We start from the raw sequence: 60,948 nt of genomic DNA on the forward strand, positions 1-60,948 counted from the left end.
AGAGATGATAGTCGAATGCAGCCAAATCTGAGACACTTCTAATGATTTATTGTTCGTTGCTGTGGTAACGCAATATTTTTTATGCATGGAACTGGTCTAGGCTAACTAGATATCAATAAATCCTCGATTTTCTGAAAATAATCTGCAAATGCCAAATTCCAAAATCTAACTATGACTTTCTAAGGTAGTCATGGGCATTTGGCTACCTTAGATGTCATAGTTACTTCTTGTCACTATGACTCTTCTAAGGTAGTCATGGGCATTTGGCTAGACATATCTTTATTCAATGTAAGGGTACATGTAAGGGCCAAAAGGCCAAGGAGGTATAAAACAAACTCATTACATCATTCACAAACAAGAACAATGGGGAGCTGAGTGAATGACAGTTCAGAAAACACTTACACTATCACTACAGGCGGATAACAGGCCATCACTCCCGCACCAAGCGACCCACCACGCACCTAAAGATTCATTCCTCTCTGTGGAACTTGCCAGAGGTAGCGAATTGCATGCCGCACTACCCGGCACCGCAGCTCACACGGAAACGAAACATTTATACCACCGCACCACACCAACCGACTACGTGCCCCCACACACTACAGTTCGTCCCAGTGTCCTCTACACACTTCTGTGGATCGACCAGCTGCCCCTCATGGTGGTTGTGACCAGATCTCTGCGGTTGTGTTGGGTGTTAATTCCGAGAGCATCGAGGAAGGTATTGCTCTCCCTGCACCATAGACCTCTGGCTCCTATTATGAATGGGAGGACGTGGACAGTTTTATTGGGATATATGCCCGCCAACGCCTCCAGGAACTCCGGCTGATTGTAAGTGGCTTTTTTGAGGTCATAGGTTCACTATTATGACGTTATCTTTTTCGCAGAGAAGGTCTGGCTTGTTGAGACGACCCCGAATGTTCGGCTCCTCGGTCACCCTCCAGCCCTTCGGCATAGCCATCTTATAAAGTCGTCTTGCGATGATGTTATGTCGTGCGTTTCTCTTCGTACTTCCAAGCGGGCATCTCTGAAGAACGTGACAGAGCGATTCAACCCTGCCGCATTCTGCCCTACACAATCTTGCCTGCAAGCTTCCGTATGGAAGTCCCCGTGAGGGAAGGGTTTTCGTCCTCAGTTTTATAGCCGCCAAGAAATCTCGCGTGTTCCATATTCTAGGTGGGCTGTTTATCCAGAAGTTGGAGGCGTTGTCGTTTTTTGCCTGTTGAGTTCCTCCACCGTAGAAAGACCCTTCCAGCGTCACAGCGTTGGCCCGATCTACTGCCGACTTCCAAGTGGGTGGATCATGCGATGAACTCGTTGTACCCTGCGGCTGTTGGCCTCCAGCACTGCCGCAAATAAGGGCGACGCTGCAGCTGCTCTATCCATTCTGTCCCTCATGATGATTGGGATCTTTCGGGTCAGGGAGAACAGACCCAGGCCACCTAAGGATGTTGGGGTGTACAAGGCTTCGTCTACTATAGTGATAGGCAGCTTGAGAATCTTCTTGGCAGCTCTCTTGATCATTTCGTCTGCTTTCTTTAAGACCTTCTTATACACGGCGGGAGACTGGAGGGAGTGAATATACCTTGGAATCAGGAAGCTTCGGAGTATGTCCCATTTCTGCTCGGGTTTCAGGGGGGCCTTCATAATTAGATGTGATAGTTACTCCTTATCACTATGACTCTTCTAAGGTAGTAAGGTGGTAACTATGACTTAAGGCAGTCGTGTGCATTTGGCTACCTTTAATATCATAGTCAGTTTTTGTCACAATGACTCTTCGAATGAAGTAAGGTAGTAAGTATGACGATTAAGGTAGTAAATATTTTGGGGATAATGAACTTTTCGTGGAATGCGCTTAATATGGATGAGAGAACGGCTCGAATTGGAAAGAAACAAACAAGGAATTGCGGCTTTCTCATAAAAATATTTCACCGTCGTCGGGAGTTATAAAAACGGCGGAGATCCAGGCATCTCATTCGAACGCCAACGTTTGAGGGTAACTTATTAGTAGCTTCTGCGTTTTTCAATTAATTTCTGCCTAAATGCAATCAACTTAAGTTGTAATTTATGGCTCCGATTCCGATTAGCAACCACCGTATATTAAAACTCAAACACGCTGTAGACGATACCGACAAATATAACCCGACCGCCGAGTTTCTCCGTTTTTTTTTCTCTCATTTTTCGTTTATACGAATGTGAATATATTACGGGATTCGTAATAATCAGGCCCGACGATTCTATTAATGACGCTGTTTTATGTGTGCCATTCCATCGGGGAATATATCATTAGTTTTCATTAGCGTAGCACGGAGGGAGAGGAATATAGAAGTGAACAGTTCGAAAGTCGAGGAGCGGGCATTGTACGTAATGACTAGTGTCGGTTAAATTAACGAAATGATTGAAATCGAGCTGTTTGAAGAGGGAACCGATACGGACGGGTAAAAAGGTTTGAAATTAATTTTTTGCTGACCAGTTGGAAGGTCCACGTCAGTGAGAGAAAAGCATTTGAAGGTTTTTCCATTAGGGGAAATTTTAAGATGACCGAATGTCATGACTTGAATGGAATCTTCAGTATTTTGTATATTAGACGAAATATATATGGTCCTGGACTGAGTAGAAATGCATAGTATCAACCTATTGGATTGGCCGCTGCCTTTCCTTGTATGAAACATATCTGATCTGCAATGTCACAACAATTACACCGCTTATCTGACCCACCGCAGGCATCCAAACCTCTCGCCAATGTTTTGACGGATATTTGACAAAATATTCCTCAAACCATCTTTGATAACCACTTTGACACAATGGCGGATAGTGTAAGAGCACTACGAAGAACTAGAGGAGATACCAACCTTGATTTCAAGCATGAAAAAGTGCATAACATACCATAAAAATACGAAAAATTTAAAAAATCTCCTGAAACTAAGTTGGACGCTATCTAATGACTATTTGAAAGCTGTTTTCGAGTAATTTGATATTCAAAAATAAACTAGCTGTGAAATTTGAAAAATTGGGTTTTTCCAGTAGTGGCACTCCTCATTATGAAAACTTAAAATGGCCATATATTTTTATCAGGGCCGAATTGGAAAAATGGTATGGGAAAAAAGTGTTTTTTTAGATCTCAACAATCTACTGTTGCAGAATTCGTACGAGTCAAAGACCCTGTATATTATTACAGGTATACGCAAATTACCCATTCCAATTTTTGAGCAGGGTATCTACGCCAGTTCTAGAATTACCTTGTGGTTTGGAGTTTTTGATTAAAACCCTTTTGAGGAAGGAATTATGATTTGGACTGATTGCACATATAAAATGTTGCATCTAGCCATGTAGGTACATGTATCTGGGAGGTTGTTTCGTTCCTTTCAAAGTCGCAAAGCAAAAAAATTTTCCCGGCAATGGTACGCCAATGCTCGACGATAGAATTAATAGCTTTCTAGTGATTACGTAGAATTTATGCGAATATCAATCGATTCCTATCGTAAATCAGGAACCATATATTCATATACTGATTTGCGATACCTACTCTGAGAATGCCGCCACGCTGAAGAACATCACATCGCATTTTTATGTTTTCTTCAAATTATCATCAATTTCATCGTATAATCCTTTAGGATGATGGATGACGCCTCAGGCTAGCTGTTTCATCTTAAACGTAAAATAATATTGTTGGCTTGTCGAAGATTTCAGGTTTTTTCAAATGGCTCGATTGTTTCATGCCATAATTTTTTCCTACCTATCAGTATTCGAAAGTCAATAAAAATGGTGCATTTTTTCAATTATATTTATTAATAACCCCAACAATCCCCATAAGGATGACGAAGAGGTGCTATTGTTTTAGGTCTGCACTGTTCTATGGGATTCCCGAATACGAATTCACAATTGCAGGGCAGTTTTCCGCAGAAACCAATCGCCTGTTTCATATTCTTGTACATCTGCAACTTACTCTGCATCTCCAGTTTCTTCTCCATCAGAAAATCCATCTTGTCCATCAACTCATCCAGTTTTTTAGCCTTACAGTCCCATAGGCCTGGTTTGGATGGTATGCACTGAAAATTGGAAGTAATCAATATGATCTAACCACCGACTCGATTTTTTTTGGAAATCGATGCAGGAATATTCTTAAACTTACGCAACAGGAAACTGCAGAGAGAACGCAAACCAAAATAGCGATACAGGAAAGCACTTTCATGTTGGATGAGCTATGAGTCACTTGTTATTCGAAATACCCACTTGGATATTATATACCATAATTTCGTCTGGATCTGCATTGTTTTCAATGACGTGACATTGTTTATAACACGTCGCAGTATGTTTTGATTCGGTTTAATCGATGTGACAATATGCAAGAATATTTTTGGGAAATCGATTTTTCCCTACAGATTGCGGAAAGAGGAAGTCAGGGTTCATTCAACCTATTCTCGGTGGAATAAGATCGAAGGAATTGCTGATCCTTGTGTCCACTTAGACCTCAGATATCAGCGTGGGATTTTTCTCGACCAATTCACACTTCAACACCAATTCAACTAATAATGCACTAATGATTTCGCACGAAAAACTATCGTTTAATCATACAGGATCCACAAAGGACCGCCGAAACGCATGCGCAGCAGCTGTCCGTCAGAGGAGAGTTTGGCAACGAAATCAATTTTCCAAATTATACAAATACTAAAAGAAGGCAGTGAAATGGTATTTTAAAGATCAGTTCCCTGCTCTTAAAGTGTCTTCGGTGGTCAAATTACAGGGCATCAATATCAACTGGTAATTGCGGTAAAGGCTACTCATTTCGGTGCTTCAGCGGGGCTAATATACTCTGTCCCACAGACAAGGAACTCGTGGGACCCCCCTAGGCCAATTCTTTTCAAGAGTTTCTGTAGTTAATTGGCCCTCTGGCGGCGTCCTGTTGCCGAAATTTTGATTGGGCCAATTGGACGTCACGATAGAACGTCTCGTTTTCGAGATGGTAATTTTTTTCATTCACTCCGCGACTGTCGAATAGGTTTTTGTGGGTTGTTCGAAGTTAACAGTGTTGAATAAAACATCATCATAAACAGTTGAACAGAAATATTATCGTGTATCATACAATTTTGCGTATGATACAAGAGTTTAGAGAAACACCCCAGTAAAAAACCCTTTCTCCCAGTGAGTGTAGTGGATTGTATAAGAGATGAAACTTTTTTGAAAATGAGCTGAAATATTTCATATTGAAGAATGAAGGGCATCTCGCACTGCAAAAATTGATCCTTTCCTCGAGGAATAAGAAAATCCAGCGAGTTTTCTCCAAACTAAAAACTAAAAAAAAACAAAAACAGAAAAGTGTGAGATAATAAATTCAAGTTCTATATGCCAGATTGATCTAAAATTCACAACCCAACCCAATTCAAGAAATTTTCGGGATTTGCATGAATAGTTCTAAAACTATCCTAAAATTTATGAATGGGAGATGATTTATGGTTTCTTCTGATTCTCCGCTTTCACAACTACATAGGTCTTTCAACTGAATTCCATCGGAAAATCATAATATTGCAACGTCCGTGACCTGTTTTTATACAATTCAGAATACACCATATTTTCCTAGAGAGGATCAAAACCAGGAACTCTATACGAGGAATCACTAACTAATTCTTGGTTGAAAATAGTACATGTTTTCCATTCAGACTGCCAAATTTCCTTGTCCCTTACATTCAAATTAAGGAAATAGTTGAATCGTAAGGATTTACGCGACTTCATGCAGTCTGGGAATAGTATTTTGTGGAATATAGGACAGAATTGGAAATGAGTCGGGAAAAGAGTGAAATTTATTCCAAGAATTTATAACTGAGCACCATCTACGAATATGGGGCGGTACAATGTTTGAAAGAACTGGTAATCATTGAATAGGTAAAGATCTAATAGTTCCTGCAATAATTCTCATAGAAAGAATTAAACTGTGCATCAATTTTTTGCACATGAGGACTATTAATCCAAACGGGGCAACAATATTCAGCAACCGAAAAAACCAAAGCTAGGGATGCTGTTCAAAGAGAAGTTGTATCAGCACCACATAAATGAAGTATCAGTTAGTTTATGCAGAATATTATTCCTAGTTTTCAACTTCAGACGCAAATTTTCCTAAGGAGCTTTGAAATTCATCGAGGAATCCAGCTTAACTTCTAGATAGTGGTCTGTGTGTTGTGACCCTTCAGCATAAGATGGTCTGATGTCACAAAATATTTCACTATGATAATAGCAGATCTTGGAATTCGAGGATGGGACGTCCTTAGAAAGATCAAAATCAGAATTTGAATCGTTGAGTGTGTTACAAGTGGAGGATGTAGCTTCAGAAAGAACCTACACCAAATTGTATTAAAAATGTAACAAATTGTAATATGCTTTTGGTTTAAGCAGGGTGATTTGGCTGTTATAGGTTTATATTATTTCCATGGAAGCTTGTGAAAGGTTGCATTATCAGATTCATGATAGTTTTAAGTGAATAGGGATCAAAATTAACAAAAAAGTCTAGGTCAACTTCGAGAAATATCACTAAGGTTTGTTCTGTATAGCTGTTCGAGCTTTATTCTGAGCTCATTAATTATGGAACCTCGAGATCGATTCTAACGTGGATTCGTTTAATATCTAAGGCCTTTTCGTCCGATCTGGCCGACCCACCGGCCGCATTGCCTACGCCTCAATCTTACCCTGATTAATTATTAATCGGCTAATGCCCGCCATTCATTTTGCATCGGATAATTCATGGTCGTGAGGCGTCGTCCATGCAGATCCAAGTGGTTGACGTTATAATTTACCAATTTGATTCAATTTCGAAATTCTCCGTCCATACGCGGAGAGGAGAACAAATGTGATTAACGCCGAGTCGAGCAGCGCCGGTAGTATATAAGGTGTATTTTTCGAATTTAATTTTCTAACTGAGCATTAAATAATGATTACCCATGCCGAAGGAGCAAACGATGGCTATCGCTATAATTAAAAAATTAATAAAGGCCGAGGCAGGCAGCAATTATATTTAGCTGTGTCATGCCGGATTACTGCGGAATTACAGGGGTTTTTTTATATACCGGGCGAGATCGGCTAAGGGCTGTCTGCCCTGTCTCGACTTTGACGGAAGCCCGTCCTGATTTAGGGTGGTTGTCTGCGATCCACGAATATTTTAAATTCTTGATTCGTCCATAAGCTTTTTCTATCAAATTTTGAATCTGAACCTTCACTTCAAGAACTTCTGAATCTTCTGAAAATGTTGGAAATATATATCTGCCTTACCTACCTTATATCTGAATGATTTACTCCTTGTTTGATATAAGGTTTTCAGTTCCAAGCAAGTTATTGTTGTGGTTCACGTTTCTAAGAAATTTGTAGCAGTTATTGTTTCACTTTCTTACAATAAATTTTGATTCAAAATCTGAAATTTTGTTTTGCGATTAGGCCTCGACGTAAACCTAGTGTGGACGAAGCCAATAGGGTTATTGGTAGTACAGAATTGTTGTTGCTTGATGCTACCATGAATACGCAGATTATCATGGAGCAAATCATTGTCAATATCATGCCTTCATGCTGCTATTGGGCCAAATTCTTCATTTTTGGACGATAATGGCATTCTCCACTTGTCCATGCTCCCTCGGCCGCCTTAATCCCATTGAAAACACTTGGGATCGGCTACAAAAAACTTTGGATTCTCATAAACCACCTTCACATTCCATCCACAAAAACTCAGAGGGCTTTTGCCGTCTCTGTAGAGTGATAATTGACGAAGGCTACTTCAACAGTTTGATCGAAAGTATGAAAAAAACGTTGTCAGGCTGTGGTTGATGTCAATACTCTTCAATGAACCATGTCCGATCGTGAATAGGGTTGCCTGACTCCGGTTTGTCAGGCGTTTTTTGTCCCAGTCGCTGGCGACACTTTGCGGGCAGGAAAAGGAACGCAGTTTGTCATTTCTATTGGAATCATCTGTTAGTTAAACTAGAGTGATATTTGAGCAACTATGAGTGAAGTGAAGGAAGGTAGTTTCTGCTATGAGACCAGTAGAGAATCGCGAGGTTTCTTCTAAAGGCCGTTGGGGTATGCAATTGCATTTTCACCTGTTCAGTTGCTCAATATCCCCAATAATAATCATCTGAAATTGGTCGCCAACCCTTTGCGACGTTTCTCATACAATAATTTTATTGACATTTCCATTAATCTTCAAATTTATACTTGCTTCGGGTATTTTTTGTTATTGCCAAACAATGTAGTTCTACAACACTACTGACTCTCATATATTGAGTGAGTTTTGATAAATTAATCGTGAAAAAACAAGTTTGGGGGTTTGAAGGGGCACTGCGTACTCTAGCCACCCAAAAATGCATTTTAGGAAGTTGATACAAGATTTTTCCATCTTTCGACTTTAACAATCACGTCGTGTTATACATGAAAGATAAACCCGCACACCCTTTCTAAAAATTGGCGCCATCTAACGACCAAACCGGGACGGAACAGTCAACTACCCATCCATCTCCCATTCCCACATTCATCAAACAAAATTGAGACACCGTAACCTCTGCCGGCGTCCAATTAAACCGATACTGCACAAACAGCTAACCTCATCTCAATCTCCTTTGCGATCTTTCAGAAAAATCCCGACATATTTGTCGTACAAATCAAATTACCTGCGTCGTATCGAGCGTAGTGGCCGATTGTGCATTAGAAGGTAGATAATTGTTATATCAAAGATAGGAGTCTAAATTAGTGTTGATAATTGTCAATAAATCTAGGTATCTTATGGACCGGAACGGTCGCGGCCGAGGCGGTGCTTTTGAGCTGGGGGCCACGAGGGTGCTGGGGGCGGGCTTGCGCGGCGGCGCCTTTGATCTTCCCCATAAGGAAACTAATTACCGCCGCGCTAACCGACACCCATGCACACATACAAGACACTAACTTTTATAGATGTATTGGCGTCACTTCGTTCATGAACAAGCCCCGCGAACCTCCCAATTCACGCGTTCCATCTCTGCATTCCTAAATGATCTTCCAAAGTCTTAATATGTTTTTGTAATAAGCCTCATAAACTCACAAGGATTATTCAAACGTATTCTGGTTCATGGTGGATCAAGTTCTGTCCAAGTTTCGATGGTAGAAAGTATGAACTGCCAAACACATGTTCATCAAGTTATTAACTGAAAAGTCTCAGAATTTCACACAGATATTGGTAAGAATTTCGGTTTTCTGGATATAATACAATGCCATATCACCACCAAGTAGGTACATGGCATTAACCGAATGGATAAGCTCACTGCCTCTCCAGACCATCGAACATGTCTAGTCTACAATGTCAAAGCAATTACTCCGCTTACCTGACCCACCGCAGACATCAAAACATCTCGCCAATGCATTGACGGACATTTGGCAAAACATTCTCCAAAATTTCAACGCTTAATAGAGCAACAGCACTACGAAGAGTTAAAGGAGGCCCTACACGATGTTATACCTTGATTTCAAGTTGTTTGAGACAGAAGGGAGAATCTTATTTTGTTAATTTCCCTACTATGTTGTCGCCCTCAAGAAGTCTTGCTTACTCTTACCAGTTTCAGGTCACCTAATGCATCAGTAGGTACATAGTATTATGTATACTACTATGTATACTACGTACCTACTGATGTATCTTTTAAATTTCTCTTCATACAGGGTGAATCTTTGATTCATACAAATATTTTAATAGTGGATTTTTGAGGTCAAAAGAAACACTTTTTTCCTTCGCCATTTTTTCCGAATCGGTTTAAAAGATACAGGCTGTTGAAAAACCATAAATGTTGTTTTTAGTTTTATCACACAAACGGTTTTATCGAATGAAATGAATTTCGCAATATAGTTTTTCATTTATTTGATGAATCTTTTTCGAACACAAGATATCACCCACGTCTTCCAGTTTTCTCTTTATGACCATTACCAATTGAAAATACCAAAAATTCAGAGAACCCAACTCTTGAAGCTAAGTTGGACGCTATCTAATGAATATTTGAAAGTTTTGTAAAATAAAAGTATTCTTCATATTTTTTCGTACAATGCGCCGTTTTTGAGTAATTTGATGTTCAAAAATAAAAAATATCTATGAAATTCGAAAAATTGGGTACTTTGAACTCTTTTTAAAAGATCGTCAAATGTGTAGGTAGTGTCTAAGATTTAGCTAGTTATTCTGAAAGTAATTTTGTTTTCTCAGGGGTGGCACAGCTAATTATGAAAACTCAAAATATCTATATCTTTTTATCAGGGCTGAATCGGAATAAGCGGTAAAGGAAAAAACTGTCTCTTTTCACCTCAAGAATTTACAGTTCTACTACATATTTCTACGAGTCAAAGACTCACCCTGTATATTATTTCCTACATATACCTACCCCAATTATTCATTTCCATTTTGGAGCAGTAGGATCTAGATTTCCTTTTCGTTTTGAATTTGGTGGGAAAAATTTGATGCCCCACGATAACAGTGATCGTGAACGATGTGAATCGAAGAGTGATGAATAAACAGACGTGCAGTTGTCCCCCCTATAGGAGAGAGGGGCATTAAGTTGGAACATTACCACTTGTCAGTGATTTTACGACCACGAGAAATCAGAACTTAGTGCTAATGTCCTCTACTTCATTCGAAAATTGGATTTGACTGACCAACTTAGGTCTTCACTAATAAACCTTAATTCGGACCAAACAGATGGTCCGGATGAGAGATCTCACACGAGTCCCTTCGGGAGACTGTGAATTTTTCGTGAGTCGAACGGCGTAGCTACAAATTTCAATATGTTCAAACTAATTAAACAAACGATCTAACTGTACGGTTTCTAGATGGAATATCCTCGTATTTCGCATAAATATATGAATTATCTTGGCGAATGTTCGTGTAATTAAATCTCCTAATACGAATATCAATTAGTACCGTGCAATTGTTTGCAGTAAAAGCAAGACGCTGCAATCCTAATTATACTAATGAGTTCACCATAACTGACCAGAGAGAGATCATTATCTGTATATCGTTTAAGCAGATGAGCTCTCAAGATCAACAGTTTTTGGCTCGCTGAACACCGTTTAAGCCAGATGAAGAAAAGCATCCACGCAAAAACTGCAAACTATCCGAGTGAGACGTTGAAGGATGAGAGAGGAATTCATATTTTCGACATACCTACGTGTATCTAACACCTACATTCAACCCTTTCATAGGGTCTATAATAACTAATTCCATCCCCTCAAGCCCCGTATAAACACGCCACTGTATTCGATTAATAGCACGTTCGACATCATGAATTTCGTATATTGATTGGAAGACCCGAAACAAAGCACACGGTGGCGCATAATTCAATCATAATGGGGTAAGGTAATCGATTATTGCTCCACCTGAAAGTAAGGCTGCTTTTGCACCTGCCCTTATGAATTTCGCCGGTCTGGTATAAGCGAATCCATTGCGTCAACTCTTGTTATTATCTCTATAAGAGCCTGACGAAAGACGTGAGAGCTTTTCGCAAATGCTCAGAATGGTTATATCTCTGCAATTTAGTTTCTATAGTTGCTTCAAGTTCCTGGTGGTTCTTTCTCCATTGATGTTATAGTAACAACAGACATTGAAAATAAAATAGAAGGATATTGTAAAAATCTTAACTTGGAATACCTAAATTCAGAGTAAATCAAAGTCTTTTCGTGCTTTGCTACCTTTTTTCCAACCATAATGGAAGCTGCATATTTCCCACATGAGAACGAAAGAAGAATTTCACGCTTACTCAATTATATATCAACAAGTCTTGATATTTTCACAGAAAATGTTCAATACGCCTTGGAAGCTATCGTACCTAATGGTATCACCAATCATTCGTGATCGAAAAATAACACTGGACAATTATTCCTCCTTGAAGTAGTTTGATTTGAACAGTTCTAAAAGTGAACTCAAAAATTTGGTGAATGCATAAATGAATCCACGTAAAATTGAATTTTACGTTGAGTTTGTGGAATATAAATCTTTGAAATGAGGTGACAAGGTAACGCATAAATTTCTGTTGAATATAGGGTTGTTGCAAATACAGTCGAACCTCTGTAACTCGAACTTTTACAGTGTTTCCTGTACATTATCAAGATTTTCCTTCAAAATCCTTCGAATCTCTATTTGTACGTATATGGAAGTTGAATGCAGATGTTAAAAGGTACTTTGGAGACCTAAGAAAATATTAGAAGACATGATTACTCCATGGCAATCCCAAAAAACTGAAGCAAGAACTTTGCCAGCAGATTTTTGGACACGAAACTTCTTAGGTCTTGGACAACCAGAGTGTCGCCATTCCATCGATTGTTGCTTTGTTTCTGAATCGCAGAAATGTACCCAAGTCTCATCCATAGTAACAATACCGTTTGAGAAGTCTACATCATTTTCAAATCGAGCACAGATCGAACGCGATGCTTCTACCCTTGCACGCTTTTGGTCAACATTCAAACATTTGGGAATCTATTTTGCAGCAATTTTTCTCATGTCCAAATTGACGTGAACTATATGATGAACGAGTTCGTATGAAATATTCAGTGCTTCAGATATCCGTGTTAGCTCAATTCGACGGTCTGATAAAATCATGTCATGAACTGCATTGATATTTTCGGGGACTGACACAGAAACTGGCCTTCCCGATCGGTCATCACCTTCAATGCAAAATTTACCTCTTTTGAAGCTTGCAGTCAAATTTTTCATGGTCGCATACAAAGGACATTGATCACCAAGGGTATTAAGCATATCTTCGTAAATCTGCTTACCTCTTAACCCTTTCAAATACAGGTAATTGATGATGGCTCGATACTCCAATTTTTTGATTTTCACAATTTCGGTAGACATCTTCTTTCTTTTAATTTATTGCGTAACTCTAGTTTACTTTTTTGACCTCAAACTTCACACTGACACTTCTAATGAGTTATTGTTCGTTGCTATGGTAACGCAATAGCATGGAACTGGTCTAGTCTAAATTGATATCAATATATCTTCGTAATTCTTCAACATCTGGTCAAAAATATTTGATTTTTTCCTTCAATTGAACGACATTCAAGAACCCTGAAATTTGTTCAATTCGGTATCTACAGAGTGGGCCATTAAAAACGAAACAGCGTGGCTCGAAAACAGAAAATAAATTAGTGATCATATGTAGATATATTTGGATATTGAACTGAGTGCAGATGAAAATTTCTATTCTAGAAAATTGCATCTTCATGAACAGCTGTAAGGAAGATGAGATTTTTCCTAATTTACTTCTTTCAGATATCGATTCCGGACCATTTTGATGGTTCGAATCGAGGATGGCAGCGAAGACCAGAAATCCCACACGGAGATAACTCGAGGCCGCAGTCCAATCCTGAGAGCCCTACAAGGTGAGCCATTCACCCGTCCAACCGCAACTTGTCGGCTTCGTTTTCAAACGGAACGTCTCACTTATTGGGTGGGCAGAGGGCAGCACCGTCCGAAAGAGCGGCGGTTTGATAAAACAACATCGAAGCAACACCTGAATGGCGTTGCCAGGCAGGGAGCCATGTTAGGCATTAAGTGGGTACGTAGAACTTTTGTTTCTGGGTGGTAAAAGGAGAAAAGTGGTCGCTACGCACGCAACGGGTCGAAAAAGGACGGAGAGCGAGGCGTGGGAGAAACCCCGACACCTTTAATTGAGAATTTGACGAACGACTCAACGTAATTCTTGATATATTGGCCGGGATCTGTTTTTTATGTTTTTGTTGATGAAGGTTTGTCATTAAGCTCGGTTTTGAGGTTGTTGAGATACACCCAAAGACTTAATTGATGTACTAAGGGAGTGATGACTTGTTTCCTGGCTTCTGCAACCGTGAAAACGTCAAAAATTTCGGATCGGTTTGTGTCACTCTATGGAGAAAAGTACCTTCTTCAAACAAATCACAGCAACCAATTTATGACGCTCAATTTCAGCACAGAAATATTGGCAATGAAGATAATAGGTACCTGCTAGCCTAGTAGCTAGTAGTAGACAAGAGATAAGAGATCAAAAGATCACTGAATTTCATAAATACCCCTACCGAAAACACCAACACATATCGGACGATATAAGCTTTCTGAAGCAGCCATTCCTTCGTCATTCTCATTCTTATGAGTGTCTTCAAAGTACAATGAACTCAGAAGGATAAATTTCGGACAGAAGTGGAAAATGGGGAACGTAACTATATCGCCATGTTCCATGAAAATGAAGAAAAAAGGAATAGTTAGCATTTGCTGAAAAGTCATGCTGATAACTGAGAAAAAGTTCACAAAATTCAAAGCTCACTAGGCAAAATCTATGATTAAAAACTTTTCATGTCAGTACGTGGAGAAAGCAATAACGAATTCCATTGGTAAAACTGGTGCAATAGGTGCATATTCTCAATTCACTACAACAATAACCAAACATTCTAGTCTACTTTTAACGTTGCAATTCGCTATTATAGCATATTTTGAACCCATTACACTAATTTCACAAGATCATTCGGTGCCACACAAGTTTTGCCAACTGAATTAGTCCTTTGTCAAAATAATCCTGAAATTCCCGAATTTTTGAGTCTTAATCCTCTGCACTCCACAGGGATTCATATTGTGAGTTTCACCTTTATCTTTACTCACATCCCAGTATCTTTCTGCCCACATAAATATAGAACCAAGGCTGAAGATTGTAAATTTTTCAAATTATATGGAAAATACTTCAGCCTTCATTATATAATCTGAATTGATTTTATTTCCTTCTCGATTATTCAGTTTTTTGTGAAAAACCCATGAAAATTCCTGAAATACCTGGGTGAATTTTTCAAATGATGTATGACTGGCGGCATCTGTCCGTCCTACATTGAACCTCAAATAGAAAATTAATTTTACGTGGATAACTACTGTTTTTGGCGCCATCTATTAACCTAACGTTGAAGTTTCATTACAGGTCTCTGCTTCTGTTTCAGTTTTCAATATACAGAATACTTCACTTATTGTTAGAGAACTTCTATTCACTATCCCGCTCTAATATACTCATCTTCCTTTAGATGACACCACTTGAAACCAAAATCAAAGTCACTAAAATAGATGGCTCTAGTGTCTTCTAATAAATTAAGGTTGGGAATTGACAATTTATACCAGTTCGGCCCCAACAGCGCAGAAATAATTGAACATGAAAACCTTATCGAGTGTTTGGATAATGTGAATCTGTATTTTGCTGATTTCAAATATTCTATAAATGTATGCTTGAGCATAGTTCTGAACGAAAATGCGTGGTTAATAAAGAATTTAAATAGTAAGCAAATGTCTAATTTTTGCAACTTCATTTTCATGTCTGTTTTTCATTAGAATTTGAGTGGAAGTACGTCTAGAAAACAAAGGACTACATTTTCTAACCCTAGAGAATTTTTGAACGATAGTCGATCTTATCTAATCTATACGATCTTCCTGCACATTTTCCATTTCGTACATTATGCGTATCAAAAAATAAAACACACAATCCCAGCTATTATGGGGTGTCGTATTTCTTTCGCACCCTTTCGCTCAGCGTTCCCCTTCAATGAGCACTGAAATACATCCCATCGACTGACAAAAGAAGGTATTGACTACACAACAACAAGAGGGCCATGTCAACGTCAGGGGTCCAATGTATCGGTTGCAGAAGAAGATCGCCTGTCTCCCTAATGGGTTTTACATGTAAAACGATTACAAATCTCGGAGTATTTAAAGTTTACAGAACGACTACATAGTCGTTACGTGCTCGAATAAAAACCCGAAGACTTTCGACTAGACGCTCTTATTAAGTGGCTCGAATGGTTGGTTGTAGGGAGAGTTGACAGGGCTCGGACGAACGTCCAGAATTATCTAAATGTTTATTTGCTATTATTATTCCTTTCGTGGTGAGATTAGATTTTCGGGATTTATGGCGTCTGGGGATGATTTGGGAGGATTTTCTATTACGAGATGGAATTACGATTCGATTAGAATATATAGATATACAGGGTGATTCCGGAGGAGACCGTCAGATTTTAGGGGAAGTTTACACTAGTCAGGACGTTTTTTCCAAAATAGTTTGATAGCATATTTCTTCCAGAAAAACTGTCTTTGATTCACTGAATTCATTTCAAATTAGAGAGTTGCACTGTATATCAGCTTTCGTCTGATAACCGTCAATATTTCCTCTAGTAAAAAGGTGAAAATATCCGATTTTCACAATAAATTTTGTGTTTCGTTATAAAAGTAGCATTTTCAGGCGGATCAAGGTAAGTTAATAGATTTTCATTATGTATGATTCCAAATTTAACATTTTTTGAGAGAGAGAGAGAAGTTTTGTTATTCCAGGACCTATTAGAGAACATCACCAAGGATAGATCAAGATCCTGGGGGGAAACACCCAACCCGATTCGAGAAAATCGAAGACAATATCGGAATTAATCTTGAAAGAATTCAACCGACATGTAATCACTTTAGGAGATTGTTCTGTCGGACTCACGCCATGGTTCCGCAACATAAAAATAATTGATTATTACGTACGAAAGAGGGTATCATTTTATCCTTGACTTTTTTCGATCGAACGCACTAAGCGATCACGTACCCATCGACATGGAAACAAATGAAGCCGTCTATTACCTTAAACAGAAAGGTTATCATGGTTGGGCCCGATTACGATTAAGTTTGAGAGAGGCATGGAATCGATTTATTTCGTCTGGTATTAGATCGGTTTTTTATTGCCTGTAAACACTGTCATTTTGTAACCATTCCGATCGTATGGTAAATGGTACGGGTCAAATGAAAAATCCATCGCGACCGCGGGTTCGTGGGCGGTTGACCATTAAAAATAGATTGTGTCTTTCCGTTCAGACGATCGATTAACATTTATGGTCCTGATTGTCCGGATCAGGAGGGTACTTGACTGTCGATAGAAGGGAATCCTTCACATCTACATAAACAATGAACGGTCGATATACATTCAGAATATTGGAAAGGGGGAGGAATGTGAGAAATTAAAAAACGCACATATGTGCGCATCGGTTTTTCTTCCTGTACAATTAGCGAATCGGCCCGAAAAGTAGGCCATGTACACCGCAGGTGGCAACCAACGAAATCTAATGACCAGGTTCATCGCCAAACTCCAAATGAGGGAGTATCACCACTGCTAATGAGTGTTATTCGCACCACAAGAAGGAAAGTTCGCGAGTAAACATTGGAATGATGACGTTGAACCGACAATTACGGGGAAAGAATTCAAAACAGACTGTAAACGGATTGATTCCTCATTTAGGTTACTGAGCTAAGTAGCACGCGGTTATGAAGAAATAAGGACGGCACTGGAGATCACGTTTAGACCTACGATAATATTCCTGGAGGATTAACGATTCGAAAGATGATCTTCGAAAAATTCCCAAAAAGTTGGGTTCAGTTAAAACTTCCTCAAGACCGAACGGTTGTGCCGAAATGGATGAAATTCGCAGATTTATTACTAGAAGAGTTGATCTTTCAGAATATGTATCACGTTTAGATCTACGATAATTTTCCTGGAAGAGAAATTTCCCGAAAGATGACGTTCGAAAAATTCCCAAAAAGTTGGGTTCAGTTAAAACTTCCTCAAGACCGAACGGTTCTGCCGAAATGGATAAAAATCTCAGATTTATTACTAGAAGAGTTGCTCTTTCAGAATATGTATCACGTTTAGATCTACGATAATTTTCCTGGAAGATAAATTTCTCGCAAGTTGACCGTCAAAAAAGTCCCAAAAAAATGGGTTTAGTTAAAACTTCCTCAAGAACGAACGATTGTGCAGAAATGGATTAAATTCTCAGATTTATTATTGGAGGAGTTGCTCTTTCAGAATATGTATCACGTTTAGAACTAGGATAATTTTCCTGGAAGATAAATTTCTCGCAAGTTGACCGTCCAAAAAGTCCTAAAAAGTTGGGTTCAGTTAAAACTTCCTCAAGACCGAACGGTTATGCCGAAATGGATTAAATTCGCGGATTTATTACTAGAAGAGTTGCTCTTTCAGAATATGTATCACGTTTAAATCTACGATGATTTTCCTGGAAGAGAAATTTCCCGAAAGATGATCTTCAAAAAATTCCCAAAAAGTTGGGTTCAGTTAAAACTTCCTCAAGACCGAACGGTTATGCCGAAATGGATGAAATTCGCAGATTTACGCAACTAGAAGTGTTGCTCTTTCAGAATATGTATCACGTTCAGATCTACGATAATTTTCCTGGAAGAGAAATTTCCCGAAAGATGACCTTTGAAAAATTACCAAAAAGTTGGATTCAGTTAAAAACTCAGCAAAACCGAACGGTTGCACCGAGGTCGATGAATTTCTCAGATTTCTTAGTAGAAGAGTTGATCTTTCAGAATATGTATCGCATCGATTAAGTCTGAGCTTAGTACTGACAAGATGAAGAGTTATGATGTCCAGTGCCCTAGTTGGGCATGTTGTCACTTCAGTGATGCAAATTCTCAGGCTAGCCTCTGTATTCTACTCGGTATACTATTCTGAAAGCACTTCATGACCTTTTTAAATAATAATTCTATTCAAACTCATCGATGGAAAAGTCTTTCCGTTGATTATTCCTTCGGAATAATATTTATGGATATTTATATGTAAAATTTTCGCCTTATTTTCCTCGATGTGACGAAGAGAAGTACATATATACTTGGTATCATCCAACTCTACCTCTGAAAGCCGTTCAACCCGTTGCCGCGCCGTGTACAGGACAGTTTAAATCCGTTTTAAAGATTCATCGGATCCTTTTTAGCCCCAATTAGGGCGCGGAAACGGTATCGTCGATTCCGAAGAGTTTGCATTAATAACGACGCAGTCAGAGACGACTCTCGACAATCGAACTGCCTTCGAGGATTGGCCGACACGTACAATTAAGTAAATTGTTAGGTTGAAAACCCGGGAAATAATCCCGTCGGATATTCGAGGAATTGAACGGAGACCGTGAAATATTGAGCAGGCGAAAGGGGGAGGGAGTAACGGCCCTAACGCAGTGCAGAGCGCAATGCATTAGACTGACGTTTTCGGAATTATTCATAATCGAGCCCGAAGAAGTTTGTTTGTTCGGTGATCGATAGAAAGGATGAACGAGATGTTTTTGTTCGGTTGGGAGCGTCGTCAGAAAGATCTATCGCGTTCATGGTTTAATTTTAAGCAGCTGATGTTCACACCGGTCTGAAAACTTAATAAAAATTGAACGATGAGTAATTTCACTTCAATCGAATAATTCTCTTCTCTATAAATGTTATTTGTACTGACAGTGCCCTGTCAGCAGTCCCACCATCACCCGAAGTTCAGCCCGTGACAGCTTAAGCAGGTTCCTGTGTGGGTCGGTGAAATCATCAAGAATTTCTTTGACTGAGTAGGTCCAGGAGTTTTTCTCCAGAGGGTTATTCTGTTGTTCAACTCCCATTGTTGGACCGCTGCCTCATATTGGTATTTTCCGAGCCCACAGAAAGGCTCAGGTCCAGCAGGTGTTAACCTTGATGCCCTTTTTGCAAGTTCATCGGCTTTTTCATTTCTTTCAACATCACAATGCCCTGGTACCTATAGTAAAGTCACTTTATTGCCTGTGACCAGTTGCTTTATGGTATTACGGCACTCCCATGTCAGCAGAGATCCCTGACAGTGTGATTCCAGAGACCTCAGCGTGGCCTGGCTGTCCGTTGTGATATAGATATGCGCCACTTTGAGCTTCATTTTCAGACACTCCTGAGCTCATGCGTAAACAGCCAGTGTCTGCAAAATAGAGAGCCCTTCCCAGGGCTTTAGAGATTCTCAGTTCAGGCCAATATACGCCAATGCCGGTGCCTCTTTCTGATTTTGATCCACTGTTACTTTCGAAAGAAAACAGAGAACTTGAAAGTTTCTCGACAGGTTAAGGGCCCAGGTGCAAAAATACCGATCCAACCGAATCGAAACTTGGCATTTTAAATACTAAACAAAATCTGTTTATTTTCTGTACCTTCTCTCCGAATAAATGAACCTGACTATATTCCTTGGTTTTTGGGTATGTCACTCTAGGACGAGCCTGTCCGAATTCCGCAATTAGCGATAAATTTAACGATTTCACGGAGTACCAACATTATACGTTCCCGATGGAGCCCCATAAAACCTGAAATATATCAATAAGAATCGTTAATTCCGTCCTCAATGGCAATAAAATATTTACAATCATCACATTCGTTCCCCTTAATTGCTTGTATTTTAATTAATTCACAGTAAGGCAGTTAATTTATAATAAATCCGTGCTGAGATAGGACGTCTCGAATTTGGTCCGGTTTATCTTGGAATTCGGAGTAACCAAGTAGCCCGGGTAAAAAAATTTAACTGGTCTGATGTCGCGTTCATTAGGAACAGGGGAAAATTTGTATGTTTATGGCGGTTTTTATGGCCGATGGGCTCTGGTCTATGGGTACGTTCTTGTCGTGGGTTCTGCGTCGGGCTCATTAGCATCTTCGCTTATTTATTGCGTTGATTAGGTGGAGGATTTCTCGATATTTCGAATTTTCATTCGATAAATCATCAGTACTATTATTGGCCGTCAGCAACATACTTCTGAAGATCTTATCCCCTGAAAGTACCACCAAAGAAAATTATTTTCTTCTAAACTGGGCCGGATATTCGGAATTTTGGTATGAAAATATGGGTTTTCGAACACGCTGAATCTGTTGCTGGCAGTTTCGAAAGACTATCTCCCTTCGTTGAGATTTTTATCTAAGAAATGACATTTTTCAATAATTGCGAATTTCACTTGGAAATTCGTTAAGACCGAACGGTTGCGCCGAATGGATAAAATTCTCAGATTTATTACTAGAAGAGTTGCTCTTTCAGAATATGTCTCACGTTTAGATCTACGATAATTTTCGTGGAAGATTAATCTACTCGAAAGATGACCTTCGAAAAATTCCCAAAAAGTTGGGTTCAGTTAAAACCTTCTCAAGGCCGAATGGTTGTGACGAATTGGATGAAATTCTCCAATTTATTACTAGAAGAATTGTTCTTTCAGAATATGTATCACGTTCAGATCTACGATAATTTTCCTGGAAGATTAATCTACTCGAAAGATGACCTTCGAAAAGTTCCTAAAAAATTGGATTCGGTTAAAATTTCCTCAAGATCGAACGGTTGCGCCGAGATGGATGAAATTTTCAGATTTTTAACTAGAAAAGTTGCTCTTTCAGAATATATATGTACCTATCACGTTTAGATCTGCGATAATTTTCCCCTTTCGTACGACCAGTCCCACCTATGAAATTGTCGGATTAACATGAATTTATTATGGGACAAGTAGAGCATACAGTATTTCAATCTGACACCTTCGAGTATGTGCACCTGACGATTTTTTTCATCTTTGAAAACCAGCAGACGCTTTCCCCACCGCTGAAAGAGCATACATCATAGAACCTTTTTTTCTTTCTTCCATATAATCTTCGAAATCCACTGGGTCTCCACGATGCTCGAGTAAATCTCGATTTAGCATCGTCGGCTCCCCAACTAGAGCCAAAATCGAAAAACCCGCAAGTCGGCCGGAAACCAATCCGAAATTATGACATTTCATCTGCGAGAGGCGATCCTGCGGTCACAACTGCCAAATTCGCCGGAATTGAGACTTTCCGAACGAGCGGACGCGTTTCAATTAAGGTGAAACTCTCCACGCAGAACAACTGCCGCTCATAACCCCAAAACCGTCATTAACAACCCGACGTATAAACTGAACGATATCCGAAAGCGAAGGAGTTACATAATGACAGCTCCCCACCCCCCGATCCTGGTCGTTTGGTGTAATTACCGAAATAACAAGGCAACATGCCTAAATAAGGCCAATAAACGGTTCTAATGACATTTTAAAATGTGCGGAGACAACCTTTTCGGTACGAGACATGTCGGAGATGATTTTTTCTTCGGTTTCTTTCACGAAGCCGCACCACTTTCGGCTATTAGGGTTTGATTGTGGTGATGCGGGGCGTCTAATATGGCCCATTACGGCTCTGGTAATAGTTCCAAATCGCGCTGTTTGAAGAACAAAAAACGATTTTGGTCGAGTGGGGTCTTTGTCTATGCCATCGACCGGGCCTCTACTAATGCCCGTTTTTTTCCCCTGACAATTATTCCGATACGAGCTAGGAAATGCTCTTGTTTGGAATGAATCAAGCTCAAATAGGTCACGAAATATTAGAGGTTGGTATTTCTGGCCTGGGTAAGTGGATATACATTATTACAATCGATCGTTAACTGACATGTGAGCTGAAAATTACCGAGAAATGAGAAAATTAGTTGTATTCCAACCACTTTTAAGTTCCATCTCTAGGGGCTGCTTTTTCACCCTGTTAACAGTTTTCTAAAACTTTTCTGGAGTTTGTTTTAACATCAAAGAATTTATCTACAATTTGGCGTAGAAACAATTGAAAACGATGAAAAATTACAAAAGTTCTCGAACAACAAACCTCAGCAAAATTTCAGGTGGCGTTTTTTTGCCGTTGAGTGTATCAACTTCAGCCCTTTTCCCTGAATTAACGACCGTCAAATACACTTTTTCGACGGACGTGAAAAAGGTATAACTCCACCAGATTTCTCTGACGGAATTTCCATTTGAATCCATGAATACTTGATCACGGTTCGAAAAGTTAACCCCCCATTTGTTGCGATCACATTGTCGCTTTTTGTTTCTCCATCATCCGCCCTTGTGACAGGTCTGGAATAGATCGATTAAGTTTTCAGGAAGAACGGAGAACCATTTTCGATGATTAACCGGGGATTTTCTGAAATATTTCCACGATACAGATGCAATTTCTTCGGCGTTTCCAGAAATTCAACGTCATTCAAGTGGGGCAGTTGAAATACGTCATCTATTCACACCTGAGAAAGGGACACTGTCTATATCCATCGATTTCGATGTTATTTTCCTTTATGTTTATACAAAATTTAAATAATTAAAATTTCCCACGACAAAAAAAATAAATAAAAAATAATAAAATAAACATCGACTTGAAACTCCAAAGCCTCGGAATCAACTAGACTAAATGAATCGTACTGAAGAGGATTCAGATTAAAATTAGAGTGAATAATGCATTAACCCCTACTGGAAATTAGATTTCGAGAGCAGAGGTAGGCAGGAAATTATTTTATTAATATTTCTACTTCTGCGGAACCGGGGCCGACATAACGAGCTGCTATCTGGCTGTGCTGAATAATAAATGGTCGGAAACTTTATACAAATGGCGGGACCGAAGTTAACGCAGTTAGGCGAGGGGTGCGGGTGGCGCCTGCCCCAAGGGGTGGCTACGACGCATACGCGTTTTTACGCGCGTCGCGATCTAGGTGTGATTCTTGGGCGATAGGTTTGACGTGGGAGCATGTACAGACAGACATTCTTGATGAAACGTGAAAGAATAATTAAGTGAGTTGTTCCTTAATTTTTCGCCTCGAGTTATGAATCACCCTGTATACTGAACTACCTTACAAGAAAGGGTAAACGCCGATGTTGCGTGTGGACGGTTGAAGTGGTACATTTTTCTCGAAACTTGATATAGGTATTGATACTTTTGAACTAGAAAACTTCGTGCAGTGTTCTCTTTCTTCCTATACAAGGTGTCTGTAAACAAATGCGAAGGAATTAGGGAGATGATTCCTCGAAGAAAATAAGCAGGGGTAGTTCCTATAAATTTTTTCGAAATCGACCTCCCTTTCAAGATATAGCCTTTGGAAGGCTATGACGAGTTGACAGTTTTTAATTTTTTTTACGGATTCTGAAGAACCCTTAATAATAAAGTTATGAGATCTAAAAAAAATGTGCGAGTAGTAGTAGTTCTAGTAAGTCAAACCCTAAATCACGAATTTTTTGCATGGCAATATGAGATTCGTGTGCAGGATCGTTGTCCTGCAGAAACAGAACACCTTATGATAGCTTTCCGCGTCTTTCCTCTTTAATTTTTTTCCGTAGAGTGGTCAGTAATGTCGAATAGTAATCTCCGGTTATTTTTCCACCCTTATCCAAAAAATCAATCATGATTATTCCATGGCAATCCCAAAAAACTGAGGCAAGAACTTTTCCAGCAGATTTTTGGACACGAAACTTCTTAGGTCTTGGAGAACCAGAGTGTCGCCATTCCATCGATTGTTGCTTTGTTTCTGAATCGTAGAAATGTACCCAAGTCCCATCCATGGTAACAATGTGGTTTAAGAAGACTACATCGTTTTCAAATCGAGCACAGATCGAACGCGATGCTTCTACCCTTGATCGCTTTTGGTCAACATTCAAACATTTGAGGATCTATTTTGCAGCAATTTTTCTCATGTCCAAATTGACGTGAACTATATGATGAACGTGTTCGTATGAAATATTCAGTGCTTCAGACATCCGTTTTAGCCCAATTCGACGGTCTGATAAAATCATGTCATGAACTGCATAGGTATTTTCGGAGACTGACACAGAAACTGGCCTTCCCGATCGGTCATCATCTTCAATGGAAAATTCACCTCGTTTGAAGCTTGCAGTCCAATTTTTCACGGTCGCATACGAAAGACATTGATCACTAAGGGTATTAAGCATATCTTCGTAAATCTGCTGACCTCTTAACCCTTCTAAATACAGGTACTTGATGATGGCTAGATATATACTCCAATTTTTCGATTTTCACAGTTTCGGTGGACATCTCCTTTCTTTGAATTTATTGCGTAACTCTGGTTTACTTTTTTGAACTCAAATTTGACACTGACACTTCCATTGAGTTATTGTTCGTTGCTAGGTTAACTAGATATCAATACATCGTCGTATACTGATCCACGAAAGTTGAGGAAGTTTAGAAATTTTGTGAACGGTTTTCTGAAGTTTCTTGTCCACTAAATTTTCATTTATGAGAAATCAAACGTAAGCGAATAACTATTAAGTATTCTACTATTTGAAGAATTGTTCAAACAAAAATGGAAACTTTTGATCTCCTCATTCATTTCAAAATGAATAAAAACGAGTCGTGTTTCCCAACAAGGTGAAACATTCGAAATTTGATTAATTCAATCAACTTCATCCGGGTCTAAGATCGCCTCGTATTCGTTGGGGAAAAGAAAAGCCTCCCCAGTAGCCCGAGGAAAAACGAGAAGCTCGTAAAAGTTACCCGTAAATGGAAACGCGAATCGTAACGGAATACAAATCGGGGCCTGAGAACTAATTTAGTTAGGTCTTGACCCGCACGAGGGCAGCGAATAAAACAATATCAAACTTTAGTGCCGCCCGCGGGGGACCGACGTCCCTTCAAACTTTCATATCGCCTCCTATTGTGCGAACGCCTCCGAGAGGATTTTTTATTCTGGACGCCGCCGACGCCCGGCCGTTCCGAGACTTGCACCGTAAAATCCGGCAGATTAACATTTACAGACCGAGTTGTATCGTAAAACGAAGATTCCTACTTATAAGATCACGAAGTGGCTCGCTTTGCGAGAGAATGGACCTCGTCGGGGATGCTGGTGGGCGGAGGAAGATTCTGTGCGATGTACAGAGTGGGCTGCTCTTCTTTGATTATGTGCAAGTTTCACTCCGTTCGACTCCATCAGTCCCTTAAAACTGATCCACTTTTAAAACCACTCCAATTCACTCCACTCCACTTAATTTAACTTGACTTAACTTAACTTAACTCGACTCAACACAATTTGACTTAACTTAACTTCAATTGACCTAACTTAACTAGACTTAACTCAACTCAACTTAAATTGACCTAACTTAACTTGACTTAACTCAACTCGACTAAACTTAAATTGACGTAACTTGACTTAACTCAACTCAACTTGACTTAACTTAACTTCGTTCAATTCACTCAACTCCCTTCAACTCTAGTAAATCAAAACATTTCGATATCAACTGAAGTTAACTCGCAGAAATTCTCAATTCTACTCCACAACACCTCATCCATACCACTCATTCAACTCAACTCGATAGAACCACTTCGATATCAATTGAAATTAATTCGCAAAAAATTCATTTCATCTCAGTCGATAACGTTAGTTCATTTTCGAAGGGTCTTGATGATAATATGATCAGTCTCGATGAATGCGAAAGGTTTGATGTGACATATATTTCATCATTGATGCAATAAACCTCATCCCAATTTTCCCTGTTCGCTTATTGATGTTCGAATGAAAGACTCTACCCTTAAAAAAATCCAGCGTTTTCATCGATCCCCCACATTTTATGCCGACCGATACATTATTCAGGTGCCGAAATTGAAAAATGCTGTATCCGCTTTTAACAGTGACTTTTTAGTTGTCGTCATCGTATGATATTTGCTTTTCGATCATCAAATATTCAGTACCACTTTAAAGTTCCTCTCACGGATAGGATTTCAAAATATGAAAGTTATGTGTGTTATAGCATCTTGTCGATGCGATCGAACTCGCGAGTTCGTACAAGAGTTTTTTCGGGAGGTTATCGAGAAAATACCATACGAAAGAGGAAATATAGAATATCTCTGGTAATGTCATAGGAAAAGATTGTCCATTTCACTAAAGCTATGACGTCATTATATTCAATATAATAATGTATTATCGCTATCACTGAAAGAGAGTCGCTATTATCACTATAACGATACGTTATATACGCTATAGTTGATACAGTATCGGAATGATCATTCTAGCGATAAATTATCGGTTTTGCCGAAACAGCATAGATATCGTTGACAAAGTATTGGTTTATTCAATAAGGCAATATCTATATCATCACTAGGTAAGTGAGATTATCCGTGAAATCGAAGTAGCGATGCATTATCGCTATCGCCGATAGAGTATCGATATCGCTTTGGGTTTTGCCTATACAGAATCAATGTGATAACTGCAGCGAAGGATTATCGCTATCGTCGAATAAGTATCTTTATCGCTATTGCTCTAGTTTTTGCCGATGCAAAAACGGCATCATTTTATCTATATGTTATCGCTCTCATGTAGTATAAATGTGGTACATATAGCGAAATAAATCGCTATCGCTGAGGCTTATCGACATCTCCATAGGTATGCTGATACATTTTCGTTATCGTTGATGAAATAGTCGTTATAACTCTGGGTTTTAACGACACAAAATCGGTTTATTATCGCTACAGTCAATACATTATGAGTATGGTCAATATAGCGACCACTATCGCTATAAGAAATGAATTATTATCGCTATACCTGATGGATTCTCGGTATCTCTATGGGTATCGTTATCGCCTTTGATTTCGCCGTTACAGAATCAGAAGATCACTTTGACGACAGGTTATTGCTATCGCCGATACGGTATCGTTATGGTGGATATAGCGAGCATTATCGCTATTCCAGAAGGATGATCGGGATCTTTATGAGTTAGCTTTGCAGTGCCTCTCGATATTTTATCACTCTATTTATATAGCGATAAATTATCGCTATATAATCTATATAGCGATAAATTATCGCTATATTATACGGATATATCGATATGGCCAGCATGATATCTAACCGAATTCGTCCTGTCAATCAGCGTTAGCTCGTTGAACATAAAACCGGAGTTCGTACCGATCCAACAACGTCAATCCGCGAATTGCGCCGGGACATTTACGATTTCCGACTTGCGGATCGTAAAGTTTCCTCGTTACAAATGTAAACAACGCAGATGTCGTTCGTGATTCAGCCGGATGCCGGATCGTAAAGTGGAACGAACTCGGACCCGCGAGATGATCGCCGCCCGCCCCCGCCCAATCCCGCCGGGTAATAAACGGCGGACGCCCGCGGCAATCCGCCCGCTCCTGAAACATTCACGAAAATCCTTAAACGTAACAATAGCGCGCGGCAGTTGGCATCGCATAAAACAAAAGCTAACCGCTATTTCTTACATCAATTTGCCGCGTTCCTCATTTGTTTCCGCGCGGCGCCTTTGAAAAATTGATGTGACGTCGACAGAGACAAAAGAAGAGCGATCGGACGGACAGAGTCGGCGATAGGGGACACGACGGGGGCGGGAGAAAGACGGATCGCGATTGTTTCGGGTGATCTATATATACGACCCGCCAGCCAACCGCATCCGAGAGAACGCGGGCGGCCGTGGAATAAAAGAATAGTAGCGCGAAACGTCGACGGAATACGTAATCCCGAGGAGAAGAGACTCCTCGACCTGATAGAATATGAACCCCGGTTGAGTGGCAATCTTATAAATTCATCGGGGGTTGTTCTATCTACCTGCCGTCTGTGTGTACACAGGGTGGCACTTGCACGTCGTCTCTATTCGCGATTTCAGATTTTTTTCAACGCACCACATCAAAAATGACAGAAATTGAATTTTGCAGACCATCCAATATCTGCAAGGGGTAGAAAAAGCCACCGCACTAAAATCGGTTTCGCAAGAAGCTTTAATAAATTTTTGATGGCTTGTTTAACTTCGAACATATAAAGTCTGTTGTGATTTCTTCCCAAAATCAACGATTCTGGAGGAAAAAATTATGAATCGACAAGGACGTAGCGTGAGTCGTACACAGGGTGTGTCTTTGACTCGTACAGACATTTTAACAGTAGATTCTCGAGGTGAAAAGAAACACCTTTTTTCTATGCCATTTTTTCCGATTCGGCCCTGATAAAAGGATATAGCCATTTTAAGTTTTCATATTGTGCTGTGCCGCCCCTGGAAAAACAAAATTACCTTCAGAATAACTAGCTGAATCTTTGGCTCAACACATCTGTGGATCTTTTAAACAGAGTTGTTGTCAGCCAAGGTAGCTTTTCTCGAAAACGGCATATTATACCAAAAATAACATTTTTTATGGATTTTCAACAGCCTGTATCTTTCAAACCGAGCCGAATCAGAAAAAATGTCGAAGGAAACAAGTGTTCCTTTGGCCTCAAAAATCTACTGTTGAAATATTTGTACGAGTCAAAGACTCACCCCGTATAATAGCCTGAAATTGTTTTCGAACTTAAATTTACGTAGTAGGCGGTGTATTTGGGCAATTTCTTTTCTGTCAGTTTACCAGTTTCTCATTAAAAATAATGTAAAATTGCTTTTTAACCACCATATTTTGAAAGCTTCTCTGAAAAAATTTTTATATGAAACTACACCATTTTTATATAAGGAATCATCTCTGGAATTTTTTCGCCTCTATTCTTTAACATCCGATGTTTTATCGTAATCGCTGGTCAGGAATTTCGATATCCTTCAGGAATTTCGAGGAAGTTTTCACGTTTTTATCCTCATATTTTGGTACCTATTCGAGAAAGAGAGTAAAAGAGAAGGTTATGTTTATCCTACCTTTTTATTTTGATTTCATCCTCAGAATCACGATTTTAAGTGTTCTTCCTACTTATTCTTGTAATCAATTTGTACTGATTGATTTTTATAGTTTCAATTTTTTTTCCTTGACATACTTAACTGCGAAAATTTTTGATTTTTTCCTATGAAACGTTGAATGTTATGATGAGGAAAGAATCACAATTAGTCCTTGGGTTCAGGTTCACGTCTTCCATGGGCGCCCGCAGGGGGGGGCCAGGGGGGGCCACGGCCCCCCCTGAGATTCTGATAGACACCGTTAGAGAAATTTTTCTTTCAGTAAAACTAATCGTAGATGATATTTTGCCCCCCCTGAGAAAAATTTCTGCGGGTTTCTGCGGGCGCCCATGACGTCTTCCATCATCAGACAATGTAACATCTCATCGAGATGAAGTATAATTCATTAAACGAATCAGCAGAGTGAAATTGAATAACGATTCCTCGAAAATCAAAATGGCTTCGATGGGGGAAGAAAGCAAAGAGCTATATCAGAATAAAGAATGACAATTAATTCCTGAAACAAAACACTCAAGTTGCTACATCCAAGGATGTCGGTTGTTCGTCGGATATTATCCCTGCGCCTCCGATACAGGAGCGGCTTTCCGAATTTTACAACACGTATGTTCAGAATCTACCAAGAAACTCGAAGTTTTCGTCATTTCTACAAGCATTCAGGGAAATTTCACTACTTGCAGATGCTTAATTTGAAAGTATACTACTGAAACCACTACTGAGGTTTGCTTTTCATTTTCTACAGGGTCTTTATATGTGGTTCGGTTACTTTTTTTATTTATTTTATCCTGATTCTCTTTAGGTACCAAAATACCCCTCAGAAGCCAGGTGAACTTGTATGAATTCGGAGAACCAGTTGTGTTCTGTGTAGGTTTTGTTATACTGAGTCCTTACTCCACATTGAACTCTGAAAGAACTTCTCTTCTTCTTCTTTTTTATTCTTCTTCTTTTTTTCTTCTTCTCTTCTTTTCTTTTAGAGTTCACTGTTACGCCACCTTAAGCACAGCACTGTTAATTTTAATCCAACACTGAATGATGAGCACAGACAGGGGTCGATAGTGTTTTTGGCCTTTGTATTTATGAAATTCATTTCATTATGGGATTTTTTCAAGACAAATTGGTCCGTGAAGGTGGTATGATATTTCTCCTCTTTGTATTTCCTGTTTCTCTGAGTAGAATATCTTGTGAACTGCTCCACAGAAGGACTGTGTGTCTATCTTCTCTCCTATCCAGAAAATATTTATTTTATACTTTAATACCTATTTTGCTCCTTGTTTCATAACGATGATTTTTCATTTTTTGAAAATTTTCTTGGATTTTTTTATTTTTGTCGATTAGACAACATGGTTCAATAAAAAATATTGTCACTAGATGTTTTTATTTTTCTTAAGATCAATATGAATCATCGAAGAGTCTACTCTACCAGAAAAGAATGATAAAAAAGTTAAAATCCCAGTGAAACCATCAACACCCTCTTCGCATACCTTCGAAGGCGCGACGTTTCGAGCCGTGAAACATCCTCAGAACGCCCGATAAAACCGCTCACTTGATCTACAAAAAAATTAACAGAAAGATACTCAATTTGGTCCCAATCAGTTTAATCCAATGGGGAATGGGATAGGTGGAGCCAACAAATAAAATCTGGCCAATGATTGAGCGTGCGTTAACTACGCCGTCGGTGCCATGGCAACCGGTTTGGTTGGTATCCCAGTATTCTATTGTGACCCATCGTAGGGAGCGGACACGTTTACAGGACGCATCCGCAGCACGTGTTTTTTTCCCTGCCGCAGGCGACGTTTTAATTACTGGCATCGGTGTTAATTGAAATGTCCGTTTTATGATGTGATAACGCGTTTTTTGGATTGTTGTAAAAAAAAAAGTGATTTATCGGCCATCAACATGTCAGACCACGAATTGACGGAAGACGACCACGAGATCAACGTCTTGGACACCGACAGTCGACTGTCGCACAGTGATAGTGACCCCAGGAGCTCCAGGAGTCGCTGTTCGAGTCCGGAGAACGGGGCCACCACCAACGCCACCCTCCCGTTCAGCATCTCCAATCTGCTGGGGAAGAACTTCGAGCAGAAGACCGACGTCGGCGATGCCGGCGCCCTTTATCAATCCGCCGGTTTTTTTTCGCAGAGAGGTGCCTTAGGACTGATGCCCGCGGGCTTTTACGGACAGGGTGTTTTGAGGGTGCCGGCACACAGGCCGGTCGGCGGTCCGGGCAGTCCGGGGGCGGTGTTCAACCCCTGGACGTTGGGCTTGGACCCGGTGCTGCAGAGGTCCGCGGCGGCGGCGGCCTTCGCGTCGCAAGTGGTCAAGGATAGGCTGGCCGGTAAGTTCCTTTTAGCCATTCGTGATTCCAGACTCGATCCGACTCGAAGGACCAATTTTAATTCGAATGGGAAAATTGGTCCTTCGAGTCGGATCAATTTTAATTCGAATGGGAAAATTGGTCCTTAGAGTCGGATCAATTTTGTGCGGTTTTACCACATTCACATTTAACTAGTTTTTAGATATAGTTCATTACTAGGAGATCTTGAACCCCTGAATATTTAATGTACATCTGTCACACACGGATAACTTATTTGTTTTCTGCTCGCTCGTTTTAAGCGTTATTTTCTTCACCCAGAAGTATTTTTTTCTGATTTTGTGCAATCAAACGGTTGGGACATATCATATCTTATTCTGACAAGCTCGAATATGTACAATAATCTTTTTTTTTTAATTTTCTGACAGTCTGTCCTAGACAATTGCCCCTAAACAGAGTGGATCTCCAACTCGTACAAATATTTTAACAATAGTTTCTTGAGGTCAAAAGAAACACTTTTGGCCTATAACATTTTTTCCGACTTATTCCTAAGATAGAACTGAAAATAACATTTTTAATGGTTTTTCAACAGTCTGTATCTTTTAAACCGCGCCGATTTTTACTAAATGGTAAAAAAAAGTGTTTCTTTTGCCCTCAACAATCTACTGTTAAAATATTTCTCACTCGCCTTGTGGAAAACCAGTCGCAGTACAACGCAACACGCTTGAAGATGTATGATCTGGAAAATAGCCCAAATTCATCTACTTGAGATTGAATCTAGCTGGTTGATTTGAGAGCTAGTCGAATTCATCAGCAATCGACGGATCAAAACTGGTTCCATCATGTACACCTTTAAAATTCCATCTTGAAACTCTCAATAAAGAACTACCACCCATTCTAACACTAAACACAACGATTATAGACCATGATATTCGAGGTTACATCCAGAAAGTCGTTCTGTAATCTTAAGGGCGTCTCTGTAATCATCATACATCGGGTTTAAAACCGACAAAATAACATTTCATCGCGTATCAATAACAATAAATAAGATGTTAATACTTCCATTAAACGGAAATGTCGTATATACCTATACAGGGGGAGCGGAGGGTACTTATTAAGATATATTAACGGCACAATACCTCGGATATATTAAAACAACATAGTTGGCCGTAAAAGAGCTATTAAAATCCCATCACTATCGGTAAGAAATTAATCATGGGCTGCTTAGATCGGCCGTGAGGAGATGTACGAATCTTGATGGGCGCAATCTTGGTTCTTTAATGCACAACAACATAAAGCTCTCAGGTATACCTATACGATAAAGAGCTTCATCCGCGGTCGGTGATAAGACGACTCGGTTTTATCTAATATCTGGCCTGGGGGGACACGTGTTTCGATTTTTCCAACCACTATTAATTACCCTTTGAAATACTCCCGTGAATTTCGCCAAACACGTTAAGAAGAAGGATGAACTACTGATGGTGCTTATGGATCATGTTTTATTTCTGAGTAGAACTTAGTTGGGCAGCCCAAGAGAGAAATTCGGGATTTAACCCGAGCTTGTCAGATATAAGGGGGGATACCTTGGACCCTTGGACCCTGTAGAGTACCTCTACGAAAAATTAGACCTGTATGCAGGATGAGTCTTTGACTCTTTACTTTACCATTTTTCCTAATCCGCACTGTTTGTCAGATACTCATTCATTCATTGCTGTATCCCGTTACTGAGAATAAATCTACAAAAAGACTCAAAAACAAAACTATCAGTGCGATCAAACTTATAATTTCTTAGGGTGTGCTCTTCTGTGACTGACGAGACCCAACCGCGACCCACAGATCCTTCCACACTCCGGGCATGGATAGTCACCAACCAGATCTGGCCGCCGCTGTATTCTTCTCGAGTTTCCATTATAACTGTCGACCAAAGACTTCTACTGTGATCTGTCTAAAGCTAGTTGTTCCCAGTTATGATTGGTATAACTGATTTTAGGGATTGATGCAGTATATCCTTAAACCACTCATACTAGCCTTCTGGTTTCCGAGCTCCCTCTGTGACTTCGCCATACAGAGCTATTTTGGGGAGTCTCGTGTCTTGCATCCTCAGAATGTGGCCGCTCCATCTGAGTCGGGCCGTTGTTACTTGTGTCTCAATTGTTGTACAACTCGCGCGTTGCAAGACTTCTGCATTCGAAACTTTGTGGAACCATTTGATGTGCATTATCTGTCTTAGATGACGTTGTTGCGTTTGTTCAAGCTGTTTAATATGTCGCCTGTAGGGCGTCCAGCTTTCGCTTCCGTAAAGAAGCGTTGAGAGGACCGCTGCTTTGTAAACAGTTGTCTTGGTCTTCAGATTGAGGTCGTGATTTTGAAACACTCTGTCCTTTGACTTCCAGAATGCTCGTGATGCCGAATTGATACGGCTGTGTATTTCCTTGTCCAGGTTAGCCCTAGTATTCATGAAGCTTCCCAAGTATTTGAACTGCTCGACCCATTCTAGAGTTTCATCCTCCAGGCTGATATCTGTTTGAAGGCTTTCTGGCGGACTTACCAGGATTTTGGTTTCGTCAATGTTGAGTCTAAGGCCTAAAGCTTCGTATATATGTTTATAGGTGTCCAACATTATCTGTAGATCCTCTGAGCTGCTAGCGATAAGTGAGCAGTCGTCTGCATATTGAAGTTCCGTGATAAACTTGGTACGGGTTTTTGCTCTGAGGCGCTTCAGGTTCATCAAATCTGAACCTTATTCCAACACCTTTTACAGGAATACTCATATCAGCAATTATCGAGACAGCTATGGCGAAAATATTGAACAGTAAAGGCGCTAACACTCAGCCACGTTTGATTCCAGAGTTGGTTAGGAAATGGTTGGACTGGAAAGTCCAAGTCCTAGTCTTGAGAACGCGTGGTCAGAAACTCGGTCTCATCCGAAGTAGAAGTCAATGCTCTGTAGCTTTAATTTCGGCAAATTTCATCCTATAGCAATAACTTTCCATTCTTCTATATCTCTGCGAATTGTCCAGCTGCAGTGCTCTTACGTTTTCATAGTAAGTTCTAGTTTCAACCAAATACAATACCAATCCCTTTGAGGATGCCTTTCACCCCCAAGGCCAGAACACTACCTGAGAATAACCATTCGAAATGAGTAGCCACTGAAAAATAAACTCCAAAATAAAATCGTGTGAGGGATTCGGACCAATCAACGCCAAATAAACGAATCTGCTCCCGTTTCAACTCTCCGTTCACAATCCCCGTACTGGAAATTTCAACCCTGTGAAAAGCACGCGATAGATCGTCATGAAAGATAAATGCTGGCGTGTTAACAGATCCTCAACTCGTTTCCACTCCCCAGCCATCTCCAGAACACATCAGCAATCTCTTCCTGTTTCGCATCAGAGATCCCTTTCCACAGACTTCCACGACTCTGTCAGCCAAAGTGTGTTATGTGTATAATCAGCGCCGCATATCTCTCGCTTTATTGTCTGTTGATACGTCTACCATACATTATTATCTACCGCAATTACATCGTATTTCGAATTACACATTCGTTACATATTGCGTGGTGGTTCTTTGTGTCGGTTCTCTACGAGGTGTGAAACATCGTCGCTTGTTTCCGTCACAGCCATATTTGTTGCGGGAATTCTTGTGGAGACAATGGGAGTTCTTGAAGGCAACCTTCGGCACGGCAGAACTAATTACGATAATTAATTCATGTCGATATAAACAAGTACCACCAGTGTCGTAAAGATTACCTCGAAGGTTTTCTTCTGGTGTTGGTATAGTACTATTACTCCAAAGGAGGCTGATGAATAAATGGACTAGCTAGTTGTGTCAATATCAATCGTTTCAGAATCTTAAATCACCCATTTCATGTTTTCCGATATGAAACAATCACTGGTCTAAATTATATACAGTGTGGTCCAACGAAAACTCAACTCCTCGATTTTCCGGCTTTAAAGGGGTAGAATACTTGAGCACAAAGCGCGAGTAGAAAGTCAAAAGGTTATTTCTTTCTCTCTTGGTTAGATTTGCATGCTTGGAAAAATCCATTTCAAAAATTGCAAATCTTCTAAAGCGCGGGTAGAAAGTGTGGGTAAAAAAATCGAAAGCCTATTTCTCTCTTCTTTAGATTTATATGCTTGGAAAATATTTTTTCAAAAAATGCAAATCTCGAAACGTTTTTCGTATTTTGTTGTTTCAATTCCGAATCATCGATGAAAAACCTTCTCCCACTACATCTTTTATTCTTAGAAAGCACGGGTGGAAAGCGCGGGTAGATTCAAGTGATTTCACGAAAAATATATGATCTGATCAAAAGTCGAACTAAAGAGGATAATAAAATGAAAGTCGTGAATAAGTAAGAGAAACCAAGCAGAGGACTTAAATAATTTTATTTCCTGACAGGAAGGACTTTCCCAGAAGTCTGGCGGCGGCTCATACATATCAGCAGGAAGTCGCAAATTCCCAATTCGCATATGTTTATTCTCAATTCGGAGTTGAATTTTTTAGATTTTGAATCAAAGTGCGCAGTTTAAAAAAGTAGACAAGAATTCTAGATTTTTGACAGGATATAGGAAACGTGGATGGTCCTAAAACTAAACCCAACTAATGCCGACGTTTCGCGGATATATTTCCACTTCTTCAGGACTACAAAAGATACAATTTTTCAAAGATCTTATCTTACATAAATCTAATCATATAAAATCCATCAACACAGAATGCAATAAAGGCTGAAATAACATTTAACATTTCCAAGAGTACGAAACAAAATTAAAAATCCAACAAGCTTTTTTTTATTATTATTTTCTTTTATGATTCAAAAAGGAGTAAAACATGAACTAGGTACACTTACATAATCAAAAATACACAAATTTATCAACTTCTTCGGAAAATAAATTAGATTGGACAAGAATTCTCGAGACCTCGTGGTCCGCATATCAGCGAACCCCATTCCGACCCATGGGGAAGCCCCGAAAACAATCAAAATTCGATTGGACGAGAAACAAGGTACAAATAGTTCAAATCTTCACTTCAATCCATTTGTATTGAAGTATTGTAGCTGACATCCGAGATCAGATCGTCAAAAAATTCCGTTGAAGATGAAAGCGAGGAGCGAAAACCGCCTCCCTCCACCTACAGGGGGATCAATACGTATTACATATAATATCAAGTCGCTCAGAAGTTAAAAAGTGTAAATCCATGCCCCGGCATCTCGCAGCGGAACTTTTAAAGTGAGCCTTCCCCGGGGACAAGATGGCGCCGGCGGGGGGAGGAAAAGCCCCATACGTAGGTATGTAAGTAACCGTTGTAATTCACTCCCTGGCATATAGCAATATTAAAATTCCGGTAAGTTATGCGCCGCGTTTAGGAAGCTGATGTGAATTGCCTTTTTATATGCGGACTTGTGCGCTTCCTCAGCCGGTAACGGCCAATTTTTCATCTTCGTACGTACGTACCAACGCCGTGCGGGCTTGAGGGCTCTCGCGGGATCCTTAATCGACATCTTGACATCCGTTTGCGAGAGGATGATTGATTCTGATGTATTCATCGGCCTGGGAAGGCGTTAAATTAGATGGAAACGCGTCTATGGTATGGGATTTCGACGAATTCTATGGTTACATTTGGGCTAAATAGCCATACTATACAAGGTGAGTCTTTGACTTGTACGAATATTTTAACAATAGATCCTCGAGGTCAAAAGAAACACTTTTTTCCTAAACCATTTCTACTGATTCGGCCCTGATAAAAAGATATACCCCGGGTTTCATAAAGCTTGATCAGGGAATCAACGCTTGATTGACGATTAGACGTCAGTTTGTTTTCAATCGATAATTTAGTCATGATCATTCAGAATATCATTCTCGCATCAAATTATGATGTCCATTCAATGATTCTCAATTGCTACTTCTTCAAATATTCAGAAATCAAAAGATTTCAGTGATTTCGTTTGAAAAAATCAAAGATTTATGAAGCCCGCAGATAGCCATTTTGAGTTTTCATAATAAGCTGTGCCACCCCTTTATTTTTGAGGATCAAATTACTTGAAAACGGCGCATTATACGCGCTTAGTTTCAACTTTGATTGTCCGATCAACGATTTGACAGTCACTCGATTTCTAAAACGAAATCACTGAAACCTCTTCATTTCTGAAAAGCGTCAATAAAAGGTCCTTTCGTTTGCATAAAAAGTGTAGCACTTTTCTACCCTCGATTTGATTTACACCAGTGTAGAGGAAGTGTTGTTTATTTACACATAGTCAAAAGTAGATGTAGATGAACTACACCTCCTTTACACTGGTGTGAATCAAATCGGGTGTAGAAAAGTGCTACACTTTTTATGCAAACGAAAGGACCTTAAGCGTTGATTCCCCGATCAAGCTTTATAAAACCCGGGTTGTATCTGTAAAGGAAAAAGGTGTTTCTTTTGACCTCAAGATTCTACTGTTAAAAATATTTGTAGGAGTGATGAAATAAATTTGATTAATTGTTTGATCCACTCTTGAATTCCGCCATTTTCGTCACAAGACTGACGCGGGTTTCATAAAACTTTGATTGTCCGATCAACGATTTGACAAGCACTCGATTTTCAAAACGAAATCACTGAAACCTTTTAATTTCTTAACATATTGAAGAAGTAGCAATTGAGTATAATTGAATAGACGTATTAAGATCATAATTTGATGGGAGAATGATATTCTGAGTGATCATGACTTAATTATCGATTGAAACCACTTGACGTCTATTCGTCAATCAAGTGTTGATTCCCCGATCAAGCTTTATGAAACCCGGGGTAAATCGCTACGAGTTTTTTCTCTCTGAGTGGTGAAAATCTTGTGGAGAATAGATTCTAGGGAACATTTCGAGAAAAAACAATGTAAGAACATCTAGTCAAACGTCTCAAAGACGAGAGATGACAGTGTTGCCGCAATCGAGATCGTACAACGTTTCGTTTCGACCGAATCGTTTCGTGTTCAGGACGCACAAAACAAAACAACAACGGGCAATTGTTCACGATCGTCGATGAGATCCGAAAAAATCCTATTACCTCCTCCGTTCCCATTGGCTGGCTCCTTAATGATGTTTTTACGTGTCGTTAATACGGCCAGTTGGTATAATGCTCATTTTTATTATAAAATTCAAGATGGCGCCTAATTGCGGGGTTCCCGCGGACGTGCTCTCTAACGTATCAAATGAAATACGTACAAATTAACTTTCTCATGGTTCGATTATCTCAAAATGGCGGCCTCTCAGCCGCTACGTAATCGGTAATGATATACCGCGTCGCTGACACGAAATATCTATACGTCTACGACGGTTTTTCTGCGGGATGGGACGTGTATTAGGGGCATTATTAAGATGGAAATTGGCCTTTGAGTCTCGTCGGTAAGGTTAAATTGTTCAGTATCGTACCCGGGTAGATCTAGATACATAACACTGCTGCAAATGTTCATGATTTCTGTAATCATCGAAATATTCACTTTCTTAATGAAGACAAACCATAAAACTGCCGAAAATTCAAAGAACCCAACACTTTGAACTAAGTTGGACGTTATCTTATGAATATTTGAACGTTTTGTAAAAAGAATATATTCCTCATATTTTCTCGTATAATGCGCCATTTTCGAGTAATTTGATGTTCAAAAATTGAAAAATATCTGTGATTTTCGGAGAATTGGGTATTTTGGCTAATTTCAACTCTGTTTAAAAGATTCACAGATGTGAAGTGTTACAGATTAACCCCGGGTTTCATAAAGCTTGATCGGGGAACCAAGGCTTGATTGACGGACAGACGTCAATTTTTTTTCAATCGATAATTCAGTCATGATCATTCAGAATATCATTCTCGCATCAAATTATGATGTTCATAAGTCCATTCAATTATTCTCAATTGCTACTTCTTCAATATATTCAGAAATGAATAGATTTCAGTGATTTCGTTTTAGAAATCGAGTAACTGTCAAATCGTTGATCGAGCAATCAAAGTTTTATGAAACCCGCTGTATGTGTCACAGATTGAGCTGATTATTCTGAAGGTAATGGCACAGCTCATTATGAAAACTTAAAATGGCTATCAGCGGGTTTCATGAAACTTTGATTGTCCGATCAAGGATTAGACAGTCACTCGATTTCTAAAACGAAGTCACTGAAACCTTCTAATTTCTGAATATTTGAAGAAGTAGCAATTGAGAATCATTGAATGGACGTATGAACATCATAATTCGATGCGAGAATGATATTCTGAACGATCAGGACTGAATCATCGATTGAAATCATATTGACGTCTATGAGTCAATCAAGCGTTGATTCCCTGATCAAGCTTTATGAAACCCGGGGTATATCTTTTCATCAGGCCCGAATCAGAAAGAATGGTATAGGAAAAAGTGTTTCTTTCGACCTAAGGAATCTACTGTTAAAATATTTGTACGAGTCAAAGATTCGTACCAATACTCCACCTCATGGATTGAATAAAAAGTTTGGTTCTATCGGAAAAAGGACGATTAAGACAGAGTTTCGAGCCTATTCGTTCTCTTCAATGCATCATATCAACGCTATTATTTTTCAAACGCGAATTCTGTAACCAGCTTTCTCGTAAGAAATTCAACTAAACAGTTTAACATCATCGCCTTACTGTATAATAATATCCCAGCACCATCAACAACTTCTCTGCGTTCAGGGGCTACGTCTTAATTTTCAATCATCCAAATTGACTCCCTCATCCAATAAATAGACACCGGAATAGCGCATTAATAATCACTTTAGCGCCGTTCTCTATGGGACATAGGTTCATCTGGTGGTCCTATAACTTCGCCAAACAACGTAATAAAGAAACCCTTGTATAATGAGGCTGTATAGTGCGAGCTCTTGCGAGTTAGATCGTTAGCGGAGGCAGAGCCGTAAAATGTATCAGCGCATTAAAGGTACCCCTCACTTAACCGCAAAGTGGGGTGGTTTATAACAACAGTTGTTCGGGACGGGGGATGAGCAGCGAAAAATTGAAATATTATCGAATTGACTGGGAAGTTTGCGGATTGGGAAAACGATTTATATCTTGATTAACATCGTATTATGTTTACTCTGTATCTGAGGGGCTATCACACCTATATATTGTCCTAGTTAAGTAGTGAATCACCCAGTATCTAACTTTTAATTAGTTACTTAATCGCTCAGATGTGGGACGGAAGAATCAACGAAACAAAATTATACACTGGCAGAGGCAGAAGCGCCAAGCAATTGTGAGCATCAATAATAGAACAATCACTGCCAGATTCGTTTAAATCCGAGAAAGTTGAGAAAATTACATAACCAAACGGTTGCGCAATTGAAACAGACATAACACGACGTTTAGATTAAATTCCTCACAATTAGTTTCATCCTCTTTCATTTGAATTAGAAAGAGCGAAGTCTTTGTGTCCTGCAATTAGTCCACTTTAGATAACGGAACATGTACGGCCATTTATTTGCTCGTTTGAAATTGATAAAAATCCACTTCGAATAAAGAATTTCGTGCTTAGATAGGTGGCCGAGGAAAAAACGAAAAAACGCTGTGATAGACTGACAGAACTTCGAAAAGCATCCGACTATCCCGAGTTGACGCAAAAACTCGTGTTCGCCGAATGAAAATACGAACATAACTCGTACTGGATGCCGAAAAAAGTTCAACAACTTGTAAATCGCACTCTAACAACTGAGATTGCTTTTATTGTCGAAAAAAATCCGATTTGAATAATGTTAATCGAATTAATGGAAGTGAAAATTGATGGTGTTAAACTGGTTATTCGGAAAACGATTTCGAATTTTTAATTTCATCAGGAATGTGACTCATATTAATGATTTCTTGTCAATTACTCGCTATATTAGGTAAATTATTATTAACGTGCCGTGTTTTAATAAGATTAGGTACTTCAAGTTGCTGGTTTATAACCCAATAAATTGAGTTTGCGTTGTCGAACTTTAGAAATCATTGAAATGAGTATAGTTTGTGATTTTTTAGTTTTGTAGTGAGAAAGGTTTGAAAGGCTGGTCTTACTTTTATTCCATTCCGCAATCTTATGGCATATTCAAAGCATTGATGGAGTTCAAAGGGTTAAGATTTTGAGGGAGTATATAAAATTTTGAAGGACATTTCTGCTACTGGACGTCAATCGTCAATACCTACTATGTTGGTGGTCGAACTGACATTCGAAATTACAAATATCATACATGATCTTCACTTCGTATTGACTTTTTGATACCTTATATGCGAGTCTTTCTAAATCATCCGATACTTGTAGTATACAGGTATAAAATGCCATGTATCGGAAACATAAACAAAAACAAGAGTTTCCTCAGACCCCCTTCAACCAATCATCCTAAAGCTACCCTTACGGAAACGTATAGAATTCGATGGACGTACGTCACGTGACCGCGGTAAGTAAAGATCGTATCGACGCTGATGGAAATGCAATTTATTCGATGGAGCGCTATTTTCTACGTTCACGACTCTCCCTTATTGAAAAACAAAATGTCGTGTAACGATTTCGACAAATTCTCCCCCGTCTAAGTACTAGGGGGTGGTAGCAGCTCGCGGTCGGCCGCTACCCGCTGCGCACGATATAGGAGGCCGTATAAGACGGGTATCAGTGGAACGATATTGATATTTTAGTGAGTAATAATGAAAGTGTGCTTTAAGTGCTCTGGAGGCCATTTTGACGACTCCATTCCGTCATGACTAGGCCCGGTCACGCGATGCGGCATTTATTAATTTGTTTTAACGTCCGGGACACCTCGTGAACAGAACGAGATACGTAAACTGGTCTTTGTTAATCTCGTCGTACACGAAGCAACCCTAATTGCGCTGACAATCGGCGTTTTTCCACTCGCAACGTAAAAAAGTCGATAAAAATGATGAGGCTTATAATTCAGCAATTCCTAGAGCCTCATTGTGGAAATAGGTACATGCATATTCAGTTATTTCCAGTCTTAATCAAGATGAAAGAACATTATGAAGAAAAACACACAATTTCTTAATAACAGTTGTTGTTTCTGCCAATCAGCATGGCCTCTCTCTCGAAATAAACCACCAAAGACGAATTTATAACACTCAAACTCGATTCCACAGAAATTTTCGTCTCAATCTATTCGATGGTGGATATGTTTCTTGTTTCGGCGGCCATTATTATCTCGTTCATTCAATGTTGACGGAGCACAGTCGACCGATCGTTACAAAACCACACAACTGTCTTCTACTAAAGATGAGAGAATCGTGCAACCATGAAAAACGACACGAATGAAATAATAAATATTTTGATCGACCGCAATGGTCGCTGATCGAAGTAAGTACCCAGAATTCTGCTGTTTTTCGGGCTTACGCTTCACTTGTCGCAGATAGAGGAATGTCCGACGGATTTTTAGACGTGATCAGTTTTTAAAACCTCTGAAAACAAAGATATAATCTATAGAACGAAGGAACAAACGTTACCATCATCAATTTTACCATCAGAAAGTTTCCTGAGGTTTCTCTGATTGTGTATTTCAAACTCTCCACCTGATACATCTCGAATATATACGATTCGTCTTTTTTTTGCAGCTTCGTTCCCGATGACCAGGCGGATAGGACATCCCTACCAGAACAGAACGCCGCCGAAGAGGAAAAAGCCTCGAACGTCCTTCACGAGACTTCAGATCGCCGAGCTGGAGAAGAGGTTTCACAAACAGAAGTACCTAGCGTCCGCCGAGAGGGCGGCGCTCGCAAAAACCCTGAAGATGACCGACGCCCAGGTCAAAACGTGGTTCCAAAATAGACGGACGAAATGGAGGTAAGAAACGCTTTTGATGAATCCGATACGAATTCTTTTTATGGTTCTGCTGTTGAGACTTATCAACTATTGTATTTTAATGCTTGGCAATGTGGTAGGAAGAGTTCTTCTTTCACTGGTTTAAGGGGAATCGCTTCTTTTCGAAACAATTTTGGAGGTAGACATCAAGTCTCGATTAGCTCCCAACAAAGTGGCCCTCCGCATGAAGAGCTCTTTATATAACCGACTAATTTATCCGATATAGAAGGGTACACTCCATTACGTAATAAAGCCCGATACGGAAGGCAATAGGGACGCCTTAATTGATTAGTTTTGACGAAGTTAACTCAGCTCCCCGGCGCTGTAAAACCGCATTAAAGGTAGAGTCTTCCTCTCCACGAAAACGCTCTTGTCAAGTCAAGAAGAGATAAGCCGATAGGCAGTTAGTTTAACGATGCGGTTGTTTTAGCAGAAAGAGAGATCGTATTAGTGTAATTGACTGAATGTCTCCAACGACATTGCGTAAAACACACGATAATGGAATTTCCAGCCCTGCGTTTTTGGGTATTTCTATCCCTCATCCACTTCCTGATCTCCGCTTTGAAGATCACATACGTGACGTTGACATTGTCTTTCCTTTATAAAATCAGGTAATATGGCAGCTGGTCGTGCATCACAGAAGGGTGTTCCCCATGGCGACGATCGTGGGCCAAGAATTTTCATCTCCTTCAGATTGATCACTCACGAAATACACAAAGTAGAGTATTTGTTCGTGGAACATCAAAGAGTTGGAACTTTTCGACTGCAACAAGACCAACACAAGTCAGCTAAATACATTTATAACATTAACATTCAATGATAAATCAATAAATTGATAATTGAGTTTGAACCTGATGAGTCCAAGATAGATTTAAACCGCTAGTCTGAGCAAATGCCAACAATACATAGTCAAAGGAAGATAGGGCTTCTACTGTTTCATAGATAGCAATCATTCAAAGACATTCCTCTTGTCCCAACAAGAACAGACGACCATCGCTCACCTAAAACGTCTTGTTCGACTAATTGAAGATAAGGAAGATAAAAGCATTAGACAACAAAGAAGAAACAATCAGAGCGTTTTTAAATTTCATTAGTCAGTTGTATCAATTTGTACCTACAAGGAATAACAATTAACTACCACCGGGAGGTACGCAAGAGACACCTTAAGTTCATTATTAGGCGTTTCCGCTTCCTGCTTTCTCTTTGTGCCACTGGACACGCAAGTAGAGCTCTACCATTTGAGCTTGTAAAGTTTGCGCTAAGTTGACTCGGTAGTAATCTGGGTATTAATTGAAAAGTTTGTACTCGGCTGAACCAACTCTAGGTACGGTTTGATTAGGTGGAATATTTGTGGTTATTGTTGGTGTGTAGCGGTTATGTATTAATTTGAATGCCATTCGCAAATGACCATTTGAAATTGAAAGGCGAGTATGTTGCATAACCAGAATATGTATCACCTTCAGATCTACGATAAGTTTCCTGGAAGATAAATCACTCGCAAGTTGACCGTCCAAAAAGTCCCAAAAAGTTGGGTTCAGTTAAAACTTCCTCAAGACCGAACGGTTGTGCCGAAATGGATGAAATTTTCAGATTTATTACTAGAAGAGTTGCTCTTTCAGAATATGTATCACGTTCAGATCTACGATTATTTTCCTGGAAGATAAATTTCTCGCAAGTTGACCGTCCAAAAATTCCCAAAAAGTTGTGTTCAGTTAAAACTTCCTCAAGACCGAACTGTTGTGCCGAAATGGAAGAAAATCTCAGATTTATTACTAGAAGAGTTGCTCTTTCAGAATATGTATCACGTTTAGATCTAGGATAATTTTCCTGGAAGATAAATTTCTCGCAAGTTGACCGTCCAAAAAGTCCCAAAAAGTTGGGTTCAGTTAAAACTTCCTCAAGACCGAACGGTTGTGCCGAAATGGATGAAATTCGCAGATTTATTACTAGAAGAGTTGCTCTTTCAGAATACGTATCACGTTTGGACCTACGATAATTTTTCTGGAAGATAATCGACTCGAAAGATGACCTTGAAAAAATTCCCAAAAAGTTGGGATTAGACCCCTCTAAAATGACCTATTTGCTCCAGTGTCTAAAAATCAGGGTGTTCTCTCACTATCCTAGGATATGGTGTGTGTGGAAGTTGTTTTGTAGATTCCAAAAAACCAAACAGATCATGATCCAATAGAGATTTGAAGGGAATCCTTCGAAGTCAACTCGAAAATGAAAAATGGAAAATTAATTTCTCGTAAACTGTGTCAGATATCCAGTTTGGTATTAAAATACAGGTTTTCGAACACGCTGGATCTATTACAAGCAATTTCAGTAGTCTATCTACATTCCAACTCAGAATTCTTGGATTTTTCATCTGAAAACCCTACAGTTAATCCTATCGACCAACTAACCAATATCGTCGAACATGATTCTCTACCCAAAAATGTTCTCTTCCAGTTTTTTCCTTGTAGTCCAACTCCCTACTCATATCAAATCGAGTCTCTCATTTCCATCCATGTTCCGAATCCAATTGGTATAACCACCCCATGCAACACATCCTACACCTGGTAGATGCATCGAAAGTTACCAGCCTCCTCAAATAAACAATGAACCGAAAGTGTCAACTGCATTCCTGCATATTTGATGGTTCAAACACTAAACCGATGTACGGTTGCATTATTCACCGTATCGCTGCTCTATCGGCTCCTCCATTATTCAGGGCTTTTTAGGGCCGTCAAATTGGGCCACACTTTGCCGAGAGGGGCACATCAACGTTGTGCAGCGCCGACGACAAGGCAAACGTCAACCAATGCCGTCCTCCGAGGAAGGTTAAGCGAGGATTGTTCGCCTCGATCGAAAGGATCAGAGAAGAGGGTGGAAAATTAGATGCGGAAATTGTTGTCCCTCTGAGATTGACCGAGCGGTAAACGAAGGGTTTGATTGTTTTCTATTGGGTGAATAATTGATTGTTCTGTGAAGTGGAAGCTGGTGTAGCTCGCTAAGGGACAATTCTTGAATTTTACCTCCTCGTTTCTCCTCCAAAGGATCCTTCGCGTTGGCTTGTAATGGCCAAGCATTCCTTCTCCAGGTGTTCCTGATGAGTTTATTGCTCTAATCCACAAAATCTGCACTCTAGTTCTGCTAAAATTATTCCAATTTAGCTTATGACCATGCAAAATTTTGGCCAGTGCTCGCAAAAAAACAGGTTTTTCAGACATCATACGCACGTTGACGTGAACTTTCATATTCCAGCCTTTGGAAGCACATTTTGAAAGGAATTTCATTTCATTGCTGTATCCCGTTACCAGGAATTAATCCACAAAAAGACATAAAAAGAACAGGCTTATAATTTCTTGGGGCTAATTGCGACTGTGTGTCCTCCTGTGACTGAAGAGACCCAACCGTGACCTACAGATCCTTCCACACTGCAGGCATGGATAGTCACCAACCAGATCTGGTCGCCGCTGTATCCCTCTCGAGTCTCCATTATAACTATGGACCAAAGACCTCCACTGTGATGTTTCTAACGCTAGTTGTTCCCAGTTTTGATTAGCATTAACTGATTTTAGGGATTGATGTAGTGTATCCTTGAACCGCTTATACTGGCCTCCTGGTTTCCGGGCTCCCTCTGCTAATTCGTCATACAGAGCTATTTTGGGGAGTCTTGCATCCTCAGAATGTGGCCGCTCCATCTGAGTCGGGCCCTCGTTACTTGAGTCTCAATTGTTGTACAACTCGCGCGTTGCAAGACTTCTGCATTCGAAACTTTGTGGAACGATCTGATGTGCATTATCTGTCTTAGATGACGTTGTTGCGTTTGTTCAAGCTGTTTAATATGTCGCCTGTAGGGCGTCCAGCTTTCGCATCCGTAAATAAGCGTTGGAAGGAGGACTGCTTTGTAAACAGCTGTCTTGGTCTTCAGATTGAGGTCGTGATTTTGAAATACTCTGTCCTTTAGCTTCCAGAATGCCCGTGATGCCGAATTGATACGGTTGTGTATTTCCGTGTCTAGGTTAGCCCTAGTATTAACGTTAGAGCAGGTCACCCAATAGCCTTAAACCAAGATCACCACCTGGCTGACCACTTGGTGTGGTTCAAGTGGTCTTCAGACATAAGCAGCGGGCTCAACAGCCTTTGAGGTCGATCGATCGGAGACCAATCTGTCGATAGGTCGCCGGAGTCACTCGAAAATACCAAGAGCATTCCTCGGAGTCGACATCGGGCAAGAATGACCATATACACGTGAACCACAGCGGTCCGCCATGTGGGGCGACCGTCAATTGTCTTCCGTCGGCGCCAGTCACTTGTTTTACACGGTATGTCCATTACCGGGCAGGTAATTAAAAGCCGGGGGACACTTTGTTCCGAAGGACTTACTCGATTCCGGTTTTAATCGGCCAACCTGAAAATAACGTTCAGCATCGAGGGAGGCTGTGCTGTCTTATCTCGGCCGGTATCTTCTCGGTTCGGGATTAATCCTTCGGCGACTGCCCATCAGGTATTTGTCGTCAATTTGTCGATTTGAATCTCGGGGAGATTCTCTGTTTCCCTCGGCCACAATCTAATTCTCAAGGAACCTCCAAACCCTTAGTCCACACGAAGGACCAGCAGTTCACTCGATTGGGTGTGTATTTTTGGAAATACGAGAAAAATGATCAGCAGTCTTGGCGAAAGGTAAAAAACATCTCTTCCTCCTCGATTTAGGAAGCAGAAAATCCACTGAATAACGGACATCTCTCTAGTAGTAAAAAAAAACTGAAACACCAGCCCTGTTAGCGATCCTCGTTAGGTGTTGATGGGACGGAGCGTTGATAATTAATAAACAGGGTAATTAAACTACGCTGGTGTTCTCCCTAATTGGGACCCTCATCGCGGCAGAGCAGCGGTGCCACTGCCGCCCCCAAACCGTCCGCCACCCCCCACCAACCCCGCTCCGAATCTCGCGTCGTAATTTTAATTAAAGCAGGCCGATTAATAATTACAACGGCCATTGTTCCGGTCCTGCTTATTACTTTGCACGAAACGCTCGTCCTTTTTCGAGCATGTTAATTTTAGTTTTTTTGATTTTTCCGGGACGCTCCGGTAAATTGGGGTGGTTTTTCACTGGATCGAGTCAAAACCAATCTACGCTGCTCGGGAATTGATGGGGATCACTGTTATGTTATCTGGAACATCTGTCCTTTTAGGAAAGACTGGGGTATTTTAAGTTGTGAATCTAAAAACCGGTGACCTTACATCAATACTGGTACGGGGATGGTGGAGCAAAAGGCCAAAATTTTCGGAGACTAAACTCTCAACCTAGCGGACCTTTCGAAAATTATATTTCCATCATGAGAGCACTGAAAATAAATAGAAATAAATAAATAGAATAAATAAGGTAAAACAAGAATAGAATAAATTCGATGGCAAAATGACTTAAAAAGAATCACAGAACAATTTATACTTACAAGATGAAATTGCCTTTTCCACAGTCACTAAAATGAATGAAAGTAATAATTAAATTCATATATAAATCAAAACAGTGATATGCTCCCATGATGGTAAAAACATTGACAACACAGGGAGACAGGGAACATGTGGAAACAAACACAGAGAAATATGGAAAGACACAGTATGTGACGTTTTCTTTCCTGTCTTCAATAAATTTGGATAAATTCTTTCAAGTTTTTTATCATATGATTTTTTTTTTACTTTATCAAGCTCTTACCCTCTGAAATCGATTAATTGTAGTAGGATGTAGATGGTGGCATAAAATTCATGAGGTATTTGTTGCTAAACCTTTGAAATTCGATTTGAAATGACCATAAGTGAAGAAATTCCTTCTGTGCAACATAACCGAATCATACGGTTATACAGGAATGTTTTTCCAGCTGTACAAGATCGCCTTTTGGCATTCCGGCCGAATAGAATCATTGAGGGTAGCAACAGAAGTTATTATTTCTAATCAGACTGTACGTTCGGAGTTGAGAGCACGTGGTAGAGCACAGCATCCCAGTTTGAATAGGGAGTACAGAGTAGGACGACAACAGTAGACGCACAGTTTGCAGAACGCTTCTTCTACCGGCCAAGGATATCACGATATGGCGGATTGGCCAGCTCGCTCTCCGGACATGAATCGCATCGAGGAAGTCTGGGCAGAGACGTCAGCTAGACAGCTACCCCTATTAGAGCAACCCATTGACAATCGGGAGCAGCTCTATGAAGCTTTGCTGGGCAAAATTTCATGAATTATCCCATCGAAAGTATGTCCGGAAGAGTTGAATGCTTAAGACATGCTCCAGGGTTCTTTTTCTGGCAGATATCCCGTACACTAAGGTCATACTCCAAATGGAACAATAACGATTCAAATCCTGAGAATTTATGGAAAAGACTAAGACCATGACCGCCCCAGAAACCCCTCTAAACATAGAAACAGCCAGCTAGCCAGCTACCTACTCCCATTCGCCCGCTACCGACCCGATTACCCCCAAAACGGGGTTAAGATTAATAATCTGCCGTCCTAAATCTCAATTAGGCCCGGTCAGAATGAGTTTCCGAAGCTGGCGCAGGAGTTTAAAACGTCATAACTTACCGCTTCCAACTAATTTAAACGACAACAAATTGAACAATTTCCGGAGAACTCCCAGAGCTCGCCGCCGCCGACTTTGGGGGTGGCGCGATTACGGTCTAGGGGCGGAGGAGACGACGGGAGGTTGGAGGAAGGCTGCCAGCCCATCGCTGGGGGCACAGATCCGGATTCTTGAACATTCAGACGGAGAGTATCGAAGATTGACTTATGGATATAGATTAGGGATTTCTTCGTTGATCCGATTCTTCATTTTTGACTCGAAATTCGTTTGGCCAAAATGATAACTCTCCAGGAACAAACAGAGAGCTAAAAACAGACTTCAGAATCTGCTTGAACTTTTTTCGAGTGTTATTTGATCATCGTTTTCTGCCTAATTTGGTCCAGTTTTATTTCGTATAAAGTGTCGAAAGAGCGGTGCTTTCGGGAAAGAAACGAACGATAATTAAAGATTCAGCCAACAGGGGGAAGTAGAAACGAAGTTCTGGAATCAGGGCGAGGTAAAATTCAGAACGCGAAATATATTTCGGCAATTTCACCCTAATCGGACTAGACGTTCAATTATTTAGAAGCCGCGCCGTCGGATCCTCGCCATATTTTAATTATGATTTACCGGTGCGTAGCAGATTCCCCGTATTTTATAAATTAGTTCGGAAATATACAAGGTAGAACCCAATATGGGATGGAAACGGAAAAAAACTGCGTTAATCAGTCTTTCGAAGATATATATTGCAATTGGACACCCTGTAGCTTTAATTACGAAGAGATTGTCGCATTTAATATGAGCACTAAGAAATATTCAACATATTTCAATCATTTTTGGTTGATACAGGATGAGCCTTTGACTCGTACAAATATTTTAACAGTAGAAAGAAACACTTTTTTCGAATCTCATAAAAAGATAAAGCCTATTTTGAGTTTTCATGATGAAGTGTGCTCTGCGCCACCCCTGAAAAAACAAAATCACTTTCAGAATGACTACCTATATCTGTGACACTACATATCTATATGAAGCGTGCAAGGGTAGAAGCATCGCGTTCGATCTGTGCTCGATTTGGAAACGATGTAGACCGAATTGTTACTATGGATGAGACTTGGGTACATTTCTACGTTCCAGAAACAAAGAACAATCGATTTAATGGCGACACTCTGGTTCTCCAGTACCTAAGAAGTTTCGTGCCCAAAAATCTGCTGGAAAAGTTCTTGCTTCAGTTTTTTGGGATTGCCATGGAGTAATCATGATTGATTTTTCGGATAAGGGTAGAACAATAATCGGAAATTACTATTCGACATTACTGACCACTCTACGGAGAAAAATTAAAGATAAAAGACGCGGGAAGCTATCCAAAGGTGTTTTGTTTTTGCAGGACATCGCCCCTGCACACAAATCTCATGTTGCCATGCAAAAAATTCGTGATTTAGCGTTTGAATTACTAGAACACCCCCCTTATTCACCAGATTTTACTCCATCCGACTATCATCTCTTTCCTCAACTGAAAAAAAATTTAAAAGGTCGTAAATTTTCTTCCAACGAGGATCTAATAAAAGCTGTGGAGGTCTGGTTAGCAGAGCAAGAAGAAATATGTTTCTTGAAAGGTCTAGAGATGTTGCAGGTTCGCTGTAATGAATGCATCCAATGAAGAAGAGAATATGTTGAGTAATTAAATATTTTGACATTGAATTTTGTTTGGTTCTATAGTAGGCTAAGAATTTTTCAATATACCCTCGTATATCTTGTGTTCGAGAAAGATTCATCAAATAAATGGAAAGTTATATTCCGAAATTCATTTCATTCGATAAGACCGTTTGTGAGAACCAAAAATAAATTTTTTTTATGGTTTTTCAACAACGTTCGCAAAAAATGGTATGGGTAAAAAGTGTTTCTTTTGACCTCAAGAATATACTGTTGAGATATTTGTTCGAGTCAAAGACTCTCCTGTATAACGACGTTTCGTCTTTTATCTGCTTTGATTCAAGATACTGTGATTGCGTTATTTCTTCTGTCAATTTAGTTATGGACAAGTGAAGAGTTGAAGGGACAATGTTCAATGTTTCTTTGTTATTTTCGAAACGAATTATTGAGGAATGTACAGGGCGTCAACGAATGGTTTCTTGTCAAAAAATAATGTGAAACTTTCATATTCTTGCTCGATTCAAAATCATCGCTACTATGGATGGCTATAAACCAAAATTATAAATCCAACGCCGTCGAATCGGTAGCATTCGAGGGCCATCGGCTCGTTAATTGATTTTTGTCATTACCGCGGCTAATGTTCGTTCGAAACGTTCAATTAGCACATAATGAAAGCGTCCCATTAGCATCCAAATGGACGCGCAGATGTTGGACGGCCGGCTATTCCAACGTGTCGACCTTTTCTCTACACGATCGCGAGATTCCACGATTCCGATACAAGCCATTATTTCAGATCGTCTCATGCGTTTCGGTATTTTAAAAGCCTTAATTCGAAATTGGTGTTATATGGTGATCAGCCGGAATGGTAAACGGTCCATAAGAAATGAGAAACGGTTCTGAGGTGCGCCAATCTTGATTCTCCGTTGGGTCGTCGAATATACAGGGTGTGCAAGAATATTTTCGAAAAAATTTAAGGGGCGATTCCTTGTGGGGAAGTAGTGTGGGCCTTTCAGGTGACATTTTTGTTGATCGAGCCCTGCTTTATAGATGCAGCCTCCTAAACTTGGCACAAAAAAGCAATTTTTAATTTTTTTCTTCGAAAACTGAAGCACGAGGGTCTGTTCAAAAATAATATGAGACCAACTGTCTAAGTCTAGTTACTTCATCTTCTGGATCAGGATTTGAATTGCCCTTTTCATTTTTAATTCAATTCATAAGAGAAAAATGCAGGAACTTCTATGTCGAAGTATACATGGTGAGTCTTTGCCTCGTACAAATATATCAACGGTAGATTTTTGAGGTCGAAAGAAACACAATTTTCGTATATCATTTTTTTGCATCGGCTCGGTTTAAAAGATACATGCTGTTGAAAAACCATAAAAAAATGTTATTTGTAGTTCTATCTCAAGAAGGGTTTTATCGAATGAAATGAATTTCGGAATATAGTTTTTGGTTTATTTGATGAATCTTTTTCGATGACAAGATATCACCCACAAAAGACACAGACAGGAATGACAATTGAGGCCAAGCAACGTCATAAACTAAGGAAGTACAAAGGCATTTTATCGTAATTTTATTATGTTATATCGTCGAACTGATCAATGTGAGTGAGAGTAGATGATTCTGTCATGATAAAACGCCTTTGTACTTCCTTAGTTTATGACGTTGCTTGGCCTCAATTGTCATTCCTGTCTGTGTCTTTTGTTCTTCTATGTTTTTTAACCTTTGACATTATTTCATGTGTTTCTTTTTAAAATTAGGATGTTGGCTTAAGATTCATCTGAGATTTTAACTGATGAGTTATATGGATATTGTTATTTTATCGTTATTAATAGTTAAGTCTCACATTGTTGTAAGTTATTTTAATCTTACCTTTTTTGTATTTTTTACAACATTATTGCAATTTTTCTAGTAGCCCCGAAGAAGGACAAGACATTGTCCGAAAGCTTGGTTAATACAATAAAGATCTAAAAACTATAGAGTTGACTACATACCCGATCAACCTTCAGATTAGAATAAATCTGTTTTATGGCCGGAATTTCCATATGTCCTTGGATACAACAAAGTTTTTAAATTTTTTCTCTTTGTTACAGACGACAGACTGCGGAAGAAAGGGAAGCGGAAAGACAAGCAGCCAACCGACTGATGCTGTCGCTTCAGGCGGAAGCCCTCACCAAGGGCTACATGAGCGAAGCCCCCCAAGCATCCGCGGGAACCGGCGACAGCGCGCTCAGCGCCCTCCAAAACCTCCAACCGTGGGCAGGACCGTACAGCACCCCTCAGCCGGCACTGGCAGAATCGATGTGTTGAACAGAAAAGTGATAATTGTGACGAATCAAGGCTTTAAAGTATATCCCGGTGTAAATAGCCCCCGCCCCAACCAAACTCGTGTCAGACGTTTGAAAACGTGTAAAAGTTCTTTGTGCCGCAAATTCAAACCGCTGAATCTTCATTCGATGGACCAAAATGAACAGAGGTTGAATGAATAGTTGAGAAAAAATTCAGGAGGTTTTTTCTAAGAAGATGCAATCTTCAGGTAGCTGTATCCCACACTATTTTCTGACAAGAAAACACTCCTTAAATTTTTCTCAACTTTCAGTTACACCTTGTGTAGTTGTCTAGATTTGAAGTTTACTCTGTCGAAAAAAGGTACCAAGAATTCGCCATCTTCAAAGTTTTTTCAACAGCAACTTTTTCAAAACATTTTCATTTGACAGAAAAATATTGCAGTCAGTCGACAGTTTTCGACAGAAGTACAAGAATGGCCCGTGTATAGTGTATAGTAGATCGGAGAATGAGGTGAAAAAATTTTCGAACGCGAATCGAATGAAGATTCTCAACTTATTCTCCTGTTTTGTAAATAACCACTTGTAAAATTGTGATTCTCGAGATACCTTAGGTGCAATATACAAACACGAAATGGCGATGTAGAAACAATGTGTCATCGTATTTAAAAAAAAAAAACGTTCGTGACGAAAAAAGGACGTTTATCCAATTGTGAAACGAGGAAGAGATTGCTAGCACGTATAATTACTTAGTAAGAATGAAAACCGTAGTGTGATCTATGTATTATAAACATTGTAATTGTAGATAATATTCGTAATTATTGTAAGCACTAGAATACGTTGGTATTACTAAATAAAACGTACTACACTTCAGCACTTTGTTTAATTTGTCATGTTTTTCTGCATGCGATCCCCTGTTACAATGGAGACTTGATCGTTTTACGATTTGATGATTCGGTTTTCCTGGGAATCGAATCGACCGAAAAAAAACTCATTTTGAAGAATATTCTGTCATTATTATTATTACCTCGTTGTGTCATTCTTGAACAGGATACAACTCTAAAGAAGAACGACTTACGATAATCTTTGAGAGAGTTATTATTATTTTTGAATGTCGTTTTCAGAATCAGAATTGAAGTATTCATTAGAAAGTCAGAATAAGAGGAGACTTTATAACATTGTATTGGCGCCAGTTTTGAAAATCCAAGGTGAGTCTTTGACCCGTACAAATATTTCAACAGTAAATTCTTGACGTCAAAAGAAACACACGATTCGACCCTGATAAAAAGATATAGGCATTTTAACTTTCATATTGCCACCCCTGGAAAAATGAAATTACCTTCAGAATAACAAGCTGAATCTGTGGATTTTTTGAACAGAGTTGCATTCAGCCAAAGTACCCAATTCTTCAGATTTCACAGATGAAACTAAGTTGGGTTCTTCGAATTTTCGCTCATAATGAAAGCTCTTGTAAGATAGAATTAGAAATATCATTCGTTGATTCCCCGATCAAGGTTCATGAAACCCGGGGTATATCTTTCAAACCGAGCGGATTCGGAAAAAATGGTGAAGGAAAAAAGTGTTTCTTTTGACCTCTACTGACAGTCTACAGTTGAAATATTGGTACGAGTCAAAGACTAATCCTGTATAGTTCGAAACCCTACAGAAGGTGCACCCCAGGGTATCTACTTCAAAGCCAATCGCATATTATACAATTGTTTATGAAGATCCTGTTGTACCCCAACACAAAGTTTGAATTCCCAAGGGGAAGTTGAACATCCAGTTATAGTAATAAATGTTGCGAAAGCTCAGCATCTAAACATTCGCAAGCTGGTAGAACTATTGTATCAAACTGTCAGAAATACTCGTTGAAGAATCAATCATATGACTGGTTAAAATCGAAGAGTCAATTTCTGATAGCATTCTATCTTATGGCTCGTTCTCACGTCTTAAGAAGGCGTAAGTATCCCTTACCGCCCATAATTTGTCTTCACACGAAACCTTCTCCTAACCATCGCCGATCTCATAGAAAATAGCGACCAATATCCAAGACCTTTCCAGCAACTCGCCGAATTTCTCGGTACAGCCAATCGTAGGCGGCATTTGCACCTTTTACCCGACCCCAAACACAGGATATTGCTAATAGTCGTAATCAACCCATCACGCACGCATCCTAGGATGACAATCCGAAAGAAAAGTTGTCATTCTTCGGGAAAAATTACAGGTTCCAGATTTTAATACGTGATTCGTGACTGGACGGCGGTAAACATCGGCGACTACGATATTTTCGATGAGTGTGTGTATCATTGCGGTTAGCCTCTCCGTTGCGGGTTCAACTTCCTGTCCTTCTCAGGTACGTGACGGATGTTAAAGTGGAAAAACCTGCAGGTACTTGATCCTATTCCGTTTCGGAGATAATCGCGCAAAAAATCGGGCCTTAATTGGAGGATTAAAAATTGGTTTTTGACAATCTAGGGACGTTTTTGCGACGATCAACGGTATACCTATATTGGAGCTGTTTAATGGGGGCCAAATTGATGTCATCTATCTGCGGCCTAATATTCCTGCATCTCTCGCTAAGCTAATAATGTGATGCTGATACTGATACATACGAGGATGTATTGATATCTAGTTAGACTAGACCAGTTCCATGCTATTGCGTTACCATAGCAACGATATCCTCGTATATAGCAACTTCTACTAGTTTTTAACCGAGACAATGCCCTGTGTCACGAGTCGAAGAAAACAATGAATAAATTACGCTTGGAATTGCTTCCTCACCCACTGTACTCTCCCCACCAAGTACTGTTTTTACAGACATAAAAAAGGTGCTCCAGGGAAATATATTTTGCTCAAATAAAGAAGTGATTGCGGAAACTGAGATCTACTTCGAGAGAAGAGGCAAATCACTTCACAAAATCGCCATCGAAAAGAAAAAAGATGAATATATCTTTGTTGATGAATTGGAGAAAAAGTTTATCTTTTTCCGGAAAAAGTTCCACTTCAATAAGATGTATTTTCATCAGGGCACTGAAACCTGCTGCTTCATCGGTCCATAAGGACAGAAGGCGCAATCCAATAACACAAAAGAGCATCGAACAAAGAGCAGCATCCTCCTCTTATTCATTCGTCTGATAGATCGGCCTCCCCCCAATTTGAAGCGTCGTCAAGTGACTAACAATGAGGTTATTTATTATTTAGCGGGACGATCTTCCTCTTGTTACTCGATTAGTGTGAAAGCCTCCCGAAAAGTTCAATTCCCCTCTTCGAGGCATTATCCCGGAAAAGGATTCCCCAGGTCCAATCTACGTTAGGGGCTAATTAAATTAGCTGAAATCAATGATTCATCATCGGGACTTGAATGGGAGGAATCCTTGCGGCCTTTCAAGTGAAAAATCGGTCTTAACGAGGACGTTATTGGGAAATGTCTTCATTATGCAAGGATGTATCGCACGTTTGAGGTCGAAAGAAACACTTTTCATATTTACCATTTTCTCCAATTCGGCTTAGATAAAAAGATTCAGACATACAAGTCGGAATTCTGAGATACAAGCCGGGATTCTGAGATACAAGTCAGAATTCTGAGATACAAGTCGGAATTCCGAGATACAAGCCGGGATTCTGAGATACAAGCCGGGATTCTGAGATACAAGTCGGAATTCTGACTTAGCAAGTCAGAATTCTGAGATACAAGTCGGAATTCTGAGATACAAGTCGGAATTCTGATATACAAGCCGGGATTCTGAGATACAAGTCGGAATTCTGAGATACAAGTCGGAATTCTGATATACAAGCCGGGATTCTGAGATACAAGCCGGGATTCTGAGATACAAGTCTGAATTCTGAGATACAAGTAAGAATTCTGAGATACAAGTCGGAATTCTGAGATACAAGTCGGAATTCTGACTTAGCAAGTCAGAATTCTGAGATACAAGTCGGAATTCTGAGATACAAGTCGGAATTCTGATATACAAGCCGGGATTCTGAGATACAAGCCGGGATTCTGAGATACAAGCCGGGATTCTGAGATACAAGCCGGGATTCTGAGATATAAGTCAGAATTCTGAGATACAAGTCGGAATTCCGAGATACAAGTCGGCATTCTCACTTGTAAGTCGGAATTTTGAGATGCAAGGCAGGAGGAGGGCTAAAATAGGACTTATTACTTTTGTTTTTTTGCATTTGATCCGTGAATGTGTTTTCGGCTTCTTGGAGGAATTTTGGATTAATGAAATGATATTCTATTTTTCTCTTCGGTTGCACCATAGCTGAGCTGCCCCAAAGTTTCGTGCTCAGTGCTTGTGAAAGCACTTGGAGTATTTTTATACTCCCGTGAATTATGCTCCTGGGAACTTTTCAAAACCTTCGACTTGCAAGTCGGAATTCCGACTTGTATCTCAGAATTCCGACTTGTATCTCAGAATTCCGACTTGCTAAGTCAGAATTCCGACTTGTATCTCAGAATTCCGACTTGCAAGTCGGAATTCCGACTTTGTGTCTCAGAATTCTGAGTTGTAACTCAGAATTCCGAATTGTATCTCAGAATTCCGACTTGCTAAGTCAGAATTCCGACTTTTATCTCAGAATTCCGACTTGCTGAGTCAGAATTCCGACTTGTATCTCAGAATTCCGACTTGCAAGTCGGAATTCCGACTTTGTGTCTCAGAATTCCGAGTTGTAACTCAGAATTCCGAATTGTATCTCAGAATTCCGACTTGCTAAGTCAGAATTCCGACTTTTATCTCAGAATTCCGACTTGCCAAGTCAGAATTCCGACTTGTATCTCAGAATTCCGACTTTTAACTGAGAATTCTGACTTGCAGTTCGGAATTCTGACTTAGCAAGTCGGAATTATATATTTGGATCATTTTTTTTGAGTGGCCCTTCAGCGCTTTCGTAGGATTGACTCAACTATGGCAAAGATCGCAGGAAACATGGCGAGCTCGAAGTCTATCACGAGAAAACAAGAAATTCACCTATTGCGTGTCCGTCGAACCTCGCTAAAAACTCCTAGACTTCATAGAATGCTAAGTAATTCGCAGAGACAATTCAGTTCGAAAATTAAACCTTAGCATCGTTTTTTCCGTCGTCCGATTCGTCACTAACGATCACGGGATGATTGTCATCATGCACTCCGTCTCCGTGCAATTTGCAACGTCATAACAGGCATTAGGCGACTAATCAACATCTTTTTTGTCCGCGCTACGACAAATCCACCGCAGTAAACGTCCCGTTCCGATAGTGGAAAAAAAAATACACGTCTCCACCCGAACCTCTAATTTCCGCGAGACCCCGCGTGAGATCTCGAAGACTACCGACACCCATCAGTTTGTTTACCGTCTACCTGAAGGCCGCCCGAAGGACGGAAGAGATTTCGGCGGTAATAACAGGTAGCACCGGAAACAAAATTCGCAGACGCCGAGATAAAGATGAAAAATTACGACCGACGGTGACGTACGGGTCGATTTGTACGCGGCTCGTTAGATATAGGCGGCCGTGAGACGTCGATTACAGGACCAAACTGTGTCATCATCGGAGTCCAGTCGATGAAATCCTGAAAAATGCAGTTCTCACGGTCATATCTTGAGGTTGGGACACCTGCGACGCGTCTCATTAGAATCGTATTAGACCGTCTTGAGGTTTGACGAGTCAATCGAGGGTGGAATGGAAATGTCAGCTCATAATTTGTTGAATTTGATGAGACGGTGTATTGTAAACGTATACAAGTCTTTCCTTCACCGATCGAAAACGAAAAAAGGGTGCATTGAAGAGACGAAGCGAGGGACGTGGCTGTCTTAGGTCATGTAGCAATTGATCCGACCTTTAGTACTAGGAAATTGTCCGATGGATCTGGTGTTCCACGCACAACAATCGTGAGAATCCCCAAACAACATAAATTCCATGCTTATCATGGAGATCAATATCCAAGTCGGCCATATTCCCAATTCACCTGTTCCATACATACATACTCGAATAAAAGACGATCATAATAGCCTTCTATCGGACCCGCCTACCCAACAAAACGCTAATGAATTTTGGATCTATACCGAATTATTGACACAATAGGTATATACGTTCTGAATTATTGACCATACACTCTAACGTAATAAAATATAATGGCAGGCAGAACCGTACCTACCTAATGTAGGTTCTCGCCCGAACGAACAAATTGTATATAAATTTTTGACGTAACAGAAAATCGTTATCAATTAAACCGACAGAGTTTCGACTTGTACTGTTGCAGAAATAGGAATTCGATTAGTGCGTCCTAGCAATCATAAACGTGCGGCAGAGAGGCGAACTTACGGCATAACAAAATGGGTTTACTATATCAAAATGCAATCAATGTTGGTTCGAAGAGGGACAGGGCCGCATCTGGATACGAATGCGAAATGCCACGCTTCCAGAGCTTATCCTTCTCATACATACCTTTAATGATGATATAAATGCAGAAAACTGTAGGTCAGTATCTACCATGAAGTTGGTAAATCCTTCAAATAGTGTCATCTCCCTTTAGGTTAGGTTAGGTTAGCTGTAGGTCAGTATCTACCCTAAAGTTGGTCTGTCCTTCAAAAAGTGGTATCTCCCTTTAGGTTAGCACCTTAGTCTTCATTGGGAGATGAAGACTTTTGGCATTGGATTTAGTTAACCTGTGGTCTAGAACGCTGTTTTTACGCCTCTGGTTGATTTATCTCATTTATCCTGCCGAGGCCTTGATCTAATCTAAAGAATCTATGTAATATAGAACCATATGCTTGGGAAGACCCAGATGAATGTCATTCCTGCCAGGAAACCCTCCTTTCACACCAACAAAACCCTGGTTAATGTCATCATTGAGTGAAACCAATGGATTGGTACCACACCAACCGATATCTACAGTTATCGTTCAACAAACGTATATTTCTTAGCGTAGACCATCGTGAGTTCAATTGATAGGAGTTTACGAAACCATTAACTGGGCTATCTAGGCATCTGAGCAGATTAAGGTTACCTACATCGTTCATTGAGAAAGTATTTGATGTTGAAGACCTGCGAGTGTTTCAGATGACAGCTAATTTGAATCTTCTTCACACTGCATTTTGATGGAGTTTCTGCAAC

At 39.9% G+C, this 60,948-nt stretch overlaps 2 protein-coding genes across 2 annotated transcripts; one reads left to right on the plus strand and one right to left on the minus strand.

The window, feature by feature from the left end:
• Positions 1-3,760: 3,760 nt before the first annotated feature.
• On the minus strand, positions 3,761-4,278 carry LOC123312799. The gene is made up of 2 exons (XM_044897298.1): positions 4,127-4,278; positions 3,761-4,043 (listed from the first exon to the last, which is right to left on the minus strand). The coding sequence occupies exons 1-2, from the start codon at positions 4,184-4,186 to the stop codon at positions 3,783-3,785; spliced, it is 321 nt and encodes a 106-aa protein (XP_044753233.1). The 5' UTR covers positions 4,187-4,278; the 3' UTR covers positions 3,761-3,782.
• A 26,704-nt stretch (positions 4,279-30,982) lies between these two features.
• LOC123312797 (T-cell leukemia homeobox protein 3) lies at positions 30,983-54,704 on the plus strand. The gene is made up of 3 exons (XM_044897296.1): positions 30,983-31,588; positions 43,127-43,355; positions 53,659-54,704. Exons 1-3 carry the CDS (start codon positions 31,147-31,149, stop codon positions 53,873-53,875), a joined length of 888 nt encoding a protein of 295 aa, XP_044753231.1. The 5' UTR covers positions 30,983-31,146; the 3' UTR covers positions 53,876-54,704.
• Positions 54,705-60,948: the final 6,244 nt, after the last annotated feature.

The sequence above is a fragment of the Coccinella septempunctata genome, chromosome 5 (genome assembly GCF_907165205.1).
Source record: "Coccinella septempunctata chromosome 5, icCocSept1.1, whole genome shotgun sequence".
Lineage (NCBI taxonomy): Eukaryota > Metazoa > Arthropoda > Insecta > Coleoptera > Coccinellidae > Coccinella > Coccinella septempunctata.

Excerpts from the sequence above, each read along its gene's own strand:
- LOC123312799 (XM_044897298.1), bottom strand. The coding sequence starts at position 4,186 with ATGAAAGTGCTTTCCTGTATCGCTATTTTGGTTTGCGTTCTCTCTGCA. Across the intron at positions 4,044-4,126 it reads TCTCTGCAGTTTCCTGTTGC|TGCATACCATCCAAACCAGG; the intron begins GTAAGTTTAAGA and ends TCCAATTTTCAG.
- LOC123312797 (XM_044897296.1), top strand. The coding sequence starts at position 31,147 with ATGTCAGACCACGAATTGACGGAAGACGACCACGAGATCAACGTCTTG. Across the intron at positions 31,589-43,126 it reads GGTCAAGGATAGGCTGGCCG|CTTCGTTCCCGATGACCAGG; the intron begins GTAAGTTCCTTT and ends TTTTTTTTGCAG. Across the intron at positions 43,356-53,658 it reads AATAGACGGACGAAATGGAG|ACGACAGACTGCGGAAGAAA; the intron begins GTAAGAAACGCT and ends TCTTTGTTACAG.